The sequence below is a fragment of the Olea europaea genome, unplaced genomic scaffold (genome assembly GCF_002742605.1).
Source record: "Olea europaea var. sylvestris unplaced genomic scaffold, O_europaea_v1 scaffold568, whole genome shotgun sequence".
Classification (NCBI taxonomy): Eukaryota; Viridiplantae; Streptophyta; class Magnoliopsida; order Lamiales; family Oleaceae; genus Olea; species Olea europaea.
In genome coordinates this window covers 1-61783 of record NW_019264016.1, presented here as the reverse complement: position 1 = coordinate 61783, position 61783 = coordinate 1, and the positions used below count along the sequence as shown (strand labels likewise).

General features: G+C 35.5%; 2 protein-coding genes and 1 pseudogene across 8 annotated transcripts; 2 read left to right on the top strand and 1 right to left on the bottom strand.

Moving 5' to 3' along the window:
* The first annotated feature begins 7230 nt into the window (after positions 1 to 7230).
* Positions 7231 to 12359, top strand: LOC111389197 (ATPase 8, plasma membrane-type-like). 2 transcript variants are annotated; one of them, XM_023014083.1, is made up of 13 exons: positions 7231 to 7266; positions 7631 to 7686; positions 8241 to 8459; positions 8544 to 8996; positions 9089 to 9535; positions 9625 to 9747; positions 9830 to 9934; positions 10040 to 10349; positions 10532 to 11046; positions 11173 to 11346; positions 11437 to 11619; positions 11715 to 11896; positions 11996 to 12330. In XM_023014083.1, exons 2-13 carry the CDS (start codon positions 7636 to 7638, stop codon positions 12090 to 12092), a joined length of 2859 nt encoding a protein of 952 aa, XP_022869851.1. In that variant the 5' UTR covers positions 7231 to 7266; positions 7631 to 7635; the 3' UTR covers positions 12093 to 12330. The 2 variants fall into 2 exon arrangements, with proteins under 2 accessions (XP_022869851.1, XP_022869852.1); XM_023014084.1 differs by lacking the exon at positions 7231 to 7266 and having other exon boundaries at positions 7514 to 7686; positions 11986 to 12359.
* Positions 12360 to 12796: 437 nt separating this feature from the next.
* Positions 12797 to 16002, top strand: LOC111389196 (annotated as a pseudogene).
* A 22154-nt stretch (positions 16003 to 38156) lies between these two features.
* On the bottom strand, positions 38157 to 56632 carry LOC111389201 (protein ENHANCED DISEASE RESISTANCE 2). 6 transcript variants are annotated; one of them, XM_023014093.1, is made up of 23 exons: positions 56217 to 56299; positions 54617 to 54691; positions 54332 to 54385; positions 53245 to 53392; positions 53102 to 53167; positions 52548 to 52606; positions 52138 to 52214; positions 51756 to 51881; positions 48368 to 48402; positions 47777 to 47877; positions 47611 to 47706; positions 46497 to 46561; positions 45240 to 45311; positions 44181 to 44351; positions 43536 to 43735; positions 43390 to 43456; positions 43098 to 43273; positions 42548 to 42649; positions 40566 to 40613; positions 40067 to 40210; positions 39875 to 39970; positions 39525 to 39626; positions 38157 to 38546 (listed from the first exon to the last, which is right to left on the bottom strand). In XM_023014093.1, exons 4-23 carry the CDS (start codon positions 53245 to 53247, stop codon positions 38454 to 38456), a joined length of 1899 nt encoding a protein of 632 aa, XP_022869861.1. In that variant the 5' UTR covers positions 53248 to 53392; positions 54332 to 54385; positions 54617 to 54691; positions 56217 to 56299; the 3' UTR covers positions 38157 to 38453. The 6 variants fall into 6 exon arrangements, with proteins under 6 accessions (XP_022869861.1, XP_022869860.1, XP_022869856.1 ...); XM_023014092.1 differs by lacking the exon at positions 56217 to 56299 and adding an exon at positions 55413 to 55688; XM_023014088.1 differs by lacking the exon at positions 53245 to 53392 and having other exon boundaries at positions 56217 to 56631.
* Positions 56633 to 61783: the final 5151 nt, after the last annotated feature.

The following is a 61783-nucleotide window of genomic DNA, read 5'->3' as shown; positions in this document are numbered from 1 at the left end:
TCCATTTTTGAATCAAAGAATTCTGCAGGGAATTCTTCATCGTTAAGAGATGCTTGACTCATATTTTCAACAACACAGTATTCACAATGGGGATCACTGTAATTCCAAAGTAATTTGCATAGTTCTTTAGCCATATCTTCTGATCCGTGTACTTGGTTGGATATAATTGCAGATAATAAATGATCAAGATAACAAATATCTTCTTCTTTGGTATCCATCCTTGCATTGGAATAAATAATATGATCTTCAGATGGATAAACCCATATTTTTTCTTTCTCAGTAATTATCTGAGTTACATGTTCAAATATCTCTTTATACCCTCTCTTTATACCCTTTGGCTCTTCTATAGGGCATCATATTAAGAATATCTTGATATCCATTTTTAACAACCTTTTGATTGGCTGGTAAAAAATGTTGATTTGTTAATCCCATTTTGATCACATGGAACGATGGATGCATATATTCAAGGACAGGATCCCATTCCATTGTTGCTGAATGGAATCTGATATATATATTTGTTGTTTTAACAACTTCAGTATATCTCTTGACAGCTTTCCTGATGTTGGCTGGAAGCTGAGCTATCTCCTTGAGATCTTTACTAGGATATATACAAAGTATATTTCCTATTTCAAAGCAATTTCGAACCCAGTTGGCTGGTGCTCCTGGATAAAAGTTTATCTTGTTGTATTTCGAATAGTGAAGAGTCTTCATCCACTTTCCAATCTCCAGATACCAATCTGATAGAATATTAAAAATAACAATAAAGAGTGTTACTTCTTCATGGTTATCTTTTTTGGGCATTTTTGCTTCATGGCATATCTTGACAATATCTATGAGATCTATCCTTTCAATAGAAAGTTTAGATTGAATTTGGCTCTGTGAAGAGCTACCTTCTCTTTTGATATCTTGAATATCTCTATTACCAGTAATAGGTTTAAGTATTCCCTGTGAAGGGGTTCCTATTACCTTCTTTTCTTTCCCTTTATCCTCGGGGAGAGCGCTAGTATTCACAAGTCCCTGTGAAGGGATACTAGTTTTGGTACAAATAACTTCTGCCTCATGGACTAAATTCTTGCCTCGAAGACTATCTTGGATATTTTGAATTTGGATTTCCAAATAGGAAACTTTTATCTCAAGTATCTGGACTTTCGTCCTTAATTGTTCTAGCTCCATCCCTGCTAAGATAATCAGGAAGAAAGTTAGCTTTTCCTTTAATATATTCAATATCAAATTTGAAGTATGAAAATCAAATTTGTATCCTAATTATGTATCTATTAGTCGTAGATGGATCAACATTATTTTTCAAAAATGCTTTAACTTGAGTATTATCAGTTCTGATCAAGAACTTCTTTGGTAATAAATAATCTTCATATTTTTGAACTCCTCTTTTTACAGCAATGAGTTCCATTCTATTCGTCTCATATCTTGTTTCTACTTCTTTGAATGTCCCTGATGTATAACCTGCAAGTATCTCAGGGCAACAACAATCTTTTTTGCATTTATATTCTTTATGATTCTTTTTAACCTTTAACACTGCTCCCCAGTAGTAATCTGAAGCATCAGTTTCCAGGATAAAAAAATCTTTTTCTTGGGGTATTACAAGTTTAGGCAATACTTTTAATTTTTCTTTTACCTTTCTTATATTTTCACAATCTTGCTCTTCCCAAGACCACATTATATTTTTTTCTTAATTTTGGAAGAAAATAATTTTTCAATTTAGCACAGTTTTCAATGAATCCTTCAGCATAATTTAATATACCAAGGAAGCTTTGTAATTGTTTTTTATCTTTGATTTTTTCAGGAAATTCTTGAAGCTTTTCTCCAATATGGGATTGCAATTGCAATTCTCCTTCTTTTATAAATAATCCTAAGAATTCTATTTCTGTTTTAGCTGTCTCAGCTTTCTTTTGAGAAAGTGTAATACCATGTTTTTTCATAATATAACAGAATTTCTCAAGATGCTCAATATGTTCATCAATATTATTTGAATGAATAAGTAAATCATCTACATATGCAATACAAAAATGAGTAATTGCTTTGATTACCTCATCCATTCTTCTTTGAAATATCTGTGGTGCATTTTTCAACCCAAATGGCATTACATTTCATTCGTATTGTCCTAAAGGATTGGGGGTACTAAATGCAGTTAGTGATTTACTTTCTTCTGTAAGCATGATTTGCCAAAACCCTGACTTACAATCAAATTTTGAAAATATCTTTTTGTTCTGTACTTGTTTAATAAGGGTATCCTTATTTGGCAAATAGTATCCATCAAACTTGGTAACTTCATTTAATTTTTTGTAGTTTATTACCATTCGGGCTTTTCCTCTTTTTATCTCACTATGTTTTCTAACCATAAAAGCTGGGCTGCTATGTGGGCTTTTACTTGGCCTAATCAATCTGGCTTCTAACAATTCTTTTATCTGGTTTTTAAATTCTTTTTGATCATCAACACTATATTTCATAGGTTTGACCCTTACTATAGTATCTGGATTAATTAATTCTATCTTTGCCTTTACTTTATCTGTATTCCATTTTTCTAATAGATTTTCAGAATATATTTCAGAGATTTCTCTTTTCAATTTCTCTAACCTATTTTCTGTTGTCATTTTTAATACTGTCACTGGTTTAAATTTTTCTGTACTCCAACATCCACCACGCTGGGTTGAAGAACTCTGATGGTTTATATCTTTATATGCAATTGTAACAGCTTTATTTATTTTTGGTGTAAATATTTTATGTGCACAAGGTGTTATGAACATATACTTATCAATATATTGTGTAAATGACGCATATTTTAATAGGAAATTTTGTCCTAATAAAATATCACATCCAATTGTGGTTGACATATATATTGTATCAACAAATACTTCTCTAAAAGAGATTAGAAAAGGTACTTGAGTAGCATACTTACTATATATTACCTTATTTCCTCCTGCTGTTGTAGCAGTTATTACCTTCTTTGAATTATATTTTCAGTATTCAGATGGCAATACATTTGGTAAGCATAAACTTATTGTACTTCCTGTATCTAAATAAGCGTGAAATTTAATTCTACAATAATCTTTTATATTGAGTATAATTTCAATATATGGGCTCATGGGATTAGTACTTATTATTCTTTCCATGATAACAATGATTTCATATTTTCATCTATTCTTGGAGTGATAATTGGATTATCGTCAACTGTTATTTTCAAATATCCTAGGCAGATTTTATAAGGACTATATTTCTCAAGAAAATTCATTCCTAGCAGAATAGGTGAACGCTCTACTCCATATAATTCATCCTTATATAGAATTATTTCTTTAATATATTCTTTCTGATCCTCTCCTACAAGTATAAGAGGAAATTTAACATATTTTCTTATTTCAAGATTATTTCCTAAATAATCCTTAAAAATATATGGTTCTGGTATTTCAAAGTCTATTAGATGACTAACAAACTTAGTATTTACATGACTTTTATCTGCTCCAGTATCTATAAGGACAAGAAGATTTTTCTTAAATCCTTCTTGGTTTACATATCTTGTCTAAATGTAATATTGTGAACTTGATGGTTCAGCAATATTTAAATTTTTAAGTCTGCTTATCCTAGAGTCCTGTTTAGAGGGAAATCTTGCAATAAGATTATCTCCTTCTAAGCTGACACTCTTTCTTCTTATTAATTTTCCTTCAGAATTAATTTCTTTTGCTTGTTTATGGAAATCAAGCATTATTTGTTCTGGTATAGTGACTTCATGTTCTTGGTATTTTCTAGGAGGTATGTATTGTGCTAATTCCTCAAAATCTTTATGTATTATTATGTTATCAGTGATTTTCCTTAAATTGTGATGATGGCTAGTACTAAAAGCAAAAATTGATTTTATACTTATACTAATAGCCTTACTTCTTCGTAACATTTTTAAATTTCCAATTCTATAATATAGATTGAAACTTTGATCAATATTTTCATCACTCAATGATATGGTATAATTTGGTTTTACTGTAAATATTATCTTTTGATAGACTAAATTTCCTACAACTGTTCCTAATAGAGCGTCTATAGGATCTTGTAAGATTCTGTTGTCCATACAGTATATTTCTATTGGTATATTCATACCTTCTCTAAAAAATCCTTTTACCATTATCTGGACTCCTTCTAATTCAATACATTTTAATTTGTTTCTTACATTTTCTGGGATTTTAGATAATTTTTGTTTTACCCATTCTTTTGTGATTATAGGAATTCTTGCCTTTCCTATAGTATCTTCTATATTGATAGACATTTCTTTATAATTTATACTTACAATTGTTTTATTTACACTTGGTAAAATTCCTAAGAATCCTTGATGAAATACATCTTTTTCTTGTAGATCTAATATCTTCTTAGTAATTCCTGCGTATTTTTTAATGTCAAAAATAATCTCTTGATTAATACCTTCTATAGAATCTTCAACTTCTTCAGTTGTTTCTATTTCTATTTCTGATTGTTGTATCTCTTGATTCATATATACTATTTCTTCATAATCTTCTTCTGATGAAGATGTATCTAATTCATAAATACTACTACATTCACTACTTAAATCTTCAAAATATTCAATTGGTTCTATATCACTATCTTCTTGGAATTTTTCGTAAATTCTAAGAGTTTTTATATTTTGTCTATCTTTCTTTTTAGGACATTGAGGGGCAATATGTCCTTCTTCATTACAAATAAAGCATCTACATTTTTTAATGTTTCTTGGTTTAAATTTCTTTTTCCAATTTCTTTTCTTGAAATATTTTTTATGTAGTTTAAAATTCCTTTTATTGAATTTTTTATAGTTTTTGAACTTCCTTTTGTATTTCTTATATGGTTTATATTTCTTCTTATAGCATCCAAATTGTTCAACTTGGCCATTATCTTTATAACAATATAATGAATAAGTTTATTTTCCTGATAGTCTCCTTGATTAAGTATATAGCATAATTCTTCGAATTTACATGTATATCTTTCTAACTCACACATATCACATATCTTTAAATTTTCCATTAAAATCATTCCTTGGTTATATTCATCTTGTTTTCTTTCTTCTTCATTAGAAGCATACCTATCTCCTAAGAATTCTGTTCTTAAAATTTTTTCAAATCTTTTTAATATTTCCTGTATATTTTGTTCATTTAGAGTATTCCTATTATCTAATACCTCAGTTCTGTTTGTTCCATATTTTATCCTTTCTTTAATAATTTCTGGTAACTTTCTCTACCATTCAGAAACAATTTCTCTGAATGTATGTTCTATAAATCCAAAAACTGTATATGTTTCCCATTTGTTAAATTGTATAGTTAAATCTGTACTTTTTATCCATGTTTCAATAGCTTTATCTTTATCTACACAGTCTAAATCTAACCATACTCCTGTTGTGTGAATTAGTTCATTATAAGATTTCATTGGATTTATTTCTTTTATGGATTGTTTTCTTACATTTCCAGTATATATTTTCTGTGTTTTTCTATATTGATTAAGATCATCTTCAAGTGGTATTGTAGTATGATAAGGATAATCTTGTTCTTCATCACTACTGAATTCTACTTTTATATCATGACTTGAAGATGGATTAGTATTCATCTTTATATTTTCCATTTTCTCAGTTAATTTTTCTAACTGTTTTTTATATTCTTCATATTCTTCTCCTGTAGATTCTAAGAATTTTTGTTCTATTTCTTCTACATCTGTAATCATATATTGTTTCTCTTCATGTTTTTTTTCTTTATTATTTTCTTTTTGTGTTATCCTAAAATCTTGGGGTGGATTAATTATAATTCTATCTTTTCCTCTAAGGTTTTTATCTAATAGGGCATTTCCTATTTGCAAATTATGTTCTAGATTCTCTAATCTTTTATGTATATCCCCAAAATTTTCACTTGTGGTATTTTTAGGTAAATAAGGATAACTAGATTTTTTATGTTTTTCAACTTTTTTCAAAAATTCTTCAATTATATTTTCTTCATCTACTATGTTCATCATAATTTTTGGTTCGTAACCAGGCTCTGATACCATTTGGTCGGAGTGTACAGCGGACGGGTTAATATTTTTGAGCCAATTAGATTCTTCATAAATATTTAAAATGTCACAATAGAATTTATAAAATTCACTATTTTTTATTAATACTTTTTCTTGAATAATTATGTTTAATTTTTCAATTCTCCTTCTTAAATTAAGAATTAATTTATATATGTCTTTTTCCATTTTGATTGCTATGGAATTATTTTTATTTTTTATTTTTGGGTCTAAATATTCTATAAAAAAGTCTTTCAGATCTTCTTCTAGATAGATTAATTCGTTTTTTGTATAGATTTTTAGATCAATAAAATTTTGTATAATATTTGGATCTAGATTTATTAAAAATTTATGATCTATATTTCTTTGAGGACTTATTTTAAGGTTTTTAGACATTGTAGTGACTTTGGTTGTAATTTCTCTGTTAAGGGTATTTTTGGAAAATTGATTGTTTGGAGACTAGTTTTCAAATGTTTTTATTTCTTAGACTAATTTGGAAAATCTTCTTTTTATTTAGGCTATAAGGCTGTATTTCCCGGTTGTTCTTGTATCTATACCTCTAATATTTTGAAATCTTTCTTTCACTTGCTCTTTGAAAATGGATTTCTATATTTTAGTCGAAAGAGGGGAAAAAAGAAAAAGGCTTCATTATGATAATTTATTTATTTTTTAATGAACATTGTATTTAGGTTAAAAAGTGATAAGAATTTTTTATGAAAATTATCTTTAAATAGAAAAGATTTAGATACGTTAATCGAGCAAGTTAACAAGATATAATGACCCTGAAGATCAGAACAAGTCAAAATGAAGTATCCTCAATGCATTAATCAAGCATGTTGTACTTTACAAAATTGTCGAGCCCATCAAGCATAATGTACTCGTCATACCATTATATTAATTTGAATTATTTAATGTTAAATTTATTATATTGAAATTGAAACAATATAGTTGAAATTATTTTTTGTTTCTAAGTCACCTTCTTATTTTACGTATTTATTTTATCCAATGAAATCCTCTCATACTTGGGTAAGAACTCCACAAGATCCTATTGAATTCATAATTCAAAAGTCACAATATTTCAGTTTGATAAAACTCCATTACCATTGGGCAGAGGAAGTTAATTATAATAAAACTAAAATTACGATAGCATTCTCTAATACTTACTTCTCCACCATATTCTATATAAACCCCGCAACGCCTTCTCAAACCTGCGTTCTACTTGCAATTCATTGTTTAGGATTTTTGGTATGTTTATTCTGCTATTTCATTATCTGTCTATCCAATTTCAGAGTAAATCCTATTTTATTTATTTTAAGGTCAATATTAAATATAGCAGTCGACTGGATATAACAAAATTTAAAGAATTTTCCTCTGAAAAATCTGACGACAACCTATTTTTAAGTTAAAACCACAAGACAAGACCTGTTCTTATGGCCAGAATGTATGATAATCCGCCATTGTCGAGGGTGCAAGATTAGTATAAGAAGCTGTTTTTTTTTTTTACAGAGAGAGAGGATAGGGAGAGAGATAGAGAGTGGATTCTCTCCATTTTTCTTCCTTCATCCCGTGATTGAATTTATTTTGATTTTGTTTCTTTTTTTCTTGTAAGCAATCATGGCCAAAGATATATCCTTGGAAGAGATCAAGAATGAGCAAGTCGATCTCGTACGTATCGTCATTCTTTTTCTATATATTTCTTGTTGAATTTTCATGCAAGATTTCTAGCATGTACATCAAAGCGTTTTTTATTTCGTGTTCTATAATTTATTCGAGTTCATGCACGGTTACTAATAGGTATTTCATTGATCAAAGCAATTTGATCTCAAAAGTATAATATTTTTCAATAAAACTCGATTATATCGTATAAGATTTTGTTTACACTTAATATCAAATTGGATATCACACAAGATTTGTTGTACTTATTTTCTTAATCAAAGAAAAGTTTATCTCAATTTTGTCATGTTTTCCATGTAAAACTCGATATCTCAAATATCGTATAAGATTTAGTTAGCTTGCACCTCAATCTGAAAGTAGTTGAATTTCACGCAAGATTCAAGTACGTATTTTCTCGATCAAATTAAGCCCCTAGTTGTTTATGTATTTTCTTGGTCAAATTAAGCCCCTATTTGGATTAGTTAAAATCAATTTTTGTAGTAAATTTTGATAAAAGTTGATGGAAAAATTGATGGAAGTTGTGGATCCCATGAAATATTTTGCAGGAGAATATCCCCGTAGAGGAAGTTTTCATACAGCTAAAATGTACAAGGGAGGGTTTGACATCAGATGAAGCAGCAAAAAGGCTCCAAATTTTTGGGGCCAACAAGCTTGAAGAGAAAAAGGAGTGCAAACTCCTCAAGTTCTTGGGCTTTATGTGGAATCCTCTCTCATGGGTCATGGAGTCTGCTGCCATTATGGCCATTGTTTTGGCCAACGGAGGGGTATGTTTAGTGTACATGTTAGGCTTTCGATGAGAAAAATGAGTCCGACCTTTACTGATGGAAAAATATTGACTCAAAATGCAGGGCAAGCCTCCAGATTGGCAAGACTTTACTGGTATAGTAGTGCTGCTGATTATCAACTCAACTATTAGTTTCATTGAAGAAAATAATGCAGGCAATGCTGCTGCTGCTCTTATGGCCGGTCTTGCTCCCAAAACTAAGGTTTTGAGGGATGGCAAATGGGGTGAGCAGGATGCTGCAATCCTGGTTCCAGGAGATTTGATTAGTGTGAAGCTGGGGGATATTATCCCAGCCGATGCTCGTCTTCTAGAGGGCGATCCTATGAAAATCGATCAGTCTGCCCTCACTGGTGAGTCTCTCCCTGTGACCAAGAATCCCGGTGATGGAGTCTACTCTGGTTCCACCTGCAAGCAAGGTGAGATCGAGGCAGTCGTCATTGCCACTGGTGTTCATACCTTCTTCGGCAAGGCTGCTCACCTTGTCGACAACACTAACAACGTCGGTCACTTCCAAAAGGTATAGATGTTAACTCGAGGGAGACTTCATATTGCTGACCCCAAATTTACTAGGAAGGAGACTTAATTGCTAAATGTTTCTATTGTGTACAGGTTTTGACTGCCATTGGGAATTTCTGCATCTGCTCAATTGCTGTGGGCATGGTGATTGAGATTATAGTAATGTACCCAATCCAGGAAAGGAAATACAGGGAAGGAATTGACAATCTACTTGTGCTGCTCATTGGAGGTATCCCAATTGCCATGCCAACGGTTTTGTCTGTGACAATGGCTATTGGATCCCACAGGTTATCCCAACAAGGAGCCATTACAAAGAGAATGACTGCCATTGAGGAAATGGCTGGTATGGATGTCCTCTGCAGTGACAAGACAGGAACCCTAACCCTCAATAAGCTCACGGTCGACAAGGAAATGATTGAGGTTTTCCCAGACAACATGGATAAGGACACCGTTGTCTTGTTGGCTGCTCGGGCTTCAAGGGTCGAGAACCAGGATGCCATTGATGCTTCAATTGTTAATATGTTGAGTGATCCTCAAGAGGTATTAAGCTCTACTACTTGCAATAAATAAATTTGTCAAAACACTTTCTGTATCTGTAGATTATACTGAGTATGTTTTAAACTTTGTAGGCACGAGCTGGAATCAAAGAGGTGCACTTCTTGCCCTTTAACCCGGTTGAAAAGCGAACTGCAATCACCTACATCGACTCCAATGGAGACTGGCATAGAAGCAGCAAGGGTGCTCCAGAGCAAGTAAAGATAATCATAAAATTCTATAGCTGTATTAATATTATGGAGAATAGTGTTTAAATCTCTAATATCTAAAATTTGACAGATTATTGATCTATGCGAACTCAAAGGAGATTCAAAGAAGAAGGCCCACGATATCATAGACAATTTTGCCAACCGTGGTCTTCGTTCTCTTGGCATTGCACGACAGGTGAGCTAGTCAACAATCAGAGTAGGAAGTTCTTCACTAAATGATGAAATGAACTAATCAAAGAGAATGCATTACTAAAGAATGACAATATCGTATTTTTTATAGGCTGTTCCAGAGAAAACTAAAGAGAGTGCTGGTGGACCTTGGGAGTTTGTTGGTTTGTTGCCCCTCTTTGACCCTCCAAGGCATGACAGTGCAGAGACTATTCGTAACGCTCTTGAGCTCGGTGTTAATGTCAAGATGATCACCGGTGACCAGCTTGCCATTGGCAAAGAGACTGGCCGTAGACTTGGCATGGGCACAAACATGTATCCATCATCTTCCCTTCTAGGCCAAAGCAAGGATGAGTCAATTGCTACGATTCCTGTTGACGAGCTCATTGAGAAGGCAGATGGCTTCGCCGGTGTCTTCCCTGGTAAATTCACTTTCAGTGCATGTTTTAGGACAACTTGACAGTACAATTAACATATTGGGGCTTATTTTTCAATCCCATCTACCAAACACATTTGAACACTAGTATTTCATTCTGTTTCAAATATATCAAACTCAAATTGTCGTGCCTTTAGCAACTAATGCAAAATTTGTGTGCACACGCAGAGCATAAATACGAGATAGTGAAGAAACTGCAGGAAAGGAAGCACATTTGTGGTATGACAGGAGATGGTGTGAATGATGCACCAGCACTAAAGAAGGCAGACATTGGTATTGCCGTGGCAGACGCAACTGATGCGGCCAGAGGTGCATCAGACATTGTTCTGACCGAGCCAGGACTTAGTGTGATTATTAGTGCAGTTTTGACAAGTAGAGCCATCTTCCAGAGGATGAAGAATTATACCATCTATGCTGTTTCCATCACAATTCGTATCGTCATGGGATTTATGCTCATTGCCCTAATCTGGAAGTTCGACTTCTCACCTTTTATGGTCTTGATCATCGCCATCCTTAACGATGGTACCATCATGACAATCTCCAAGGACAGGGTGAAACCATCTCCAGTGCCTGACTCATGGAAACTCAAGGAAATCTTTGCCACTGGCATTGTCCTCGGAACATACATGGCTTTGATGACTGTCGTATTCTTTTACCTTGCATCTGATACTGATTTCTTCTCTGTAAGTTCATTTGCTCCAATACCAAACCTTTTCATATATTTATTTGCATGCAAACACACACACACACACAAACTTACACCCACTTCAAACAATAGTTCTAAGCACTAATACATGGATTGCTTACAGAATCTCTTTAAAGTGAGATCAATCAGAGGCAACGCAGATGAGCTTACAGCTGCTCTCTACCTTCAAGTGAGCATTATCAGTCAAGCACTTATCTTTGTGACAAGGTCTCGAAGCTGGTCATTCCTCGAACGCCCTGGAGTCTTGCTATTCGGCGCTTTCCTAATGGCCCAATTGGTATGTTTTGGAAGCAAAATTCAGTTCACAATTGACTAAAACCATAACAATTGCTTCACGTTTTTGTTGTTATTCACATTCTGATTTCAGTTGGCTACAATCATTGCTGTATACGCAAACTGGAGCTTCGCTAGAATTCACGGCATTGGATGGGGGTGGGCTGGAGTCATCTGGCTCTTCAGCCTTGTCACATACTTCCCACTTGACATTCTCAAGTTCATCATCCGATTTGCATTAAGTGGCCATGCCTGGGATTCTATGATCCAGAACAAGGTACTACACAAAAATTTTGTCATTCCTAAACTAGAAAATTTTTCTTTTCAAGGTTCACCTTTAATCCATATGTTTCAAATTTTTGAACAAACTAGACTGCTTTCACAACCAAAAAGGATTACGGGAGGGGCGAGAGAGAAGCACAATGGGCTGTCGCTCAGCGCACACTACATGGCCTCCAAACACCAGACAACTGTGCCCTGTTCAATGACAAAAATAACTACAGAGAATTGTCTGAAATCGCTGAGCAGGCTAAACGAAGAGCTGAAGTTGCAAGGTATTCACATCATTGTTACTTAGCTCAAAATTTTTTGATTGATCAGCATTGCATATATTTTCTGATGCAATCTTTTGTACTCTAACAAGAAATATGCAGGCAGAGAGAACTTCACACTCTTAAGGGACATGTCGAATCCGTGGTTAAGCTGAAGGGATTAGACATTGAAACCATCCAACAGCACTACACTGTTTAACAGTCACAAGATGAATCAAATCAATGGACTGCTACCCAAGAGATTCGAAGACTTTAAGACAAATATTATTTTTCTTCTATTTTTTTTTCTCTAGGCAATATAAATATTGGGCTGAAATATGAAATAGAGGCATGAAAAAAGAAAGAGAGTCCATTGGGAGATATGTATACTCTATTGCTGTATTTACATAAAATTTTCTTTGGTAAATTTCCCCTCCTTGAGAATATTTTTGCATTTATGATGTGAATTTTTAAAGTTTGTCATCAAGAATTCTCATGAATAAGTTTTAAAGATGTAGCAAATGGCAAGAATAATTATGGGTACATTGAAAAGAATGTTAAAAATCTTGTTTGTTGCACCATCTTAAATCTTTTAATAGAGATTTTTTCCCCCCTTTACCCTCCGTTTGAGTCCTATTATTTATAGATTATAATGAGATGAATAGTATTTTTTTGAAAAATGAGTGGTTGAAATATTTTTTATTTATGTGTAATATTATTTTATTGAAAATTGTATGGTTAAAAGTAGGAAAGAGAAAATTTTAATTTAATATAATGAAAAATAATGAGGTTCAAACGGGACTTAATAATCTCTCTCTAACTTAGTTTTTTATCGACGAATTTCCTCATTTTGGTTTCGGCCCAATCAATTGGGCTTGTAGAAAGTAGGAAGCCCATATTAAAATAAGAAGAATCGGCCATAAACATGCCACGTATCACCACAATCTCGTTTCCCGCTAAGTTCCCATTCCCGCGCCCTAATTTAAACAATCAACCGGCGCAATCCGAATTGGCGTATACCGATTCCAAATTTTGTCCACTGGAAAGTTCAAAATCCCTAAACAAACCCTATTTGGCAAGAAAAGGTAGAAAAATGGCGGACCGGAAATCACAGAATACGAGAGCAGAAGATTGGAAAACATTAAGCGGAAAGATGAAATGCTCACCGCCCTCAAGATTCAATCCAGAATAAACGATCACTCCGACGTCAATAAGCGTCGAAGGTCTTCCTTTTTTATATTGCATGTGGGCTAGGATTGCATGAAAAAATTATTGGTAACAGATTAATTGTTCATTTTCTACTCAACTTCTTCAACACCAAACTCGGAAGGTAGTATCAGATTTTATATCTTTATAACAACTGTTAAATTTGGTGATGGGATTGAATGCCATTTGTTAGAATACGGTAGGAGTTTTTATTTCAGTTTTTTATTGTACTTATTCTTTGGCGATTTGTGTCATTCCACTTTTCTTGTACTTCACGTTGTGCTTCAATTTAATATTGTGATTAAATGCAAGATTTGTGTTTCTTCCAATTGACTTGAAAATTTTATTTTTGTGCATTTCAGAGAAATTGGTATAGAGGAAAGCCCTCAAGTTAACAGAAGAATCACAAGATTATCATCTTGTACTACCCCAAATTCTGAAACTGCAGGCGAGGTTTCAAAAATCATAAGTAATACACAATCTTTGTCTGTAAATGACCTCGTGCTTAACGACGAATCTATAAATCTTGAGGAGTTGATTAATTCTTTTCCCCATAGGCGCGTGCAAATTCTTGAATTAATCAAGCTTTTGGGCTCTTGAATTCTCCTATGATTCCATTATTTGTCTATGGTGGTGCTTCAACGGGCAATACAAGCACAGTGTTTGAGATATTCAATCACTTGAAACGCCCATTTGTTTATAGCAGTTGCATCACCTGTTATAATCCCAGGATACTGTTTGAATCAATCTTGAATCTGCTTTTGCTTCAAAGGAAGAATGAAAGCAACAGATATTCAAGTGCAAAGAATTGTGAAAAGCCCTCTGATTTTGTAAATCTTTTACGAGATGCTTTGAGTAATCTTATAGACAGGCTCAAAGGTGATCTGGGGAAATCTAACTCCAATAAGTCGGCATCACAAGTTAATGGGAAGATGATTTACATGATATTTGATAATTTAGAGCATGTTAGACTATGGGATTAGAGTTCAAATATGTTCCCCTTTTTATTTAACTTGTATGATATTCTGAAAATGCCAGAGGTTGGTTTGATTTTTATAAGTAAAACCTCACTTGATACCTATCATTTAGACACAGGTTATGTTGAGCCTTTTCCCGTTTATTTTCCTGATTACACTGAAGATGATCTGCGCCAGATGTTCATGAAAAACCAATCAAATCCCAAGTTATATTCCTCTTTTCTTGAGTAAGTTCCACATTTTAGTGTTTTTTCCTTGCTCGAACTGTCATTTACCTTTGTCATAGCGTTCATACAAAAACTAACTTTATTTCGTTTCTTGTTGAAGAGTGTGGTATTGAGGCCTTTCTGTGGAATCATAAGGCGTGTTGATGATGTAACTGCTGCCATTTCACCATTATATAAGAAATATTGTGAACTGCTAGATGACACAGGGATCACTCCTAATGAAGACATGAAGAGAAAACTATTTAAACATATTAATCCATATATCTCACAGTCATTGAAAGAGACATTTCACGTTCCTTCTCAGCCTATGGTTGAAGCCTCTGCCAGCAAGGACAAGAGCAAGAGTAAGGGCATTACTAAGAAGCCTGGATTTTTGGAATCTTTACATGAGATGGACTTCCATATGTCTACTTGTGCAAAGTTTCTGCTTATTTCTGCATTTCTCGCATCACGAAATCCAGCGACACTTGATGCCTCACTCTTTGATTTAACTGGAGGATCTGGCAATCAGAAAAGAAAGAGAAAGTAAGTCATAGGCAAACTTGGTATAGTATCTTATTTTAATACCTGCAAGGCTGTTATTTATGTTCTCTTGTTTATCCCAAAACAATTATCCTTGTTTTGCTTTAGCAAAGAAGTCTGGCAAATTTTCTTAGATTTGTAGCTCTGCTTTTAGCTGCCTTGACATTACTGGTATCATGTATCATCTGCCTAAAAATTAAGCCTAAGAATTGAAGAACACGTTCAATGACTCATTGATTCTAAGAATACCCGGGAATCAATAATCAGAAGATCATTGATTCAAGATTGAATACCGAACAATCGATACGAAAATCTCGACTATATTTTTATTAAATTCAAGTCAAGCTGATGATTTCCATGATCTTGCACTACTTTATATAGGATTCAAGCAAAATAAAAGATATGATAAAGGGGGTAATAAAATTAGACAGAAAGTGGTAATAGTTGGGGTATATTCTTGCTGCAAAATCAGCCTCATTCATGGTTAATAATCAGCCACTTAATCTTCTCTTCTTTTATTTTGGATCATGAAATTGATACATATATTGGTTTACTAGATTTTGGTAAGCATCAAAAAGTAGAAAATTAATTTTGATTATATTTTCTACTGGTAATCCTGCTCAGGAGCTCTGAAAAATCAATGGAGAAGGAAAGTAAAGAACAAGAATTACTCATGAAAGGACCTGGAACTTTCCCCTTAGAAAGGCTTTTAGCAATGTTTCAGTGTATCTCATCTGTTGCAGAATATTCACCCGATGATGAAGTGCCACAAGTTGATGGACGAGGAGGTGATGATTGGGATAGTGGACCAATGTATGATGTTCTTCTGCAATTATCTAGTCTATGTAGTGCTAATTTCATAACCAAAGGAGGTAGCTGTCCATTAGAAGGTGCAATTCGGTATAGATCAGCAGTCTCCGATGATATGGCTTTAAAGGTAATTTTCCCGTAGGCAGTTGTTATGAGTACACTTTTGATTTGCTCTCCATTAATATGCTATGTGATGTTTTCAAATGTTCGACAGGTAGCAAGGAGTCTCAAGTTTCCCTTGTCAAAATACTTGTATAGTAGATGACATCTAAGGTGAGGAATGATGAACACATCTTACTGCTGAACTTGTGGGGGGAGAGAATGTACTGATTGTGATCCATATAACGAAATTTGTGAATAATAATGAGTAATAGTTGTTGATGTATAATTGAAATTATTTTTTACTTTTAGTTTAACCTTTGAGCAATTCCGTTGGAGGAGTAGGCTTCAATTTTAAGCTTGATGGAGACGGTTGGTCGTCGGACTTGGAGCCTTGAGTTATACAATTTCTTTCAATTCGATGAAAACATTAACCAGTTGAAGAATTGATCGCCGTTTCCCAAAACTTACAAAATGCAGAAATCACTGTGTATGGGAGAATAATACATCTGAGTGCAATTAGATGATATTGAAAGATTAATTACATTCTTCAAAGTATTACTTTTTTACAAAATCTATTTTGAAAAAATTTACATCAATCAAATGTGCTGACTATGATAATATAATTATTTGTTTAATTATTTAATTAATATTTCGTTTCCTTATTAGCTTAGTTTCTTTACTAGCTTAGGTCACTTTGTAATATATTAAATCATTGTAAACCCTAATTCCTTTAGTGGTTCAATTGTTTTTCTCTTCTTCTTTCTCCTTCTTTGATTCTCTATATGTGTTTGATTCCATAGATTAGATTATATGTTATCATGGTATTAGAGCCAAAACATATGTGTTGAGTTTGTTCTTTTTGTTCAATCCATTCTCAAACAATTCGTGTCACCAAAATAATAGAAAACCCTAATTTTCCCTTGAGCTGCGACTAAAAATATAAAATATCTTTCAAATTAAACTTCTGTTCGGCGATTGGTGACCATATTTGGATTCCAGACAATAAGACGATCCTACCTAACCGGCGTGTGTATCACCACGCGCTCTATTACGGCGGCGCGTGAACGGAAGTTCCAGAGATTCTGGCTGTGCGTGAGGCATTTTCTGGCGACGGTTCAACGGGACAGTTTTTTCCTTGGTGAGTTTCTGACATTTTGGTGGTATTAGTTTGGTCATACGTGCACTGTACGGTATATTTCGGTGGTAGTTCGTGTTGGCACGTTGGTCGTTGTTGAGTTTTTTGCAATTTGCTGATTTCTTTTGATTAATAGTTGATTATTTATTGATTTCATGATGGCAACTGAAAGGGATGATTCACTTCAATCCATTAGTGTTAGATTAAATGGTAAAAATTACTCATATTGGAGTACTGTGATGAGGAATTTTGTAAAAGGAAAACGATTGTGGTGTTATGTTAGTGGAACTATCGTGAAACCTGAGACCTCTACTGAGAATTATGTGACAGAGTTAGATAATTGGGAGTCAAACAATGCGAAAATTCTCACTTGGATTCATAATTCTGTCGAGCAATCCATTGGTACACAGTTAGCTAAGTTTGAAACAGCGAAAGAAGTTTAGGATCACTTACAGAAGTTATACACTAAGTCTAATTTTGCAAAACGATATCAATTGGAGATGGATATACGAGCCTTACAATAGAAGGATATGAGTATTCTCGAATTTTATGCTGCTATGAATTCAATTTGGGATGAGTTGGCTCATACAGAATCAGCGAGATTGAAAGCATGTAAGGAATATATTACTTTTAGAGAGGAATAGCGATTAGTTCAATTTTTTATGGCACTTCGCAGTAATTTTGAGGGACTTAGAGGCTCTATCTTGCATCGCACTCCACTTCCATCAGTTGATTCGATGGTTAGTGAACTTGTAGCTGAAGAAACACGTTCGAAATCTCTTGCAAGAAAAGTATCCCTTCTTCCATCTAGCACTTTAGTGTTGGCTGTACCTTCTCGATCATCCACACAGAATCAAAACAAAGGTTATGTGCGAGTTGCTAGTGATGAGTATAACTTTTGCAAACAAAAGGGACATTGGAAGTCTCAATGTCCTAAGCTATTAAAGAAGCAGCAGCCACACCACGGCAGCGATCATATCATCCCAATGCTAACGTAGTTGCTACCATGCCATCTAATGACTCGTCTATACTTGGAGCACCACCTTCTTCTAGTCCCATGTTGACTGATTTAGCAGAGCAATTTCAAAAGTTCTTAGCCACACAACCACATGCTATGTTAGCCTCTACTCATATAGGTTTGTCATCTCAGAGTCACTCAGGTATTTCTTCCTCGTAGATATTTGACTCTGGTGCTTCCAAACACATGTCATCTAACTCAAAACTCTTTAATGACTTGCATCCTTCTAACTTGTCTATGTTTGTTATGACTGTCGATGGCACATCATTGCCTTTAGCAGGTGTTGGTTATGTTAATACACAAAATTTATCACTTTCAGACGTTTATTATGTTCCAACTCTTACCTTAAATCTTATTTCTATTGGCCAATTGTGTGATTCTGGATATTTAGTTCAATTTTCTTCTACTGCTTGTCATGTGCAGGATCCTTGATCTCAGAAGCTGATTGGGATAGGCCATAGACAAGGAGGGTTATATGTTTTAGACAATCTGAGACTACAATATGTTGCAGCCTCCGGTGTTGACTTGTCATCTTTTTCTTTGAATTCATCGTCTTCTAGTTTTTATTTGTGGCATTCTCGCCTTGGACATGTTTCCGCTAGTCGTATGAAATTTTTAGTTTCTAAGGGTCATTTGGGAAATTTGCAAACTCATGACATTTCTGATTGTAGTGGTTGCAAATTAGCTAAATTTTCAGCTTTACCTTTTCCTCGTGGTGTTTCTCATTTTGTTGCACCATTTGATCTTATTCACTCTGATGTGTGGGGACTTGCTCCTATTACCACAAAACGAGGGTCTAGACATTATGTTTCTTTTATTGATGATTATAGTTGTTATTGTTGGGTTTATTTTATGAAACGACGTTCTGACTTTCTTTCTATTTATTGTTCTTTTAGAGCACTTATTTATACTCAACATTCTACTGTAATTAAGTGCTTTAGATGTGATTTGGGTGGAGAATATATTTCAACTGTTTTCTCTGAATTACTTGCTCTTGATGGTACAATTCATCAAACCTCGTGTACTAATACCCCACAACAAAATAGTGTTGCTGAACGAAAGTATAGGCACATTGTAGAAACTGTCCGTTCCCTTCTTTTGTCTGCCAAAGTTCCCAGTGAATTTTGGTGGGAAGCAGTTCTTACTGCTATTTCTTTAATTAATAAGATTCATTCTTCCCACAATTCAGGATTATCACCCTTTGAAACATTGTATGGACATCCTCCTGATTATTCTTCATTGAGAGTCTTTGGCTGTACTTGCTTTGTTCTTCGTCCTGAGGCTGAACATAATAAGTTGACATCTCACTTTGCTATCTGTGTTTTCTTGGGTTATGGACAGGGACAAAAATGGGTTATCGTTGTTTTGACCCCATTAATAAAAAATTCTATGTTTCTCGTCATGTTGTATTTCTTGAACACATTCCGTTCTTTTCTATTCCTGATAATACTGATGACTTGACTAAAACTGATCTCATTCGTATCGATCCATTTTTTAATGATATTGACAGACTGCCTTTCCATATCCCATGTACTGTTGATTCTTCATGCCCTACAGGTACACATGCACCGATTCATGATACTCCTCTTGATTCTATGGCTTCCCAAGCACCATTTGAGATTGTCAATCCAGCTCCTGCTTCCTCTATTCGTCGATATCCTCAGCGTATTCGTAAATCCACTCAGTTACCTAATTTTGCTTATTCATGTTATTCTGAGTCATTTTGTTGTTTTCTAACCTCTATTCATAAGCTATCTGAACCCACTTCCTATAAAGAAGCTATTTTGGATCCTCTTTGGCAACAGGCTATGGCCGATGAACTGTCTGCTCTACATAAGACAGACACTTGGGACTTAGTTGCATTGCCTCCAGGTAAACATGCTATTGGTTCTCGTTGGGTTTATAAGATTAAAATCAAATCTGATGGTTCCATTGAACGTTACAAGACTAGATTGGTTGCTAAGGGTTTTACTCAGCAGTATGGTCTAGATTATGAAGAAACTTTTGCTCTTGTTGCCAAGATAACCACTGTTCGTACACTTATTATCGTTGCATCTGTTCGTCAGTGGAGTCTTTCTCAATTGGATGTTAAAAATGCATTTTTAAATGGAAATCTTCAAGAAGAGGTTTACATGGTTCCTCCTCCTGGTCTTTGTCATTCTCCTGGGTTTGTTTGCAAGCTCAAGAAGACACTTTATGGCCTCAAACAAGCACCTCGTGCCTGGTTTGAGAAATTTTCCACTGTTGTTACCTCTACTGGCTTTACATCCAGTCATCATGACTCCACTCTATTCTTTAGAAACACTTCTACTGGTCTCATTCTATTATTGTTATATGTTGATGATATGATTGTCACTGGTGATGATGATGATGGAATTGCAAGTTTGAAATCAGAATTGGCTCGTCGTTTTGAAATGAAGGACTTGGGTGCATTACCTTATTTTTTGGGGATCGAAGTTGCTTCTTCTCCTAGAGGTTATCTTCTCTCTCAGTCCAAGTATACTATGGATGTTATTGAGTGTGCCCGTCTTACTGATACTAAAACTGTTGATACTCTTCTTGAGTCCAACGCTCGATATTCATCCTGCCTGATCTTACTTTGTATCGCACTATTGTTGGATGTCTGGTCTATCTTACCATCACACGTCCCAATATTGCTTATGCTGTTCACATTGTTAGTCAGTTTGTTTCAGCTCCTACTACGGTTCATTGGGCAGCAGTTGCTCGTATTTTGCGTTATCTCCGTGGTACATGCTTTCAAACTCTTTTGTTTTCGTCAACCTCATCTTTAGTACTCCGTGCCTACTCTGATGCTGATTGGGCCAGTAACCCCACTGATCGCAAGTCCACTACTGGCTTTTGTATATGTTTGGGTGATTCTCTTATCTCTTGGAAAAGTAAGAAGCAGATCGTTATTTCTCGTTCTTCTACGGAGGTAGAGTATCGAGCTATGGCATCCACTACCACTGAGATTGTGTGGTTACGATGGTTACTTAGAGACATGGGTGTTCCTCATTTTTCTCCAACCCCTATGTATAGTGATAATACCAGTGCTATTCAAATCTCTCACAACTTCGTATTCCATGAACGCACAAAGTATATTGAGATTGATTGTCATCTAGTTCGTCATCATTTGCAGACTGACATCATTTCTCTACCTTTTGTTTCTTCATCATTGCAGCTTGCTGACTTCTTCACTAGGTCTCATCCAATTCATCGTTTTTGCTTCTTACGAGACAAACTCTCGCTGTTTTTTGCTTCAGCATCGTGAGTTTGAGGGGAGATGATGATATATTTATTTGTTTAATTATTTAATTAATATTTCATTTCCTTATTAGCTTAGTTTCCTTACTAGCTTAGGTCTCTTTGTAATATATTAAATTATTGTAAACCCTAATTCCTTTAGTGGCTCAATTGTTTTTCTCTTCTTCTTTCTCCTTCTTTGATTCTCTATATGTGTTTGATTCTATAGATTAGATTATATATTATCAACTGAACAGTGAATATGTTTATGTAATTCTTAGTTTACATTTGGATAATTTTCTTGATTAAGCCCCCCTTTGATTGATGGGAATTAAATCCCCTATCAAATCCCAATTTCGGTTGGAGAAGAAAGAAAAATGGCAAATGAGAAAATGACAGACTACAATTGGAAAACATTAAACGGAATGCTGAAATGCTTGCCGCCCTTAAGTTTCAATCCAGTATTAAAAATCTGTACGCCGTCATTAAACATTCCATCCAATTATGCGTGTTTTTTATATATGCTTCACGTGCTGTGTGTTTAATTTATTCCCTGTTAACTGGCCGGGCTTTTATGAAGAAGATTCCGCTTGATGGATACGTGAGATTGTTTGTTTACGCCATTTTCAAATAAATATTTAATCACATAAAATTTTGTTTTGCATATATAAGTGTGTTTGCGCGACTCTTTTTGTGCCGTTTCGCGTGTAACTATTCGACACTGTGCATTTTATGGCAGTAAACCATACAGAGAGGCTCCAACAAAGAATCTGACGCCTGTAAAACTCCAGTGGTGGTTCCAAAGATGATAACGAGTTAGGAAAATCCCAAAATTTCATAAATCTCGTGAACATCAAATATTCCCTCGAGAACAGCAGCCCCTTGCTATGAGAAATGTATGCAATAGTGGTGTTGCCTCGTATCATAAGCTTATCCAAACTATTTCTGGATTTTCGAGGATATTTCAGTTCGGTGAGAGTAATGGGTTTCCATGCTATTCAATTGAGGGTGTGGAGAAAAGAGACGATTTTGAGTCACTAAAAGTGAGAAAAATGGAGGGTGGTTCATGGTTGGTTGATGTGGAAGCACTGAAGTTGGAGCCCAAGCATGTAGCTTGTGTAGTTCCAGGGAGAAATTTCAGTGTTCGGGTTTTTCCCAACTGCAGATGTCCCAGTGATTGTTGTGGGAAACGAATTTGGAAAGAACCAAGCTACACAAAGTGCGGGGATGACTGCACACACATACATGGGGGTTAAGATTTTTTAATTCACGTGGGACCTACTTGTCCCATGTCAGGGTGCGTTCATTCCATGGTATCGGTGCGGGTCGAGTGGCTAGTTGGGTTTTGGAATGTCGGATCACAAAATGATGATGGCTAGGGCCAGTATCTGGGCTGGTCATCAATTCATTTTTCGTGTCAAACGTATGGATGCATATTTGTTTGAGTAATTCTATTCATAGTGAAGACTGTCAATAGTCGCCCTATGTGGTATACACTTGGCAATTTGATATTTGATACATAGATATGGTAATTATTTTTTGAATTATACATCAAATGAAAAGCTGCCAAGTATACGCCACATAGGGCGACTGCCGATAGTTTTCACTGCAAATAACATTATTCTATTTGTTTTGGTTAATGGTTTATTTTGTCTTGTAGTTTTCAAGACTTGAAAAAGTCGTCAGCCCTGTTTGACAATAATTATTTCAAAACTCTTTTTTTGCGTACTCATATTCAATCACACATTTATACAATAAAATATTCTGCACGTAAATCCAAAATATTTTCCTACTTTTTAACCATACATTTTTCAAAAAAATCATTATTCAAAACTCCATTTTATCTAAATAATGATGGCTAATTTGACCTGACGTCCAATGTGAAAGCATGTGAAGGATTATATTTCTTAATCTGTTGTGTTTCATCGTGTTATTTGCATATTTCAAGTTCGTGCTCGATACTAATATATTGAAGCTTGAAGTGTTAGCGATAACATACGCTACGTACAAAATGATATCAACGTTATGTCCTCGTCAAATGATATTATTTTGAAGTTTCTATTATGGGAATGTTTTTTTTGAAAAGGACCTTGCTGTTTGTATAGTGAGGGTTTGACACCCTCCCTGACAGAACAGACTCATGGGGGGGCAATTTTTTATCATTTTTTTTCACTCGGGTCCCACACGAATGTGAGAATCTGTCAAGAAAGTGGTAAACCATTTTTCTGTACAAATGGTATTTTCCATTTGAAAATTGTTCTTGGGCAGTAGAAATGTTACTATTGTTTAACAAGACTAATGGAAAAACCAATTATTTGATTTGGATAGTGTTTCGGGCGGGTAATCGCTAACAATTAAAAAGAAAATCAGACGATTTTGTAAGGAACAAACCTCTTGAGACAAAGTCCCAAAAGGGGTGTTTTATTGGCAATGACTTTACAATTGGAACTAAACAGAATGCCTCCAAGGGGCGCAAGCATACGAGTACTGAAAAGAAATGTTTAAGTCTAAACTAAGAAATTGAAGTTACATATTCTCTATTTGAGAGTGTTTGATTCGGGGTCCTTTGCTCTATGTCTTCTCTTCCTTTTATATTCTTTGATGATTTCTTTATGATCAACCGCTTAGAAACTGCTTGATTGTTTTGTAACTACGCACTTTCTTTATGGTGGCTAACTTGTCGTGGAACTGCCGTCTTTAACTGCTGCCACTACTCTTTGTCGTTCAACCATCTTCAATTGAACTCCTTGAATCGTGGAACGTGATAAGGTTACTCAATAATTGTTTCAATGACTACACTTCTGGATAACCATAACATTCTTATATTTGCTAAAATCCTGAGCGATTCGAAGGTTTGGACGAGAACAGGGTCATAGCTCTGGGCGACTGTAAAGCACTTCATTCGCTCAGATCTTGGGCGTCTTGCAAGTTTGGGTGATGATGTTACCGTGTTCGTGGGCTTCCACTGCATTCATTAATAACGCTATTTGGGCTTTTATCCTGAATTGTTCAATTGGGCTTCATTCGTTGGGCTATTCGATTTGGGCTACATTTTTAATGTGTCAACAATTACCCCCCAATATGGCAAAATTAATACCAATTATTAATCTTTGTCATATTTACTTTGTGTTTCCCAGCAATATTTGAAATTCCTAAGAATTTCAATCATTATTTTCTTCCATAGCCTGAAAAAGTGCGACGCTACAAATCCTTATAAACCCCAAAGACACGCCATTTCGTTGTACCACTAAATCACGCCTCATTGTTTTGCGCTTTTTTCTCGTCATACCACTGTTCATCTTCTTGCTTCTCTGCTACGTTTCTCAAGCAAACTTTAACAAAACTGTATTTCGTCCTCAATGGCTGCTCCACAAACCCAATCTGACGACTCCTTTAGCTTTGAAGATTTCCAGAAAATTCTCACTCGGCCATATGTAAACCCGAACTTCCTTGCACCAGCCAATGCCGAACTTAATGAGTTCTATCTGGGTCCTTCATTTAATAATGCCGAAGCCGTCGAACAAGTGGCGGTGGGCCAACTGTTCCCTTGTACTCAAGGCCTTCCATTCCTGAACTCTTTGCCGCTGAGGCCGATTTGCGAAAAAGGTATTCGCACTTGGCCTAAATCTGATGTTGTTTTTCGTAGATGGCATGCTCGCCTTGTGGGTCATGGTCTTACCAAAGCACTTTTTGATCGTGCTAGTATTTCTGATTTATTAGAAATCTCTCTTCAATCCCCAATTTTTGACCTAGCACTTTTTCCTATTGCTTTTAGTTTTTGGTCTTCTGAATATAATACTTTTGTTTTCCCTTTTGGTCCCATATCCATTACTTTAAGGGATGTTGGGGCCCTGATAAATCTGCCACCTTTGGGCGACACCATTTTCCCTGGTATTTTAATTTCTAGTGTTGTCCCAAAATTTGACAAAAAACTCACCGAGTCCTATTCAAGCCTGCAAGGCTGTTATAATCACTCAAATGCTGAGCCTTCCTACCCTGAGCGTGTGGCCTTTCTTCAGATTTGGTTTTGTAAATATATTCTGTGTGCCCAATATAAAGCCTTCTATGCGCTATTTACCCATAGCGCACGAATTGGCCCGTGGTAGGCCTTTGAATTTGTGTTTTTTCTTTTTGGCTGCCCTCTATAGAGGCATGGCCTCTCTTCAATTTCAATTGAAGAATGATGCATCTCCTACTGACAGTGGGCCTCTTTGGTTCACTCAACTGTGGTTGAGAGCCTATTTTCCATCACTTGGTGCTCTATCCACGTCCCTTCGTTCTGCCAGCTGCTATGGGCTAGCCATTGACCCATTGAGCCCTGTAAATATGTTTAGAAGGGACATTTTTTCATTCTTTTATACTTTAAATTCAATTTCTTCCTTCTTTCCCTTTCCTGCCTATTTAACTTTAGATTATGTGCAACCTCCATCTACCTTGGACAGTGGGAGCGCCTCTCTACTCGTTTGGGTTCAGTTTTTGACTGGGAGGGAGTTGTTCCATGATATTTTAACTGGAACCAATGCCAAAGTTGGGGTTGAAATATATGCTCCCCAATTTTTTGCTCGCCAATTTGATTTTGGCCAAACTTGGCCTGTTCCCCCTTGTTATTCAAAAAATTTGATAGATCACTTTCACACCATTAATAAAGCAGAGGCACAAGCTATAGATACTCGCAATATTTTTTTGACGAGTAACTTTTCATTAGCCCCCTTCAATCCTAGTTATGCCGTTCACCCCCTTTTTGAACAACTTTGGCTATCAGTGAAGCGCAGATTGTTTGCCATTGATGCCAATCGTGCTTTCCATTCACTGGATCAGCCAAACATTCCTTCCACTTCTCCTATTTTGGTCACCCCTGTGTCCATTAGGAATCCTTCCTCACCTGCTCGTGCTAAACAATCCATTCGTTCCTCCACTTCTCTACCTGTTAAACCTACTGTAGCCAAGAGTGCCCCAAGCTGCAAACGGCCAGCTTCAACATCTCCCATTTTGGATGATGATGATGATGACACTCCTCTCATCGTCAGGAGAAAGGTAATTGAATCATGTTTACTCACGAGCATACCTTTCTATGTACTAATGGTTTTCTTGAATTTCTCAGAAAAGTTCAGCCTCTCCTTTGAGGGCTTTGGTGTTGGCAGCTCCTGCTCCATCATCCTCTGTTGGAGCTGCTTTGTCCAAACTAGCTGATGAAGGGACTACGCTTAAAGAGAAACCTTCAGTCCTGGAACCTTCATCACAACCAATGGACGAGCCACCTTCTTCCCAAGGCGCCGACTCCCCAAACGTCGAACCAGAAGGTAATACATTTTTTGATGTTTTACCTTTGCTATGGGTCTGCCCGTTGTGGCAGAGTCTTCTCGCCCAGACAAGGGGAAGTCTCCACAGGTGGTGGGGCCACAGGTGGTGGAGACAGCTGGTGATATGCCACCTCTCAAAATTGTTGATGAGGTAACATTTTACTTCACTTTTATTTTCACTTTGTTCATTGTCGTGAAAACCTTCAATGTTGTCATTTTTCTTTGCAGGATGCTGATGAGATCTTGCGTTCCATCCGGGACTTGTTCAATTCCTGGGGGTAAGTCAAGACGTCTTGCCCTACTTCAACCGGTTGTCCTTCTGCTTCTTCAGAGGAAGATATGAAGTTCCTTAAGCAGTCGATATTTGAGTATGTATCTTTTATGGACATGGACATCGGTCAGACTAGTGCTGCCAAACATAAAGATAAACTTGAGCATTTGAGTGCGAAGTTGGCGCAGGCACTAACACTTTCGCCACTCAATATTTCTGCTGATTTTAAAGCGAAGTTGAAAGTTGTCCATTCTGACATCCTCTCTTTGCTGGCAAAAAATGTTGAACTGAAGGCCAAAAGTACTCAATATCTTCGCGCTGCATCTGAAAGAGAGTCTTTGCTTCTGGAGATCAACAAAGCTGAGGATGAATTGAAAGAAATCTCTTCCGAAATTATGATTGAAGACTCTTTGATGACCAGTTTGGCTGCATAGATGAAGGAACTTCAAGCAAGGATGGATGACTGTAAGGCGAAAATGGCTGCTAAAAAGCGTAATGCTTCCCAAGGAATTGAGCGAACCAAGTCTTTGGTCGAGCAGTACAAGAAGCTGGAGGTTGATGATGATTTTGTAGCTGAATTGAATATCACTTCTTCTTAGCAGAGCGAGGATTGGGGGAGACTTAGGGAAAGAATTCGTTCGGTCTAGGGCGAATTGTAATTAAGACATCTAATGCCTTAACTCTTCTTTTTGTAACTTCGTATTAACTTTTCTCTTGTAACCTCGTACTGATAGCCATTGCCAATTTTGAATGTAACAGCAGCCATTGTCATTAATGAACAACTAATTTGTCTTCTTGTGTATTTATTGACGTTTGTCCTTAATCGTCAACCCCCCAAGCATTTAACTGCTTTATGATAAGATTCATTTACATTCTCTCTTGGTATTTTTGTTTCTTTTCCCAAGACTTTGGGCCACTCGACTCCAATTACTAGGCACAAATGCGGCCGTTCATATTTTGTCTGTTCACCTTCACACCTCTATAAATGCACGTATATTTCGTACTTTTCATTTTCATTTCCATTATTTTCTTCAAAAACTAATTTGCTGCCATCGTTTGCCATTTCAAGGATCGATCAAAATTTTCGTCTACCATAGAAATGGATCATTTGATCCACCCATTTTGCTACCTGTTTTGATGTCACCTTTGGTATGGGAGATATAGGAAATATTTTTTGGCCAGCGAAGTTCTTCCCATTGTTTCCATGTTCCTTACAAGGAGTTCAATGATGAAAGACAATTTTTGAGGATGTCTGCAAGCCACTTTGCTTGCTAAGAGTGCTTCTCAGTCTCCTTGCCCGTTATTGTAGCGATGCAATTAGGCAGGCGATGTGAGGGTGCTTTTCTTTCCTTTTGCTTGCTGAGAGTGCTTCTCGGCCTCTCTGCTTGCCTTTGCAGCAGTGCGATCAGGATGACAATCAAGACCAGCTCACCCTCTTACTTGGCGATCGATCGAGATATTATTTTGCTCTCAATTGTAGCGTATAGAGCATTTAATATTTTGTATCTTGCAACTTTGTAATGAACGTTTGATAATAAAGAAATTTATTTGAATGTATTTCGCTCTGACCCCCTTTTTTTATCTACGATCGTTCAATGCGATTTGATTACACTTTTATTTGTTCACTTTCCCATAAGGAAGGAACATATATTTTTTTAAATATTTGCCATTAATGAATCTCATGTGTTTGGTGCCATCTAAATCTTCCAAATAATAGGCTCTATTAGGCAACACACTATTTACTTTATATAGTCCTTCCCAATTGGGCGACCACTTGCCATACTTTGGATCCTTGCTATCCAAAGGGAGTATTATTTTCCAAATCAATTCGCCCAGGCTAAATGACTTGGCTATAACTTTTTTATTATAAAACTTAGCCATCCTTTGTTTTTGAACTTGCAATCTATTTAGGACGTCCAACTTTAGTTCGTCCAACTTCAATAAGTTCTGAACTAGTGATTCAGTATACTCATCATTATTTAACTTATGTTGCAAGCACACTTTGATCGATTGCACGTTAATTTTCATAGGCAAAACGATCTCCTGTCCATAAGTAAGTTGGAAAGGAGTAATTTTGGTACTTAACCGAGGCGACGTCCTATAAGCCCATAAGGCCTTGTTTAGACATTCGTGCCAATTTCTGGCATTTTCATCTATCATTTTCTTTATGATGTTTTTTAGAATCTTATTAGAAGATTCTGCTTGTCCGTTGGATTGAGCGTAATATGGTGTGGAGCTTACTAATTTAACTCCAAACCCGCTCAAGAATTTATTCACTTGATGATCTCCATTTAAAAAAAGTTCCGTGATCTACCATCAAAGTTTGTGGAATTCCAAATCTATAAATAATATGATCACGGATAAATTTTATGACACTCTTTTAGGTGATCTTCTTTAAGGGTATTGCTTCTACCCACTTAGTGAAAAAATCAGTTGCAACTATAACAAAGGTGTGTTGCTTGGACGATGGGGGATAAATCTTCCCTATTAGGTCTATTGCCCAACCTTTGAACGACTAAGGTTTGATAATAGGTGCCATCTCTCTTGCTGGCATCCTTTGTATTGGACCATGCTTTTGTCATGCTAGACAACTCTTTGCATATTGAACACATGATTCTACTATCTTGGGCCAAAAATACCCATTCCTAATAATTAACCATCTCATCCTTTGACCAACTTGATGAGCTCCACATATCCCTTCGTGCACCTCCGCCATGATTGTTCTGACTTCTTGTAAACTTACACATTTTAGCAATATACTATCAGAGCGTTTCTTAAACAACTCCTCATCTATCAGTGTATAGTTTAGCAAACGTAACTTCATTTTTCTATTATCTCCTTTATTTGGTTCTTTAAGGAACCTTTTAATCTCTGTCATCTAATCTATTGCATTTTCATCTTGTATGCAATGAATTTCAATCCTTCTCGCCCTTCTTTGGACTACGGGCAATATTACTCCATATTCATAAATAGCTTTCCAATTTAAAACCTTTGAGTACCCTGAGGCCATCTGGGCCAACTCATTTGCCACGTTATTATATATCCTATTGACGCATTGAAACTCTATTTGGTCGAATTCTTCCAACAACTCCTGGGCGATTTCATATTGACTTACAATGGAATCACTCTGGCATTTAAAATCACTAATCAATTGGTGAATTACCAATTGAGAATCGCTTCTAACGATCACATTTTTTACCCCCATATCTATCATTAATTCTAGGCCCACGATTAAGGCTTCATATTTGGCTTGATTGTTGGTACACATCCTATCCAAAGTGAATGCGAACTTATAACAAATCCCTAAAGGATTTATTAATGCTACTTCTACTCCTGCATCTTTAGAAGTTTTTGACCCATCGAAATATAAAACCCAAAGTTTTAATTCGAATGAATTAATTTCTAATTCAATTTCTTCAGGCACGTCAAGGCATGGATGATCGGCCAGAAAGTTAGCCAAAACCTGATTTTTGATTGCCTTTTGGGGTATGTATTGTATTTCGAATTCTGATAATGCTAACGTCCAAAGGCCTACCCTTTGGTGTAAAATGGGGCGAGAGAACATATACTTAACCAAATTTACTCTAGAAATTAAATAAATTGTTACGGGCCGTAAATAAGCCCTTAATTTCGTACACGTGAAATACAATGTTACTGAGTTCCTAGGAACGAGCAAGGAAGGATTTTGAGCCCCAACGACAAAAGAACCTACGAGCGGGGCATTTTCGGGGAGTAGCCCTCTTCCCATTATTCAATAGGGCAATTCAATGACGCCAACACTGGTGGATTTGATAAATATGTCTTTAGGCTTTCAAAAGTCTTTTGATGCTTTTCTTTCCATACGAATTCGTCCTGATTTTTCAACTTTAAAAGTATCGAAAAAGTTTTAGTTCGCCCTGCACAGTTAGAAATAAAGCGTCTTAAAAAATTTACTTGGCCTAGAAACCTTTGCAATTCCTTTTTATTGTTAGGTGATTTGGCCTTCATTTTTGTCAAGTTCAATCCCCCTTTTGTGTACTAAGAAACCAAGGACGTTTCATGCATTAACGCCAAATGCACATTTCAAGGGGTTTAATTTTAGTTTATATTGCCTCATTCGCTCAAATGAACATTTCAGTTGTTCAAAATGGTCCTCTTCTTTAATGGATTTGACCACTATATCATCTACATACACCTCAACAAACTTGCCTATCATATCATGAAAAATCAAGTTCATTGCCCTTTGATAAGTTGCTCCTGCATTTTTTAGGCCGAAGGGCATAACTACCCATTCAAAACATCCTAGAGATCCAGGGCACTTAAAGACAGTTTTGTGTATATCTTCCTCAGCTATATAAATTTGATTGTATCCCGAATACCCATCCATGAAGGAATATATTACGTGTCCGACAGTCGAGTCTACTAAAGAATCTACTGTAGGCAATGGATATTCATTTTTGGGTGTGGCTATGTTTAAATTTCTAAAGTCTATGCACACCCTTAATTTACCATTCTTTTTTAGCACTGGCACGATATTGGACAACCAATTCACATATCTGGCTGTTCTAATAAAGCATGCTTTTAATAATCGCTCTATTTCTTTCTTAATCTCCAGAAGTACATTAGGAGCAAAAAACCTAGGAGGTTGCTTATGAGGCTTAAAATTTAGTTTGGTTGGCAATCTATGTTCGACCAAATCTCTATCTAAACCAGGCATATGTTCATATTCCCAAGCAAAACAATCCTTATATTTTTTTAATAAAGCGATTAATTTATCACTAACCTCTTGATCGAGCATCTGGTTGACGAAGGTTGGGCGATCTTCTCCTTCATTGCCAATATTCACTTTAATCAGAGGGTCTTGTGTTTGAGCGTATCCAGGCTTGGTGATCCCCATTACTTCATCGTCCAATTCCATAATAGGCACTTTTTCTTCTAAACAATCCACCTTGTTGACTTCTCGGCCAATATTTTGTTCCAACTCGAACACTGTCAATTTGTCTCTCAATGCTTTCAAGGCTGCTTCTTCTTTCTCTTATCTTTGCATTCTTTATTGAAAGCCATTAATTTGGCTTTGAAGGCCTGAATATCGGCCATTTGTCTTGGTTGCTTACAACTCATTTAAAACTCCTTGATTACTCTTTTGTCAATTACTGGCTCTTCTAGGGCCACTATGTTTGGCCTCATCTGACTGAACGTTTCAGTGAGTGCATATACCGAAAACGGCTCTCTACTCTACGCGACAATTTGAGTTTCTTCTCCATCTTGGACTACTCTGACAGGTCCATAATTTCATTCGTACATGAACCTTTCTACTGAGTTTGCTTCTGCAACAAAAGGTCTATGATTGGCCTGCACCCCTTCTACTTCGCCTTTGTCATTCCAAAAAACCAGGTATTGATGGAGCGATGAGGGTATATAGCGACTTTCGTGTATCCAATCTATCCAATCCCTTTCTAATAACACATTGTAACTAGTAGGATCATCTATTACAAAGAAGATTGTTGTCCTAGTAGTTGTCCCTATAGTTATGTCCAATGGCATAATCCCTTTAGCTGAAGTTGCTCCTCCATTGAAACTTGTAAGGATGACTTCTGTTGGCATCATATCACCTTCTGTCTTTGTAAATTTCCTCATCATCCTAGATGGAATGGTGTTTATAGCTGCTCCATTATCGACAAGCACTTTTGCCACATGTATGCCATTAACTAGAGCTTTAACGTACAATGGCCTCAAGTATTTAGTTAACTTCATGGCTGGTCGCTTAAAAATAACATTTTTGGCAGCATCTATTTCCACTTCCTGCTTGTCCTCTGTCGAGTTATCCTTTTGTGATAAATCAACGTGCAGCATGTCGCATTGAACTTCCGTTTCCTGAATTTCTTTTTTACTATTTTCTAATGCTTCTTCTTCAGTTACCCAACCTGTGGGAGGAGGCATTATTCTTGGAGGTGATCCATACTTTTCAGAGCGAGGAACTCTCTTTTTCCTTTTGGGCGTCCCATACAGCACATAATAATCAAAAGAACGCCCAGACAGTTCCCCCAACAAGTCCACTTCACGAACCCCCTCTCGATGTAGTTGCTTCAACAGATTATTGTACGATACTCCTCTTTTTCTTCTTTCTGCTTCCAAATCAATTTCCTCTTCGATATCCGTCATACCATCATCACCTTCATCATCATAGGCCTCTCTTGAAGTTTGGCCTTCTTCATATTCCAGCACGCATGCTTCTTCTTCGTTATCATCCCTCTCTTCTTCTTCTTCTTCTTCTTCTTTCTCTTTATTCTTAAACTCATTGGCTAGCAAATGGTTATTAGCCATGACAGGAGGTAACGTACCGAACTGAATAGTAAGGGACTAATCTGGATCTTCTCCATCTCTTCTGTCTCGCTCAAACTTCAACCTCCCAGAAGAAGTCTCTAGCAATTCTTTCATCGATTCACCTGTACCAGTCTCTTCACTGTCTTTGAGAATATTTTGATTGGCCATATCGAGTAGTTTAGGCGCCTTAGGACGTGGCATTCCCTGTTGTTGCCTCATCATTCGTCCATAGTTCCGTTGAAAACGCCTTTGTTGGGTTCTAGTCATCTCGTTGAAGGGTATCGCCCTTCTTGCATTATACTGGAACGAATGCCATACATTTAATAGGCGAGGTTGCGGCCTGAATGTTCTCTTATTATTCACTGGCTTGAACTGCCTCTCAAAAGGCGGTCCCCTATAGAACGATGTACCTCGCCCTCTACCAGGCTAAGCGTTTGGAAAAAAACTAAGGCGATGGTGATGCTGCCATATCCCTGATTTCTCTGTATTCCCACTTACTTCTCTTTTACATCTTGTACACAGGACATCTTCATCCTCTTTGGGCTCCTTCCTTTTAATACGTTCAAAGACATTGGGATGTGGTCCAGGGTCTTTTTCTCCATCATCTACAACCAACTTGAATTTTGGCAACTTGTTTTTGAAACCAGTCGTCACCATGTTCACCCGAAGTGGCTGTGGAAAAGGATTTTCATTCACTGCCATCTTCTTCTTATTTTCGAACGTAATTCATCCTGATTCAATGACATCCTATAACACATGACGAAAAACCAAACAGTTATTAGTCAAATGTGACAATGCATTATGCCACTTACAATATTTTTTACCCTTAACTTGTTCAGGGCTTGACAATTTATGTTTATCGCTCAGCTTTATTTGTTTATCCTTATATAATTTATCAATATAAGGTCAGCTTTGGTTACGTCGAACGAGAACATTCTAGCCTTTTTGTTTTCATCTTTTATAGGCTCATCTTTGCCCGACGGTCTCGACTTTGATTAATTCGGCTAAACACATTTCGGTTTGATCGTAATACTCGTCATTAATGGGATGAACATCAAAATTTGGGTCTCTATAATAAGTCACATTGCTAGAATTTTTCATTTGCTCTTCTTCTCTTATTAATCGTTCATACCTAATCACATTCGCGCTCAATTGGAAAAGATTAGGAAATTCCTTATCTTGGAACTTCTTTTTCAAATCAAAGCTTAGAAAACCTTGAGCGATTTTGACAAATTCCTTTTCGGGTAAAGGTACAAAACATTTACTTCTCGCTGTCTTGAACCTTTGAAGGAAACCTTCTGCCCATTCGTTTGACATTTAACGTAGATTCGTCAAATCGGCCAAAGTAACTTCGGATTCAGTCTTATAAAATTGAGCGTGGAACAATTGCTCCAATTGTTGCCATGTTTGAATAGAGTTCGCTGGCAAATTGATGAACCAGGAGAAAGCTACTCCTGTTAATGAATTAGGGAACAACCTCATTTTATGGTAATCAGTTACGTCACCACTTTGCAGTGTGAATCGCCCTATGTGTTCTAGAGTAGACACCTCTCCTAAACCGATAAATAGTGAGAATTCTGGCACTTTATACCCTCTAGGCCATGGATATGCTTAGTCTATCCAATCAGGATATAGCTTTGTGTAAGTCGGCCTCATGACAGGACGTACCCCAAAAGCCATCTGATCCTGTACTATTTCCATGATTTGATTCCTCAACATGACGTTGGGGTCATATGGAATTCCTACAGATTGGTTGACCGGTTGATTTGCTTGAGGCCTGATATTTGGTCCTTGGTTGGCAATAAAGTTGCATGATTTGGGCCATTGTTACCATTAGTCTGAATATTTATTCCATCATTAACACATTGGGCATTCTGTCCATTATTTAGGACATTGTCTCTTACGTTTAGGTTACCCCCAAGTTAGATGTACCATTGCCACTATTCTGATTTGGCATTACACCATCCCCTGATTTGAAGTAAAGGGACCAAAATGTGGTTCTACCCCTTGATTTGGATTTAGGACTGGGGGATTATGTCCCACAATTGTCCTAGCTTGGAAGTGATTTGCAAGAGGCACAACTGGCTGACAAATTTGGCCTACCAACTTATTCATTATTTCGTTCAAAGTATTCAGTTGTTTGGCCATGTTGTCATAATGTGCATTCCCATTTTGGGTAAATCTTTCCATATTATGAATATTTCGTAGATTTACCTGTTCAACGACATCCTGTGTAAGTTCTCCAAGTAATGCACGCATGGTTCGAGAACTCAACTCTGTCATTGGATCGTAACGACTGTGACTGTTCTGACTCTGTCCATCTGTTCATGGAGAGCTATGCTGCTCCTCATATCGCTCGATCACAGATTGGACTCCTCCCTGACTTGCTTCCTTATCAGATTTCTGAGGTATATTGTTTCACCTTTTGTATCTTCAACACCAAACACCAATGTCCCACAGAACGTGCCAAATTGTTTCGCGCTGGTAGTCGCTAACAATTAAAAAGAAAATCAGACGATTGTGTAAGGAACAAACCTCTTGAGACAAAGTCCCAAAAATGGGTGTTTTATTGACAATGACTTTTCAATTAGAACTAAACAGAATGCCTCCAAGAGGCGCAAGCACATGAATACTGAAAAGAAATGTTTAAGTCTAAACTAAGAAATTGAAGTTACATATTCTCTGTTTGAGAGTGTTTGATTCAGGGTCCTTTGCTCTATGTCTTCTCTTCCTTTTATATTCTTTGATGATTTCTTCGTGATCAACCGCTTAGAAACTGCTTGATTGTTTTGTAACTACCCACTTTCTTTATGGTGGCTAACTTGTCGTGGAACTGTCGTCTCTAACTGCTGCCACCACTCTTTGTCGTTCAACCGTTTTCAACTGAACTCCTTGAATCGTGGAACGTGATAAGGTTACTCAATAACTATTTCAATAACTGCACTTCTGGATAACCATAACATTCTTATGTTTGCTAAGATCCTGGGCGATTCGAAGGTTTGGGCGAGAACAGGGTCATATCTCTGGGCGACTGTAAGACACTTCATTCGCTCAGATCTTGGACGTCTTGCAAGTTTGGGCGATAATGTTACCGTATTCGTGGGCTTCCACTACATTCATTAATAACATTATCTGGGCCTTTATCCTGAATTGTCCAATTGGACTTCATTCCTTGAGCTATTCGATTTGGGCTGCATTTTTAATGTGTCAACAGATAGTCCTACATGGAATGTACTTCATCTAGGCTACTGCATTTCCTACTTGACCTTTAGGGATGATGCTACACATTGTGCAAAAAATTGTTATGACGTATCTATATCTTAGGCACTCATAACGAAGTTCGTGTTCCATCAAAGAAGTTGTGTATCATGGCATATTTATGTAATATGTGGAAACAATCATAGGTGGTGCACTGAGTCGACTTGTGAATATAATGCATGCAGATGTTCAGTTCTTGCTATGGTGGACTTATCAGGTTGACGCATGTAGAGAAGGAAATGTTTGATTTGGTATACTTCAGTGAGTACACTGCATGCTCTATATCTCGAAGTCCGCATGACACGAAATCCTTGTATACTAGTGAGGGGCATAGAGTCAATGTATGGGATTTGAAAGCACGAAAATCTCCGTCATCTTGGAATTTACACGACGATAGGATCAATACCATATAAGTTAATCCAGAAAATAGTAATATCATGGCTACAAGTTCCTCAGATGGCACTGCTTGCATTTGGGATTTATGACACATGAATTCAGATAAACCAAAATCTTTGAAGACTCGTAGCCATGAAAGAGCCATGCATTCTACTTACTTTTCACCTTCTGGAAGATTTCTGTCAACAACGTCTGTATTTAAGTTTCTTGCACATTGCAACAATAATATTTCTGTGGTTGTGGTTTAACTAAAATATTAAGTTTGCCATAATAACGTATTATTTCTTCTTGAAGACTGTTTCTTCACGTTCTGGGTGTCAATGAAATATAGCCCATTCCCATGTTGGTCGGACACCAGTAGAGACAAACTACAATAGTAAATAGCTTACTTCAGGAAGCGAGCAACCCTATTTCCTACTACAGGATCGACCCATAGCTCAAGATATCTAACATTCTTGAAGTTGTCAAATTATTGAATTAACATTTCAGTTACTTCATTCTAAAGGTTTTGCATGTCTGATTTCTAGGTACATACGGTAACACAAGATGATCGAACTGGTGGTTTTTCCTAATTATCTTCACTTAGATCATATCAATAATGCTATTGCTATATAAAGCCATAAAAGGTTAATTGCGGGGATTCTTACATTTCAAATAGATATTGTAGTTTCTAGTAAGCTGTAAGAATAGATATAGCATAGCTGTGTAGTAACTTCTACATGTCACAGAAGGGTAATGCTATACGGTAAGGATTAAACTAAATGGACCGAATAGGGGTTATCGAATAGTGTCCCCCCTCTCACAATGCATGCAGGGCCTCGTATGAATATAAAAATTTCCAAATGTGATCCCCACACCTTATTGTGAGTAGTAAGTTAAAAATTTATATACAGGTAACATTGCCCTATATGGAAACATAAGATACAACAAATTGCTGCCAATTCTGACTTCTGTAAAAGGATGGGGTGTTAAGTTTAGTTTTCATTTTTTCATAACTCGTTTTCAACTACACAATTCATAGGACCTACAACTTTTATCAATTTTTCAACAGCACAATTTATTAATTTTTATCAAAATTTACTAAAAATATGATTTTTTAACTAAACGAAATGTACTTTAACTGATTAGGGAGAATGGAATGACTAATATTGAAAGTAAACTGAAAGATAGATTTTTCCCTTAAAATACCTTGGCTACCAGAAAATTTGCAATGCTAATGCTTGAAATATTATTCAATGAGCGAATCGAATCATTAACTTTAGAAAGGAGCAAGCAAATTGGTGTTCCAAAACTACACTTAGGACGTTATTCTACAAATTTTCTAAGTAATGAAGTTTAACATGAATTGATTACTCAAAAAGGTCGAAAACCACAATGGAATTTCAACAAAATATGGGTTCAGGTCAAAATAAATTATTTGCATGTCTAACTTGCTCTTGGAGCCAAGGCAGGAGTAGATGTCGTCAACCATTTCCAGTGGAAGAAAAAGCCAAATTTTGATGCTAAGAAAAATAGATTAAAAAAAGTGACAGTCTACTATAAATTGAGACATTGCTATTTATTGCAGTTGTACCAAACTTCTACTCGACAAAAGTCAAGAATCAAGTCTATGAACTAAAATATTGTCAGTTGAGGTGACACTCTTTCTACTATTGACACCACAATACAGAATTGCATATAATGTGGGGGCGTCCCATGTATCAAATCGTCGATGGTACTATTGATTACTAGGGTACAACATAACCAGAGATAACAAAAAGGTCAGGGGCTTTACACCGATCAAATCAGTAAAATGTACCTACATTTTGGAACCTCAAACCTCCAAACGCACAGCAGATTCAAGCTGCAAGCGATTTAGTCTAACAGTTCCAAGGATGTACTCTGGGAGTTCTTCCTCTTCCTGAGCCTGTAACATACAGGTGTGTGGAATGCAGTAGTAAAACGACCCAAGAACAAAGCAGATTTATACAAGTAAACTGTAATGCAATAAAATTGTTCCATTCAGATACTAAAGCCAAAGTCCCATTCTTACGAATTTAATACTGGATTCATACTTTTCATCGTGTGATCTGAGAGTGCACTGGAAGTGCAAACTGATCATTCAAATTTTTATCAAGAACATCAACTTATTTAATTTCTTTTCATCTATGATGGTGGACAGTAAAACTTCTTCATCAGAATATCAGTCGCATAGTTTCAAGCATCCTTACAAGGATAGAAAAAAGACATTGAAAATGTGCTTATGTTCCAAAATCTCTATATAAATTGTTTGATAAATTATTGTAAATTTAGTCATAGAAGCGAATAACATGTCAGATCAAATAAAAACAGTAAAGAATCAACCATCAAAAGCCAAATTGTCAGGACTCAGAATATGGAAGATATTACAATTCTGAATAGTTTAAAAGATGGCCACAAGAAAGAATTTGTAGATTATAACATTTAAGTTCGAGGTGGTGGTGGTATATCAGAAATTGGAGTGTTTAAATCTTCTTCTTTCAATGTAAAAAAGCATCTTCTTAGGGCTCATTTGAAAGATAAAATCAGTTTAAAGGGAAAACCACAGAGCAAGCATATGATACAAGAACCACATATTTTGGTTGATACAAAATCTTGAAAACAAATTGCAAAGGTACACGATTTCAAGCTTGAGGGAGACTCAGTCCATGACAGTGCACCCAGATCTTATAGAAAACTAAAAAGCAAAGTTACTAAAATTACTTTTTTGAGTAACCTTCAGTTTTTAACACGTTTGGATAACTTAATATCAGCCTCCACCAACAAAAGAAGTTATTTTCTAGGAACCTTCTGATTCAATTATAACTAAAGCTTTTAGCCTTAGCTAAACATGCACTTGGAGGGGGAAAACCAGCAACATACGAACCTCTATAACTATTGCAAGATCGACAACAATGCTTGTAATGTATCCAAGGACAAGGCCAATGACGCTCCTTGCAACAGATGATGAGCCAATATCTATATCTATCTGCATAAATAGGAAATTATGGAAGCTCCGATGAATGAGAGAACCAAGGACCACAAGCAGCTAATACTAAAATCGACAGAAAAATTATTTCAAGAGAGGGTAACATCATAAAATATAACACAAAATGAAGTCAAAAGTATGTCGTAATTTAAACCCCAACAACTGACATTCAATAAATAGAAAAACACAGAATTTTACACAATGATCAGCATCCAATAATTCTAGGACAAAGGATATTAGGATATTACCTCCAGAAAATTATCTTGCCGAAGGTATTTGCAAGTTACTGCTTTTCCTAGCTTGCAAGCTTTTGTTCCAACTGCACGCTTTACCATCCAGTATCCCTATTATAACAAGACAATTATGGAAAAAAATATGAAAGAATGTCAAATAAAGCTCATGGAAAGGCAACCAGTCTTGATACCGGCAAACAATGATACCTCAGCAATGCTGGGAATAAGTTTGAATCTTGAATCACGAAACAGGTCAGTTCCATTAGCAAATTTACCCAACAAAGAATTATTATTTACAGGCCTATCTGCAGCATAATAGAGAACCAGGCTGTAGTTTGGTTTGGCAGGGACCTGCACAAAAAACCAGAGCAAGTTTTTTTTCTCAATCATAAAGGTTTTCTGTATAAAATACATATAGAAGGTTATAGATAATTTCAGCATTTCATTGTAACTTTCTGTGACATACATTTGCACACTCACTTTTGCCTTTTGGCATGTTATGAAGTACGTGACAAATGACAATTGTCACTATCTATCGACTAGCACCACCTTTCTCAGGCACGTTGTGTTTATTCTAGTTTTCTTTCACAAGTAAAATAACACAATTACACAATGCTGGGGTTATGGGTTTACTATTCCAGATAGAGGAATAAGAATAAGCTCTTACTACATTACTAGAAAAAAGAATAAGATATTTTCTAGATACCTCAAGATTGATCACAAGGACAAATGGAAGTTTTTTCCCTGCATCAGTCTGGAAATAACAGTACACACAGAATTAGAAAGTTTGTGAGCCTTGGGATCACAAACTGAACATCATCAATGGGAAACATGCCCATAAATGAAAAATAATAAATCTTCAATGCCAGCAGTTTTCTCCTTATAGCAAGAAACACATCAATATTGACATCACAATATAAAGAGTGAAAAAGTACATCAAATAAGTACGAAGATAAAGAGATTTGCATAATATTTACTAAAACATGCACCAAATTATAATTCTTTTAACATTATCAAATAGGAGAATATATATGTAGATATGAAGGCATACTCAACCACTGTATCAACAGCTTCATAATGTTAGAATCATGGATCCGTCACAAATACCTTATATAAGAAGAGAAAGAAAAATAGGATGGAATTGCAATCTGCTTCAAAAAATACCTTCTCAAGCATTTTTTTTTAAATACAGAGTTCATTCTCCCACAAATTATGAATCAGGCAGGATATTTCATATTAGAAGTTCGTTGAATGGAAGCAAAGGTAATTTATTTTATCTTCTCACTCATTGCTATTGCAGGATGAGAGTCTGTTGATTTTCTCCACAGACAAGAAAACCAGAAATAGTAATGAACAACTTGGGCATGGAATTGCAGCAGACAATTTAACTACACGTATTAACTGTGTTCTAGAAGGCAGGAACTAGGCATGAGGAAAAAGCCTCGCATATGGGGAAGGCATGGATAAAAGGCAGTCAACTCTATTCCTGACCGCCTAATGCAGCTCGGCACCCAAAGGCATGCAGCTTTTTATTTTTTTCCTAATTTTTTTAATTTTCTAAAGGTCAAATGATCTAATTAAATAAAAGAAATAATTATTAATTGTCTTAGAAATATTAAAATAATAATAAAAATATGGAACATCTTATTACGCCTAGGAATGCCTAAGATCACAAGGTGCTTGACCTTGCTGCCTGGCAACGCATGCACCTCGTGCTTTTAGAACCTTAGAAATAAGAGATGAGACTAAATGTGCAACAGCCTATAATTCATTGCATTGGCGTACTTTAGGAGAATTCATCCTAGTATCACACAACATTTCATGTACGTAATTCAACTTAGAATTAAGACATGTTTGCAGGTAAAGACAATGCAGAAGTTCGAGCCTTGCTATATTCTTCTATGAGAGTTAAAACCTAAACCACCCCCGTGCTGTAAAGATGCCAATCAATAGACGTTGTATGAGAAAATGTAATAAAAAAAATGCAGCAGTACCAAGAGCTCTCTCCCAACCACTAAAATATACTTCAAAAATGTCGTGTCCAAGTAAATTAAAATAGTTCAGTGCCAGGATAATAAAAACACCAAGGAGTAATTTCATTTTAAAAGCTGAATTGAATTGACTTGAGAAAAATTTTGACATAAATTTTTCACAGTCAACCTTCGTATTCTTGCAGCTCAAGAATCAGAAGCCAAGACCAAATATATAAGCCAAGAACATTTCAATCTTTCAAAATCATGTATATTAAGAGCAATAACAGAGGATGACGTTGGGTAAACTTTTCAGTACAAATAGTGGTGGAGACCACGAAATGTGTGGATAATAATTAGTAGTTTGAATTTGTGTTGAGATCAAAGTTTGAGTTTGACGGGTAGAAAAATGACAATGGAATGAGAAATTAATGAAAGATAATCAGAGGCAGAGAATATATTGCCCCTATTCGGGCTCCATTCTCCAAAAATACATTTTTCTCTTTCTTATTTTCAACCACATTTTTCAATAAAATAATATTATACGTAATTTTTCCTTATTTTATAATCACACATTCTCCAAAATATTAATATTCAAAAATGCATTTTTTTCCCAAAATGCATTTTTAATGGACCACAAACAAGGGCATCGTGATGTCTTGTTTTGTATAGTTTTTCTGATTACAAAATGTGATGCAAAATCAAGTGCATGCGTCACCTGAATAAGGCTTTTAGGATACATTGCAACCTTCGTTGCAGGGTTGTCCACCTTGAACCAGTCAACTGCTATGAGCTTGAGAAGAGGTTCTCCTCCTTTTACCTGAAGAGAGGTCACCCATAAGATTGTTTCCGGTAATGAAATACACAAAAGTAGATATATGATGTTGCTTTAGGTACATCAATCCTTGTTGGTTTGGAGGGAAAGAAAGAATATACAATACACAAACAAATAACTGGGATCCTTTGATATTACGGAAACGTGATAGAACTACATGCCAAACAATGTGATCTTTTGATCATTCATCTAAACTTTAGTCTTGTCATGAATTATATTGTCAATAAACTATCAACTCTACAGAGAAATTGTCTTTTACTTTCATTACTTTATGCAAATGATACTAAAATTCTTCCCATTCTTCTTAACCTGTATGAACAACTAAGTTGGATGAAAAGGCTCAGTTTCTATTTGCAATTCCATTTATTAGTAAAAAAGGCAAGAAAAATTCAACTTTTGATGGAGTGATGTATTTATAAGTTTTGGAACCAACCTTGGTGTTATCTTTCAAGTACGTCTTCCCTCTGATCATGAATCCTGTACCATCTGGAGAAGACCAACAATTTGTATCACCTTCATTCTTTGCTCTCCTCATGGATCCATAAAATTGACTTGGCTCGAGACTGATTGGGGGTTCGTGCAAGTTTAACTCCTTGTTTATATCTGGGGCTGTATCAATTGATAAATTGAAAGTTTTACAACTAGTGTTTGCCCGTTGAGTAGTAATACATCTACGGAAAAAATATTGGACTTGTTCTCTATTAGAAATGCTAAATAAGGAGAACCTGAAGTTCGCTTTAGTGCCAAGCTTGCTATAGCCCATGAAACGTTCTTGAGTTTAATTTTTTTGTCCTGGTAAATAGATATTAGTTATGAAGTTATGTACCTCTTCAAAACATGCAACTCTTTAACTGAATATCAATAAATAAACCTTATTGACTTCCATGTCATCCTCGTCATCCTCGTCTTCTGATGATGAATCAGCAGAAATTGCATCGTAAAACTCATCTGGCACTTCTGCATCCTCAAATTCACTACTGGATGAAGAAGCATGAGATATTTTTGATTGAACAAATGTGGTAGACGATACAGATGTAAAAGCTGGATTTGCTCCAACATATTCCTTCAGACCTGAAGAATGATGATATCCCGAAAACATCATGATTATAGCAATATTTGGACATCTATAAGACTGAAGCCAACTTCTGAAATAGAGAGATCTCTGGAATGAAAAAGAAATAAAAATATCTCCAAGAACATGTAATAAGAACAGAATGTTAAGGTATTGAGGTAACCCTAATTCCAACTTTCTCAAACATTCAGCAAGAGAGACAATGAGGCACAAACAAGGGTTGTATGACTTAATAAGATTATTTTCATTTGGTACATGTCAAGACTACTTTGTTGTAGTTGAGTTACAAGGATGAAATGATGATTTCAAATATAGTATGCAGATATTGCATAAAGAACTACAAGTTCTGCACGAGTTCTAACCATCAATACCAGTTACCAGCTGACTGAGAATGATTAGTTGCTGAACAGTTTGTACATAGGAGGCATGAGAAGTGTGACCAACCTGCCACTTGACTCAACAACGCATAGGGAACAGTCTTTTCAAATTTCTGGCTACGATTATTCCTCCATTTAAGCCAACCTCTAGGGCTTATCTCTAGCATTTGTGTCACCAGACATCTGGCAGCATTTGATGACGAATATGTGCTTAAATTACTGATCTCCCAAGTAGAAGCTACACAGCAAAGTCCGAACAATAAAATGGTCAGGGAACACAAGATAACATTTCATGACTTCCTTATACGCAGTTATGGAAATTTAGTGATAAATGATATATTATCAACAGTATATCAAAGACGAGAAATACATGACATGCTAAGCAATATGAACAGAAAAGAATTTGTGGAAGCATATAAAAATAATTACCGATTGTTAAGATCCGCGCATTTCATTTCAGAAGTAGGAAAATAGGAAGTCAGGACAAAAGAAAGTCAAAGAAACACTGAAGAGGTTTAAGTGATTGCTTTCATTTCAAGAGAACAATTATCAGTGGTACAAGAATAGGAGGCACATAACCTTGTCTGTTGTGCTGGCTCATAAACTTGGTTTTATTCAAGCCTCCAAACACATGTTTCGGAAACAGAATTACAATTTCTCACTTGGCCATAGAACTTTTACCAATGGTGGGTGGGGAGTTGAAGTGAAAATTAGTTACATTGCTAAAGCATATAAAAGTAACTCCAAGCAAATTTTTGGGCTCGATTCATGCCATTCTAGGGTAGAAATCCACATGGTACCCACTAGTTCCATGTTAATGCTTCAAAAACTTTTGTAAAATGAATGGAAAAAAAAAAAAAAAAAAATCCTTTCCCAATCCCCATTTCTCCACTGAGTTCCAAAAGCAAAAAGATCCTCCACATTGTCCCATACAACAAATATATTGAAAGTCTCAGCTTCTCCAGTTATTGAGCTTTCAATTTAATGATTTCACTTAAATTCTCAAGAAAGTAAGAAGAACTATGACACATGATCAAAACTTCTATTTCTGTTTCTTTAGTTCAATTAATGAAATGTTCATTAAATGCTGGAAGCTCTAAAAAAGTAAGGTAATAGATTCTCTTACGGTTGATTATTGTGCGTTCATAACCAGATCTTGAAGGTCGCTTTTTGTGTTCACAAGGAAACTGCAGGATTGCTGCACCAATAATGCTATCAATTGTCAGTCTAGAAGTCCATTTTGAGAATGATGTTGAATAGATCTAAACTGCATAGTTACAGAACTACAGGGAATATGTATATCATTTAAGTAACAAACACAAAAAAGACACTGTAACTCTGACAGAATTGTTCTCTTGCCCACGTTGGGCAAGATAAAATGTGCCACAGCCAACGTGGCAAGTCAAGTCGTCATTGTTAACGATTAAACAAAAAATTGTTGAATTGTCAACAACGACGGCTTGACTTGCTGATGTGGCAAGCTGTGGACACAATCCCTGGTTACTCTAAATGTCAAACACATGATAAAACTAAGACTAGTAGTATCCAGTAAGAATCTTGGATTATAAATTTCCAGTAGGTTCTTACACTGCAAAGTAGCTGACTCATTTTATCAGTTATCAAATTAAAATTGATAACTATTAAAAGTACACATGGGGGAAGGGCCAAGTAAATTTAAAATGATGAAGTGACCAAAATTTTATTTCCTTATCAATCAGTTAACTATAAAATTGAGACCTAAACTTGGGTATCTTAACTTCAGAAATGATACAACACAGAGAGCTCTGCATAAAATTTCTTAATTTGTTGTCTTTCAATCTTCCAACATCCTCTTTTAATCTAGGCTCCTGAATGCTTTTGTTGTGCTTTATAAGAAGATTTTATCATTCTTATGACTCGATATTAATTCAGTTTTGACAGGTTATAGCTTAATATGGCTCTACGAAAGATTCATTAATGGAAATGTGAAAGGTACTGATAAAGCAAAGTTATAATTCCAAGTCATAGTTCACAGATCCACGACACTTAACTTCAATCTCCGAATCTTTCGACAAAGTTCATTTTTTATTTTTTTTTATAATTAATCTAATATTTATTAATCATGGATAATACATAGGAAGTTCATATTATTCCTAATCCCTTTCATTCTTGTTTCTTCCATCTCATTTCAACATCATTACCCTGACAAGAAATTAATCACTTCTAAACATATCGAAAGCTTTCAACGGTGAGATTCATCTTGTTAACAAGCCATAATCATGTTTTAATACATGATGAGGATGTTCATGCACATCAAAGAAAGATGACTCGACATAAGCACACAGAAACCGACAAAACCATGAAACCTGTAACCAAAATAGAAAAAGTAGCTGCAGTCGCTTACTATATGTTCCATCTTGTCCTCGAAACCATCGCCTTGAAAAAATAAAATCTCTTTTTGTCTGCCACCTGCTTACAAAAATCTCTGTGGTAATTGCAAATAGTATATCTTAGAAAGGTGTAGATTGTTTCTCTTTTTATCGAGCCCCCATTTGGCCCCCATTATTTGATATTTTAATTGTGGGAAAAGTGTTACTGTGTGGTTAAAAAAAAAAAAGTTTTGGGATTACATATGATATTATTTTATTGAAAAATGTGTGGTTGATAAGAAAAGAGATAAAAATGAATTAAATTTTAATGGGGGCCAAACAGGGACCTAAATGGATGTGGAATATCACTACAGTGAAAACAAAGTAACCATTAGATGCTGAACTCAAAGCCTATTTGGGCAGTGGAGAGACGACTATTGGAAAAACACTGTAACCTCAACCAAAATAGTAACCCATATAATCTGGAAATTGCATTCACTTGTCCCAGTTATGGTTGCACTCGAGGGGTTGCCATGACATTAGTTGCATATTCATTATTCACTCTCAAAACATACAAACACATGAATTGCCACCAATAAAAGAAGAAAACATGACCAAATGCAAAGACACACATGGATCCTGTCACATTTTCTGCTAATACAAAAGAGAATAGATACACACCACTGAAAGACTTTACTGAGATATAGATGGCAATAGAAGGACTAACATTTTCTGCTAATACAAAAGTAAAAAGAGACACGCCACTGAAAGACTTTACTGAGATATGGATGGCAATGGAAGGATTAAGTATTTTGGCCAACTGCAAAATGTCAGGGTTCCTTTTGGAAAATGAGGTTAGGAAATTGAGAATGGGCTTAAAGCGCTGAAATCAATTAGTTACTGCACCAGCAATTACAAACATAAAATAATACGAAGGAAACCCAGAAAAGTCTTCTCTTACATAAAATGGTTAATTGCTGGAGAAAAAATTGTGTGAATCTAGTTTAGCTATGCCTTACTCTAATAGGGGAATTAAAGCTAGAAAAGTTGGTAAATTACCTACATGACTAGTTTACTTGAATACTAAAGCATGCTTTAGCGACAGGAATTAAAGAAATCATATATAGAACAAATGAAAAGTCAACTTACCAACTCAAATATCTTGGATTAAATGTCCCATACACAACATCATAGTGTCCATTTACAGAATCAAGCATCTCCAAGTCACCTGTTATTGTATCCCACCTATAAAAGTATGGTTAGATGGACTTCGTAGGAATTAGCACGTACCATGAAGAAAGTCCAAGTCAATTACTCGTATCTCTTATTTCGATCAAGACTCAACACGATTTCGAATACAGTATCTGCATTCGCATCAACAACACCAACAGCTTTGACCAAGATGCCTTTACCACTCTACAAAAAAATTAATAATAATAATACAAAATAAAATAAAATTCCATTATAAATAGAAAAACTTTGATAATTTGTAAAGTTATCAGTATGTTTGAAGCCATTGGAATTTAAAAGACCCATTGCAAACGTACAAACAAACATTACAAGATACCAATAAATTGTATATATTCGACAGCAACCTACAAAACTACTATTAGCATGTGGAGCTCCAACTGGTGGTGATACTTCATTCAGTACCAACATCCAATAAAGCACTCACGATCAATACCATTCAACATGCGATAGCAGTACTAGATGGTGTATTGATAAAAGATAACACCATGAGAGCAAGACTCAAAGATGAGCAATCTAAGAGGTGAGCATACATACAGTTTGGCAGAGAAATGCACTTAAAGGAATAGCAAAATACATGTCATACTAGATTTTTGAGCCATGTCTAGCTATTCATGTAATTAAGCATAATTTCATGACTGTGCTTAATGGTGGATACCTTTGGGTTGGAGACATCTTCAAAAATCCTCACACCTGAAATCCAAAGGGTCCAGAAAAAAAAAATGTACATCACACATTTTTCTAAATAAGCAGACATTCTTATACATAAAAACAATACTGCCATTCCTGTAGGGCTACTTTATCCAGTAAATTGCTCCGCAGTTTTTATAGATTATAATAATTGTAGTTCAAAATTACTATCAGACACCTTTTGTTATCCTCGTCAGCTAAAAGTCCAACCTGAGCCAGGAAAATGCGGGTGATATGCTAAGTTTGGGTCCCATTGGTGGTACAATGCACTACTTTATACTGATTCACTAAAATAACAAAGTACTTGTTTGCAATTAGACAACCATCGGTCATCTAGTAGACAATGCTTGACAAGTCAGAATTTAGGTTTGAGAAGCCTCTATTTCGATGTTGTCAAACCACAAGAGACATGCCTCACTTTTCATCCTACAAATTAGACAAGCTCTACAAAATCAGAGGAACCAAAAGCTGACTATGCTAGGCTTCTTGGACAGCATTATCCTGCAAGGGGAAAAAGAAAAACCTAGTGTACATGCAATGGGCAATGTCTAAGCAACAAGACTTCAAATCTCTGCATCCAGACAATTAGATGGTCACAGGTCCTAGCACTTCCCAATTTCACCAATGCTTCAACTGAACACCCATTGTCCATATCACAGTTGACCAAATCTCATGCTGCAGATTTCAAATACAGCTCAATTAAATTCATCAGATTACCAATTTGAGCACAAAGTCCAGGCGTCTTGAACTACAAGAATGACAAACAAATTTCAAGTTAGGTAGGTATGAATTCGAGCAAAAGGTCCAAGCATCCTCATTTTATTAGATATTATCGAAGTTAGTTCAGGAGTTATAAATCTGCTTGCCCAGGTTTTTTCTTGAATTTACTTGCATGCTTTTCTTCTTTTCTTCAATCAAGAATTAGAATCCTATTTTCATTATCACTGTACTATTTAGGCTGAGGAACTTATACGTACTGGTCTTATTAGTTCATATTGAGTTATTAGAGTTAATATAACTAAGTTATACATATGTTTTACTCTCAAGTTCAACAGTAAACTGTCAACATGTTATCTTTTTCTGCCATAGACTTTTTTAATTTTTCCCTTCAAAACTGATAGATTCTTGTATCTATGGCTTTTTATTGCATTAGATTTAAAGCCCTTCCAGGTTATGCATCTTCCCTCCCACCTCTTGAGCTATAATAGCTTAACTTCTTGAAGAGAGAACAAAGCTGAGCTAGAACAAGGAGCTTCTTTCAATCAAGATTTCAAACTCCATCCCTGCCTCTAAACGGACACTTCTAACCAAATTTAATAATACCTAACAAGATAAGGAACTCTCAGTTTATGCGATATGTACTTGAGAGGATAGTGCAAAGAGCTGAAACTGAACATTGGAGCTTATGCTAGTCATCATAACTTCAAATGCTTTCCCAGTGCGATTACTGAATCAAGCAGTGAAACAACCACCAGATCAGCTGCTCACCAGTAAAAGGTGAGAAGTACAGGTTACATGGTATACGCTGCCTCTGCATATCACATACTATTGGCAACTCTCTGACCGGTCCCTTTACTTAATAACAAGGTGGCATATCCAACCTATCAATCCTCTTTCTTCTTATAGCTTATCTACCAAGTCTTCCCAACAATATCCACAAAACTCAGTGACCAAAAATTCATGTCTAGTCATCCAAACAGAAAGATTACAATGAATAACACAAGAATCTAAGAGCAAGATCAAAATTGACTGCCAGATTGGCATAAGATAATATAAAAAAGCTACTAGCACAAGGCCACATGTATAATACCCGCAGCCGAATTTCTAGATCTAATTATCAAAATTGAAAATTTAGGGCTCATTTGAGGTTTAATCCACGTACTAGGACATCGTAGCAAACTTACTATAAATGCTATGTTTTTGTTTTACAGAAAGGTTGAATTCTAGGTCAAACACTTATATAGAAAATTCTTGATATATGCTTTTTGTCATATTCTTGATTGGCCAAATATAAAGTAATGTATAGTGTGAATGCATGAATGTAGGAATTAAGAAAGAGATTCTTGCTCATTTCACAAATTTCAAGGAACAATTTCCACCGTCATGGGTTTTTCCTTAATGATGCATGCCTAATCTTGTCCTATTTAAAACTCTCATTCACGTTCACATGCTACCACTCACTATTATTTTTCAGTCCAAATAATATACACATATACAAGTACATATCTGAGGTGGAAATTGTAGAGAGATCAAGCAATTCTATTCAATCTTCATTATTCTTTCTTCTAAATTTCACTGTAAGTACGCTAACTATGTTGAATTATTATTATGTTATGAGTTTCAAGAAAATTATCATGGTCCCACATGGTACAATATGATTATGATTATGATTATGTTATAGGGACCGGACTTTAGTATCACTACACATAAGAATTCTTACCACCTATGTTCGGTAAAAATTTTGTGTCTCCATTATGTTGATTATGATTATTATACTCCTTTAAGTTGTACAAGATAATAATTCATGGCATACTTATTGAGATTTTATAAATATCACTCTATATTATTTCCTCCTTTCAAGCAAATTAATGGTTTGAAGCAGTCAACGTGGAAATGACAATGGGCTAGGTTTAATAAATTATTTTGTATTTAAAACACAACTTTAAATTTCTAATTTAGTTGTTATGTTGGAATTATTTTCTTTATTTATTTTTCGCAACTACATAATAAGATCACAATTTATTTACTTATTGAAGAAAAAAATATTTCAGATTCTTATTTTAGTTCTTATGAAAGAATTTACGTTTTATTTAATGACACTCGAATAATCAATGACTCAAGTCGTCACAACAAAGGCCCCGCTAGCCCCCTGGCATTTACAGGACCCATGTGGCCCTGTGCAAGTAACGCTATTCAAGATAATATAATATGGACTTTCAACTATACAATTACAAAAAAGAAGCTTCACCAACATGATTTAAGTGTTTTGCATAGAAACCTTTGGATTGGCATAATGCTAAAATAGTCGATTGAGGGTTAGAGTTACCACGGTCATGTTATTGCTTACTTCGATGATGATACAAATAAGTATGCATATTTGACCAAAAAAAAGGGCATCCCTCATAGAATCTTGGCATTGACCATTAACTAGTAAAAGTCAAGGACTAATTTTATATTATGATCTAGAATGGTTTCAACAATTTCTGTAAATAATTAAGATGAAATCAATGTGTTGCACAAGGTAAACGAGAAACTTGAGAATAGTTAGAAATCAAAATCTACAAGTATAAAACAGATAATCGTTGACAATGTCAGAGTAAATGGGGAAAAAAGAAAAAAAAAGGAAGAAGAAATACCGCCCATTGTACGAACGCATTTCCATTGATGTGCTTCAACTACATCTCCGCTATCTGCATCAAAATATGCATCCGGTCTACCACCAGAACCCAAGCTTGAGGACCGGCGCAAAAGCATTTCTGGGCCTATTATAACACATTACCAGCAAATAAAAAGCAATGTATATATGTATATTTATTAATAAATATATCCAGAATTGCTGGTCGTTGCTTGAAGTGCAAGAATTTAGATGTAATAAATAGATATTCCTTGAAATGTTATTGAGCTTAGGCATAAAAAGACAACAAAGCAGTAAATGGAAAAAAGTCATTAAGCCTTAATGCAGACAAAAAGCCAATAGCAAGATATTCAAGCATAATAAATATGATAAAGGTACCTAACCTTGACCTATCCTTATTAGCTTTTTCAAACCACGGGCATATCTACGTACTCTCGGCCGATGACCTTCAAGGTTAATCCTTCCAAAAAGAAAAATAATTTAGTAAGCATGAATGTGAACTAACTACAGCACTTCAGTAACAAATCTACTAACTACAGCACTTCAATAACAAATCTGAGTATCATGTCATGTAGATCAATCTTTCCCTTTAATTAACTCATTTCTCTATATTTCAACCTTTCATGTTTTGTTCTGAGACGAGGAACAAAGGGGAATGAGATGGCATACGAAGTTCATTATTTACTAAAGATATGTATAATGCAATCATTTCCTAAAAGGGGGAAAAAAGAGAATCAACGTTCTCTTCTCAACATTGAGTAAGATTTCCATTTACTGAGAGAGTCAAACATACTCATCCTCCATGTTCAGCTTGTTTCTTGCACTACCACCTCTTGAAAGCTCATATGCTGCCTACAGTCGAACAGTGAACCATGAGAAATAAAAGCAAAGGAAAATATTAGAGAAAACTCACCTGATCATCCATTTATTTAAACATGAAAACTTGGGAATTGGGTTAAGGATTACATTCTAGCATGACAATGGTATGATTGTGCAAATTAAATGGCTTAACAGGAAACATATGGCAACTACAAATTGAACTTAATCATTTTGTGACCGACATGTGTTGCAAAAAGGAGAAAAAAACTCATAGTTCCAATATACAATCATCGGTTTTTATAAATATCCATGAATTGGCATAATCAATTACTTAATCCATACAAAGCACCGTCAAGGAATTTTTTGGGAGCAGGATGCAGTGCATATTAATGTAACCATAACTTATGATACTTAGACAAGTCAAATGAACCAAATTCATCAAATAAGAATGAAACCAACAATCTTGCAACATCATGCACAAAAAATGTAAAACTATATGACAAACTACTAGTCATTTTTCTCTTGTACCTGTTGCTTTGCATGATCAAATGCTTCCATCCATTTTCGAGCGTCACCAGCTGTGAGACAAGCAATCTTGTAACAATAACAAAATTTGTTCAGTGTGAGTAAATTTGACTACATGATCCTTCCAAAAAATAAGACACACGCACCATAAAGTTTGCACATTGATCAAAAGCCCATATGCACTTCAGCCAATCAAAACTGATTTGTTTCTTGGAGCTTTAACATAAATCTCAGATCTTGATTTCACATTTTAGCGATTCATTCTTTAGTGGAAATCTGTAGTGTGATTCTCCTCTATGGACACCAGAAGTAGGTAGCTATCAGAAAAATAATCTTGTAATTTCAAGATGAACCAAGTTTTATGATATCTGTTTCATATGCATTTCAGTCCCAAAAAGAAAAGTTTGACCTGTGTAACCCGAGTCAAGAATCCATGCTTGAATAGGCTGCCTACGTGTAACTACAAACACTTCATCTATTTTATTTCTAAAGTCTGCTAACTTCTTAGGACAATCATTTATAAAGGGACCCTCTTCTTGAGGGTTAAAATATCTTTTACTTCTGACCTTTCCCTTAACCTTATTCTTTGGTTAAGAGTGTATTCTTTAGCTTCAGTTTTGAGCTTCAAATCCTTATTTCTTAGTGCACTAATTCTTATATCAGGGGTTCATCTGCATCTATCATATTAAATGACATTTTTAATACAAGTTCTCTTATTAGTCTAATAAATCATTCTAAGTTCACTTCAAGATCAACACTAGAGTCTACCTTAAAGCTGAAAAAACTGTTTTAGAAGGTAAACTTTATATAGAATAGTCTTGGTGAGGTGAATATATTCGAATTTTTTCAATAATTCAACTGCATGCTTTGTTTTCTTAACCTCCCGTAACACATTATCAGATAAATACAGAACTCCAGGCTAGTTTATCTAATTCTTTTTTCATATTAGCATCATAATCAGTAGGACGACTTTCAACAATAGCTTTCACACATTTTTTGTTGTAAAAGTACTAATTTCATCTTTTGGGGCCAGAGAAAACAGGCTCCTTTTCCATTAAAAAGAAAAGATACTTACCAAAAAAAAAAAATCGAAAATATTCAAAAGGGTTTCATCATCTTACAGATGATAAGTTAACACAATTCTATGCGCTTGAGCAAAATTGGGAAATGGAATGCAAATGATAATGAGGACAACAGTGGAAACAATGCTCATGGAACCGAACTACCACTTACTTCTCCCTTTCTCGTCTCATCCAACCGATTGTAAAATCTTAGTATATAAAAATCCTGTAAAAAAAGTAAATAAATAAAATTTGAGACAGAAATCAGATTTTGTTATCTTCAAAGTAGCAGAGGCGTATCAACTATCAACTACACAAAATGATACTAAAACAGGAGTAAATCAGATAAAAGCTGGGAATAGCGAATCAATAAGATACAACATGACTTGTACAGGCAAAATAACTTCTTGATTCCATCAAATACTATTTATAGACTAATACGTTGCAGAGGACTTACTTTAACATTAACCTTCCGACGGCCTAACTCTTCCACCATAAAAGTGTGCCCCACGACACCCCTGCGGATGGGTTTCTGCAATAAAATACTATTGAATCAGATATTGCATGAGTGAATGAATAGAAACAGAAAATGTGCCAAGAAACTGGCTTGGTTATTAAAATCACTATAAGAAGTATTAACTAAAATAACATGACAATCAAATAAACACATTCATCAATGCTTGTGTATGCATTTATGATTAGTACATGAGCACCTTTAATCTTTGGCTTTTCCCCTTGTGATTCTATTTCTTGATAAAACAGTATGTCCTCCATCATTACAGCTAAAAGTATAGTTGTTAAAAACATATATGTGATGATGAATATTACAGATGCAACGAAAATCTTCCAAACAAACTTATTTAGTGTGCATTATTTTTCCTCCTTTCTTAAACATCTATTGCGTAGGCAGTTAAGCATTAGGTGATTGATGATGAATGAAGCACAGAACATTGACCATAATTACTTTTTCCTTATTTTCAAGCAATTTAGAATAAATAAAAGATGAAAGCGAAAATGCATTACACAAACGGAAAAAGTTGACCCTTACTTGTCCAGATTACCCAATTCAACAGCTCTCCTAAACTTCAAGCATAATTCAACATTGATCATAACCAACATTTTCAGCTCTTTATAAAAATACTCAATCTCTACCATTTTCAATATTCTTCTCAACATAACCACACAATAAATATAAAAAGGACAAAACCCGTTTGTGAATGAAAAAAATGATATGAAAATGAATTGATGCATACAGCAGAAGGATCTTCATGGGGGTCTCTTTTGTACATCTCCATATACTTTCCTCGTATAAAGAGAAACCGCAGGTGGCAATACTCACGCCCAATTGAATTGACTCCTAGATGATACACCCACCCAAAATACTCGAACTTCTGACCATCACCACTAACATTGTCATCATTCCTCATATTTTTATCATCAAAATTATGGACCGGTCTTCCTTCAAATCCAGACTCGGAGCCACCACTCTCCGACGAGGCTCCTTCAGGCCTCACCTTCTTGAATTTTTCTCCCGAATCCATCGCCGAGATCTCTGCGCGTTTGAGAGTGTGAGAGAGAAACTAGATACAGAAATTTTAGGGGACGATCTATATATGTGATGATGAATATTACAGATGCAACGAAAATCTTCCAAACAAACTTATTTAGTGTGCATTATTTTTCCTCCTTTCTTAAACATCTATTGCGTAGGCAGTTAAGCATTAGGTGATTGATGATGAATGAAGCACAGAACATTGACCATAATTACTTTTTCCTTATTTTCAAGCAATTTAGAATAAATAAAAGATGAAAGCGAAAATGCATTACACAAACGGAAAAAGTTGACCCTTACTTGTCCAGATTACCCAATTCAACAGCTCTCCTAAACTTCAAGCATAATTCAACATTGATCATAACCAACATTTTCAGCTCTTTATAAAAATACTCAATCTCTACCATTTTCAATATTCTTCTCAACATAACCACACAATAAATATAAAAAGGACAAAACCCGTTTGTGAATGAAAAAAATGATATGAAAATGAATTGATGCATACAGCAGAAGGATCTTCATGGGGGTCTCTTTTGTACATCTCCATATACTTTCCTCGTATAAAGAGAAACCGCAGGTGGCAATACTCACGCCCAATTGAATTGACTCCTAGATGATACACCCACCCAAAATACTCGAACTTCTGACCATCACCACTAACATTGTCATCATTCCTCATATTTTTATCATCAAAATTATGGACCGGTCTTCCTTCAAATCCAGACTCGGAGCCACCACTCTCCGACGAGGCTCCTTCAGGCCTCACCTTCTTGAATTTTTCTCCCGAATCCATCGCCGAGATCTCTGCGCGTTTGAGAGTGTGAGAGAGAAACTAGATACAGAAATTTTAGGGGACGATCTATATTGGTTTTTATTGTTGAGTCATAAATGGTATGACCACAGAAGAATCGGACTAACCGAGAAATTTTCGATGTCGATTGTCATGAGTCCACGTAACCAGTTGGCCGGTGGACTGCGTGGGATATTATAGTTTTTAATTTCTTTATCATTTTAGGGGTCGTTGATGAAATTTTTGAAAAGTTAAAAATTATTTGAACTATTTTAAAAAATATCTAATTTCATGGGTTCAATTGAAAAATATTCAATTTTTAAATTTAGCACTAAACTATCTATTATACCCTTAATGAAAAAAAAGAAGCAATTTATTTATTTTTTCAATTTATTGCGGATTTCGAGAAATAGCTTTCACGAAAAGTTACATTAAAATGATGTTGTAGACATTTCAAATATCATTCTCGATGTTTGAATCTCGTTTATATTTTAAAAGTATATATGTCAAATTACAATATTAAATATTCTCGACATTTTAAATATCTAGAATGACATTTCATTCCGAACATGATATTCCTCTACACTTGAAATCTCTCGACGTTTCTGTGTCAATGAGAAAAATAGCATTAATTGTGATTTGGCATGTGAACTTTTGAAATAAATATAACAGGTAATGTGTCAATAAAACCCCTGTATATTCAGTAAAATCTAATATTAAAATATCATTGTAGAATTAATTGGTGGGGCTTAGAGGATAATGTGCAATTATTGTAGCCTTTCCAAGTCTTTTGTCGACAATCTACTTATGGCCATATTTGATCTACATTCTTTCAAAAAAAATATTTTTAAACAATAATTTGACATCATTTCAATCACATTTTTCAATAAAATAATATTATATGCAAATTCAAAGTATTTCTTTATTTTTTAGCCACATTTTCTATCAATACACTATTCAAAAATGCATTCTTATTAAAATAATGTGGCTCAAATAAGGGCTATATTTGTTTAAATTGAATTAGGGAAAAGAGAGATGCTACACTACCAGATTCATTTGTACAGACTTTGTACAGATAAGTATACAAGGTATTATTTGTACTATTTTTTAATTGGATGGGATCCATCCAATTGTGAGTAATCTGTACAAATTCTGGAGGAATCAATCAGGTAGAATAACTTTTTCCATGAAGAATTGTAGTTGGGTCCCAAACCTTTTAATTTATTGGCATAATTTGGGATTTTCTTGATATGCATCGTTTCTTTGATAATGCTACTAATTCTTTTCTTGATGCTTGCTAGAACTGTTTGTTTCAGTAAAAGTGAAGAAACTGTAGTTAGCCTCCGTTTGGCTCTCATTAATTTTCTTGATGCTTGCTAGAACTGTTTGTTTCAGTAAAAGTGAAAAAACTGTAGTTAGCCTCCGTTTGGCTCTCATTAATTTTCATTTCATGACATTTCATTTTTCTCTCTCTTATTTTCAACCACACAATCTTATATAAAATAATATTATACGTAAATCGAAAACTTTTCATTCTTTTTCAATCAATCATTTTTCAAAAAATATTATTCCTCTCATTTTTTTTTTTTTTTTTAATAACCCAGGTGTCCCAGCTTAGCCGGACTAAATCCTGGACCTCTAGCCCCCGGCTCCTCAGTGACTAGTGGAGGTAAATCGCAGGTTGTGCCCTTGTTGGTTCCCAGGTTCCCACATGGCTTTTACTCCTTCCCCAAAGGGACCCTCCTCCATGGTTATTACATCACCAAGCTGCTCCAACCCTTCCTCTGGTTATTACATCACTTGGCTGCTCCAACCAGGAATCGAACTCCCCACACTTGGTTCCAGAGCCCCCCAATGTGATTGTTCCGCCAACTTGAATGTGCCCTGGGGGGCTTATTCCGCCCATTTTTATTTGTATGAAATGGGGTGTATGGAGACTTTTTTAGGGAGGCCGGTGGTGGATCCATTGGTTTCTCATAATAGATTTGACTGAAAGAAGTAATCCTCGAGGAGAGAAGTCGTGGTGACAGTGGCAGGTGGATTTCGGTTTGATTAGTTGGGGTGGGGTGAGCGATAATTCCTTTTTATTTTTTTATTGAAAAAAATATAAAATTATAATTTGGCCTTTTAGATGTAGTCAAATTGATTTCATTAACGATAATTCCTTCTTATTTTTAATTTTTTAATTATTTTATTGAAAAATATAAAATTATAATTTTGCCTTTTAGATTTAGTCAAAATATGGTCAAATTGATTTTTTTGATTGACTAACGTTTAATTCCGTCCATTAGTCCTCCAAATCGAAATGAAAGATTTGGGATTGTGGTTGCAAAAATTAAAGATTTGCGTATAATCATCAACAATTTGAAAGGTTTGGAACTTCAGATTCAGCTTCAATTCTCCCATTGAATTATGAAAGTAGATATTGGATTGCATTAAATGTTCTGATATATTAACGATAATTCCTTCTTATTTTTAATTTTTTAATTATTTTATTGAAAAATATAAAATTATAATTTTGCCTTTTAGATTTAGAGGCTGTTTGGGAGTGATTTTGAGAATTGATTTTTTGACCGTTAGAAGAAAAGTGGAGTCCACCCGTGAGAAAAGAAGTCAAATATAACGGCTGAAATAGTGAAATAACGGTCAAAAAATTAATTTTCTGGGTGAAAAAATCGAGCCCAAATAGGCCCTTAGTCAAAATATGGTCAAATTGATTTTTTTTGATTGACTAACGTCTAATTCCGTCCATTAGTCCTCCAAACCGAAATGAAAGATTTGGGATTGTGGTTGCAAAAATTAAAGATTTGCGTATAATCATCAACAATTTGAAAGGTTTGGAACTTCAGATTCAGCTTCAATTCTCCCATTGAATTATGAAAGTAGATATTAGATAGCATTAAATGTTCTGATAGTATCTACCATATAAATTGAAGATAATTTATAATGGAGTCATAGATAGCATTAAATGTTCTGATATTATCTGTCATATAAATTGAAGATAATTTATAATGGAGTCATATTGTATTTAAATAAACCTTGCACGTTATTTTTAACTTTTTGGGCTTTGGGACAAAATTAATTATTTTTCATTCTGGTCAAGTCGATAAATTTTTTTGACAATGCCAAAGAAGTGCAATTTCTCTTTCGCTAGAAAAATTTTATTGAGATAAAATGTTAAGGTGAAAGCTCGTGTTTTAAATTATAAAACACTCAATTAATTTCACATTTGATCATCTCAACTTGATGAGATCAGAGCTAAACGTTGGCTATCGAACCCTTTTCTTCGGTTGAGTTAAAGGGATGAGACTTCTTTCAAAGAGTAGAAAATCTCTTAAATATGTTTTTATCAATTGATAAATTTATACGAAAAACAGATTTTTAAAGTAATTTAAGTATAAATTATAAAATCATCCATAAAATTAACCTCATTATTATGGAAGTGCATCCATGCATCATTATGGTGTAATTCAAGCATTAAAGAGGAGTTTATGATAGGACTTCCTTCAAAGAGTTGAACTTATCGGTGACCTTCTTCGATATGAACTGAAGTAAATGAAAAAATCGTACTGGGAAAAAATAAAATTATATTTACGGTTTATGTAGAAAAATAAATGCAATGACCACATGTGCGGGAAAGGGAAAGGGAAAGCGGACAAAATTTACAATAATGGAAGATGATATTTTTAGTTTAAAAATTCTAATATAATTTTTTATGAGTTGCAAGTAGTAGAAAATAGATTCAAACAAATATTTCAAAGTTTATTAATGATTTTTTCTTTGTTGCAAGTATTCGATTCTTGTTTAATGTTACACAAGGTCAACCATTTTTTACGAGCATTGGAGAGAATTGTTACTCCTCATGTATAAAGCTCTTAATAAAAGTCACGTGGATACACTACATACAGACATCTGACAGTCAGCCACGTCAAAATAAAGAAAAGAAAAGAGCTGCTCTATGGCCGAAGCACCAGACGCTTCCTCCTAAAAGCCGAACCTCTTCACATCCGAAGTTTTCCCTCTTAAAGTCGGAGCACAAAGCAGGTTTAATGAGTATCTTTAGGAATGATTAATATAATTTTTATATTAATGAATGTTAGATATGTCAGCCCAGGAGTGTAGGGATGGCTAACCTCTTGTCCATATAATTAATGTATGATAGAGTGATGTTAGATTTTGGTTAATTAAATGGAGTCACATGAATCTGAACCAACGTCGATCACGTCGAACTAAATTATATAAATAGCAACTTTTGTAATATTGTAAAGGATGGAGAAAATTATATGCTAAACTTGATACACTTTAGTATATAACTCTCCTGCTCGTCCCTTATGGTAGAGTTTGGATTTATTATACTTGGGTATTTTTTACGCTCGATCTTTGTCTAACAATCGTCATTGATTGTACTGTCGGTGTTCGAACTTTTTCGTCTCGTGTCACAGAGCATCTTCCACATCTATTGACGTTACATCCCTCGGATTGAATCTCCGTGCCGAAATTTGCTTGCGTGAACGCAAATGGACTCGACATTTCTTGTCCACATGACCATTACAGAAAACAGGGTCAATAGACATGATTGGATGAAGTGGAAGAAAATGATTCATGGAATTGTTTAAATTCAGTATCAGCATCCATCATCTCTAATCAATCTTCTTGTGTTGCTAACTATCAGTTAGGAGATTTAAGGATTATATCAATGTGGGTTCATGTAGATTGTATTTGCAGCCAAGTACAGTGTATGTTGACCCCGAAAATTGGTCCTTCCGCGTGGCCAACTGAAAGCCACTCCACGTGTTCCTCCCTACACACAATCAGCGAATAGTCAGGTGCACACGGTCGGAACCAGCGGGGGTGGTGGCCGACTTGGTGGTCGTATACACTCCGACGGTCAAGTCAGGTTTAAGTGATCGGAACAGTACCCAAGGGCTATGCAAATCAATGATAAAGGGGGAGGAGAAAATATATAAACTTGTTATGGAGTGCTATGTAGTAAGAGTTTCATTATTTTTGCCTCTTGCCAAACCTTGGGTATTTATAGGTGGTATGAACCGTTGGATGTGGGACGCGTATATACATCTGACAGTATGAAGCGTCCGCTCATAGGCATCAATCAGCCGCATTTGTAGAGTGGGCGGACAGTTTGTTTCTTCTGAGTTGAATTGACATAAAGTTGATAAGTCACATCAACTAGCCTCGTGAAGACGTCAAATCAATTTAAACCTTAGGTGCAGGAAGGATCTTGGCACAAATCTCAAATTGGCGACGGATCTTCTAACCGGGGT

Coding starts and splice junctions, on each gene's coding strand:
- LOC111389197 (XM_023014083.1), top strand. CDS start 7,636: ATGGCCAAAGATATATCCTTGGAAGAGATCAAGAATGAGCAAGTCGAT. Junction 9,935..10,039: donor CTCTTGGCATTGCACGACAG/GTGAGCTAGTCA, acceptor TATTTTTTATAG/GCTGTTCCAGAGAAAACTAA. Junction 10,350..10,531: donor CTTCGCCGGTGTCTTCCCTG/GTAAATTCACTT, acceptor GTGCACACGCAG/AGCATAAATACGAGATAGTG.
- LOC111389201 (XM_023014088.1), bottom strand. CDS start 56,504: ATGGATTCGGGAGAAAAATTCAAGAAGGTGAGGCCTGAAGGAGCCTCG. Junction 44,352..45,239: donor TGAACGCACAATAATCAACC/GTAAGAGAATCT, acceptor TTTGCTGTGTAG/CTTCTACTTGGGAGATCAGT. Junction 40,211..40,565: donor TCCTTGTGATCAATCTTGAG/GTATCTAGAAAA, acceptor TTTTTTGTGCAG/GTCCCTGCCAAACCAAACTA.